This window comes from Pseudorasbora parva, chromosome 7, assembly GCF_024679245.1.
Source record: "Pseudorasbora parva isolate DD20220531a chromosome 7, ASM2467924v1, whole genome shotgun sequence".
NCBI lineage: Eukaryota > Metazoa > Chordata > Actinopteri > Cypriniformes > Gobionidae > Pseudorasbora > Pseudorasbora parva.
Window position 1 is genome coordinate 32,194,470 of NC_090178.1, and position 56,878 is coordinate 32,251,347.

General features: G+C 37.1%; 5 protein-coding genes across 6 annotated transcripts; all 5 read left to right on the forward strand.

Moving 5' to 3' along the window:
* Positions 1-401: 401 nt before the first annotated feature.
* Positions 402-22,261, forward strand: hibadhb (3-hydroxyisobutyrate dehydrogenase b). The gene is made up of 8 exons (XM_067449749.1): positions 402-512; positions 1,303-1,463; positions 1,604-1,713; positions 6,508-6,629; positions 20,200-20,333; positions 20,423-20,499; positions 20,637-20,793; positions 21,533-22,261. Exons 1-8 carry the CDS (start codon positions 443-445, stop codon positions 21,689-21,691), a joined length of 990 nt encoding a protein of 329 aa, XP_067305850.1. The 5' UTR covers positions 402-442; the 3' UTR covers positions 21,692-22,261.
* A 1,606-nt stretch (positions 22,262-23,867) lies between these two features.
* On the forward strand, positions 23,868-30,058 carry hoxa13b (homeobox A13b). The gene is made up of 3 exons (XM_067449751.1): positions 23,868-23,938; positions 28,551-29,225; positions 29,797-30,058. The coding sequence occupies exons 2-3, from the start codon at positions 28,598-28,600 to the stop codon at positions 30,036-30,038; spliced, it is 870 nt and encodes a 289-aa protein (XP_067305852.1). The 5' UTR covers positions 23,868-23,938; positions 28,551-28,597; the 3' UTR covers positions 30,039-30,058.
* Positions 30,059-36,986: 6,928 nt separating this feature from the next.
* On the forward strand, positions 36,987-38,782 carry hoxa11b (homeobox A11b). Its single transcript, XM_067449752.1, is given in 2 exon segments — positions 36,987-37,746; positions 38,427-38,782. Coding segments are annotated over 2 exon segments (993 nt in total). The 3' UTR covers positions 38,660-38,782.
* Positions 38,783-42,403: 3,621 nt separating this feature from the next.
* Positions 42,404-45,110, forward strand: hoxa10b (homeobox A10b). 2 transcript variants are annotated; one of them, XM_067449753.1, is made up of 2 exons: positions 42,404-43,195; positions 44,378-45,110. In XM_067449753.1, the coding sequence occupies exons 1-2, from the start codon at positions 42,412-42,414 to the stop codon at positions 44,653-44,655; spliced, it is 1,062 nt and encodes a 353-aa protein (XP_067305854.1). In that variant the 5' UTR covers positions 42,404-42,411; the 3' UTR covers positions 44,656-45,110. The 2 variants fall into 2 exon arrangements, with proteins under 2 accessions (XP_067305854.1, XP_067305855.1); XM_067449754.1 differs by having other exon boundaries at positions 44,381-45,110.
* A 2,429-nt stretch (positions 45,111-47,539) lies between these two features.
* On the forward strand, positions 47,540-49,554 carry hoxa9b (homeobox A9b). The gene is made up of 2 exons (XM_067449755.1): positions 47,540-48,125; positions 48,980-49,554. The coding sequence occupies exons 1-2, from the start codon at positions 47,603-47,605 to the stop codon at positions 49,216-49,218; spliced, it is 762 nt and encodes a 253-aa protein (XP_067305856.1). The 5' UTR covers positions 47,540-47,602; the 3' UTR covers positions 49,219-49,554.
* Positions 49,555-56,878: the final 7,324 nt, after the last annotated feature.

The following is a 56,878-nucleotide window of genomic DNA, read 5'->3' on the forward strand; positions in this document are numbered from 1 at the left end:
TTGTAAGCATAGGTACTCAAACTAATTTATATTGATTAAGTAACTATTCTCGCGTTATATATATATATATATATATATATATATATATATATATATATATATATATATATATATATATATATATATATATATATATATATTCCATACCAGTTAAATGTCCCAAGAGTGAGCATATACAAGCAAAAAAAGATTTTTATTAAATACAAATAATACAAGTTTTCTGGGATTAATTCATATGACAGATAAAATAACAGACTAAGTAAAGGCCATTTAAAGTAATTTATTTGTGTTCTAAAAATAAATCTATTATGAGATTCTGAGGATGTCCCGCCTTCCCTTGAATGCCATTGGATCAAGAGAAATAAAACGTATGGAGGCACATGTGTCAATCATTGATTATCCAATCGCGTCACTGTAAGTCGAAGGTCAAGAGCGAAGCAGCATGGCCGCTCTGTTAAGGAGCTCGCGGTGTCTAGTAGGAAAATGTCATAACCATGTCAACGCCGTGCAGGGTAATGTGTATGCACAGTTATCTGAAAATTGTTGTTTTTTTCTGCTACTGTGAATTTCCAAGTGTATACTCCGTGCAGCAAGCATCTTATATAACGTTAATGCAGTGCACTTGGGACGCTCGGTAATAGCTGTTAGGCTAAAGTCACCGGCGTGTGTAACGTTAAGTCACTGAAACACAAGACAATTAATCCTTAATGTCACCAGAATCAGGTTGAACCATTGAATAACAATTTAACTAAATTATGGACAGTTGCTGCATTTACTAACAAGTCTTTTCAGATATATGTGGGAGTGAGATGTAATATATCATAAATGTAAAGGGACAAAGCATTATTGAGATTTAAGTAGTAAACAAGCATTTTAGGTTGAGCTCCTATGATCTGTTTTTACTAATTTTTGTTTTATTGTTTGATATATTAAACAGGTACTGTTTAATATAAAATCTTTAATTTTGACAGCTGCCTCTAGGTCAGGGGTGTCAAACTCCTGGAGGGCCACAGCCCTGCAGAGTTTAGCTCTGTTAACTCTGTTCCAACACACATACCTCTAGTTTCCAAATAAGTTTAAAGGGCTTGTATAGCTGGATCAAGTGTGTTTAATTAGGGTTGAAGCTAAACTCTGCAGGTCTGTGGCCTTCCGGGAACTGAGTTAGACACCCCTTCTCTAGGTCAACATGAATATACTGCACATCTGATTTTGTTATTATTTTAATCTGCTACAGTCAAATGTTAAATGCCAAATATACTCATTTGAAATTCTAAATTTGACACAATTCATGTCTCCTTTTAGTCTCCATCAGGTCCATGGCCTCTAAAACCCAGGTGGGCTTCATTGGCCTGGGGAACATGGGAAACCCAATGGCAAAGAACCTCATAAAACATGGATATCCAGTGATAGCCTCAGATGTATTTCCAGAGTCCTGCAAAGAGCTACAGGAGCTTGGAGCTCAGGTCAGGATAACGGACATAAAACTTAACTTGCCCACATCTGACTTGCATTAAACACCATGATGTACATGCTTTGTATGATTGATTACATCTTAGTGTTTCCCTTGAATAAGGCTCTCCGACTGTTCATGCTCTGTTCTCAGATCCTGGATAACCCTGCGGATGTGGCGGACAAGGCAGATCGTATCATCACAATGCTTCCCTCCAGCCCAAATGTTATAGAAGTGTATACAGGCACAAATGGTATTCTGAAGTAAGAACATCTTTCCTGTACAGGCTAAATAATCAACATTTGAACATCAGTGTAATTAACTTAATTCCTGAGTAAAAAAAGTACTGTATGTACTGAAATGTATTCAGCCATACTTAAAGGAATATTTCACCCAAATATAAAAATTATCCTATAATTTACTTGCTCTCAAGCAATCATAAGTGTATATGATTTTCTTCTTTCAGCCAAACACAATCTGATTTTTTATATATATATATATATATATATATATATATATATATATATATATATAATATACTTTGTTTTAAAAAGTGGGTGGGACATAAGTTGCGTATCATATGCACGCGAAAAACTGCGTACTATATGCACGCCAAAGCTCATTTTGCCGTATAAAGGGCGCTCATACGTCAAAATGAGCTTTGGCGTGCATATGATATGCACTATATGGCGTATTAAGGGGGGTTGCATTGCTGATACAATGTTATATCAGATGTAAAATTATGTACAGTAACAATTGCAGAAAAATTAGTATTAAGATGTCCAGAAATCAATTAAATACTTCATTTATTGATATAGATCTCGTTTAATTATTGCATCTACACATAATATAGCGTTGTGCCAAGAATTTGCACGTCAATAAAGGCATATAGATTTGCACACTTTGCTTATAATCCCTGGTCTAGTCTGTTAAACTTGTTAGAAGTTCTCGTTTCTAATCTGCCCTCGTAGCCTATTTTTTTCTCTCATCAAAACCGAATATCATCAGTACATCAAGAGCAGGGACAGTTTTTGCGCATTTTGTTTCGCAAACTGACCGGAACAAATAGAAAGTCTCTGCAACGGCGTTAAGCGTTAGATTAAAGCGCTCTTCCGTGTGAAGACTGCATGAGCCACGAGAGAAATCTGCAGCACTGATAACAGATCGCCTCTTATTTAACAAACGAACAACATGATGCTCTTCTAGTTAACCAGAGATGTTTTCTTTGTATTAGTTAGGTTCATCCGTGAAGCAAGATATTAAAAAAAAAAAGTGGTGGGGACATGTCCCACCCGTAAATTACGCCTATATATATATATATATATATATATATATATATATATATATATATATATATATATATATATATATATATATATTAGGGGTGTAACGGTTCACAAAATTCACGGTTCGGTTCGGTACGGTTCGGTATGTTTTAGATACAGCAAAAAGAAAAAATTGGCAGATAAATTACCTTTTTTAATTATTTTTTTATTAAAACTAACAAAGTATGAATTTTTTTTTTAAACATTGAACAATGATGGAGTTATACTTTACCCATCTTCTATGTAGTTACAGAAATAGACATTAGCTCTTTACAAATAGCTCTCTCCACACTTTTTTCACACACTACTGCTTTTGTCATCCCTTAATACGGCCAAATCCTCACTTGTCTGACTCTCAAGGGGGCGTGTCTGAAGAACGTGGCTGTTCAGCTCCCATTCATCGGTAATGTAATGTGCCGTTACAGTCAGGTAGCTTTGTGTAGCCCTTGACATCCAGCAGTCTGTTGTCAGAGCAACCGCTGTTGCTTTGGCCAATTGGTCCTCTGTTTGTGCTTTTGTTTTTTGGGACAAAGCAAGAATTACTGGCTGAAATGGGCTCGTGAAGGAACATTGTAACGGGGCTCAATTACTTTAAGCATGTTCTTAAAACTCCGTCTGCAGTGCGTTTTGCGCTGCGTATGCGTATTCGTATTCAAATATGCTGCGTTTGCAGTCCACAACCGTTAACATGGGTTCGAAAAAAATATGCACCGCATAGACTACGCACTGAGGACGGAGTTTGTGTGAAAATGGGCGTAAGGTCTCATATCCGCGGCTATGGGCCACTCGCCGCGGTGATGTCTTTTGCCATTTGAATAAGTTGAAAATGTCTGTCTTAATGCTGCGGGGATAGTTTGTGGCTGTTTCTCCTTTTTATCGTCTTGTTGTCGGCGTAAATGAGTTGACATGACATGAATTATTCCCGCTGCTGTACCATGTATAGCAAATGCGACATACCGTTGTTTTTTTATCCATCACTCTTGTCAACACCATCATAGCTTACAAAGAATCCAAAGTTCACCCAAACACCAGACCTGTTGGTTATTGGAGGATCTTCTATTTTTGGTTTGTTAAACGCAATAGCCATTTTGCCATGAGCATTCAGCGCGTAGCCTACTGAGTAAGCGAGCACCTGACTGAGCAGCCTAAAACATAATTGGTGTTTTTTTTTTTTTTTTTCCCACTTCGGCGGTGTCAGGGGCATTGCCTGTTATGTCGTTTTGGTTATTGTTGAACGCATATTATTATATTTCACACACTTTTTTATTTTTCCAAGTCTAATTAATTAGTCCGAGAACCGTTCGGTACATAATGCGTACCGCGTACCGAACCGAAAGCCTCGTACCGAACGGTTCAATACGAATACGCGTATCGTTACACCCCTAATATATATATATATATATATATATATATATATATATATATATATATATATATATATATATATATATATATATATATATATATATATATATATATATATATAATATTATATTATATAATATTAGCAACAGTGACTTGTGTGAGTGACGCCACAGCCGAAATACACCAAACAAACGTGTTAATGTCAAGCCCTGATTATTATTCCTTAAATGCCACCCTAGTCGTGTTCGTTCGTCTTTGGCTCAAGCTTCACATTATTATTTCCCAGACGTAGGTTTGGTATTGAGGTCAAAGTCCACTTGCCTTGCGTTCGCAAATCTTCGCAGATTTGAAGTGTTTCCCCTATTATAGAGACTTTCTTCTGGCATGTTCTGCTGCAGACCTGACCAGAGCATCTTCGAATAATTTTCCCTCAGGACTTTTATAAAAGCCAAAATATGGCCACACCACAGATTTTAGAAGGCTGGAAAATCTCCCGGTGCTGTCACTGCCTTCTGTCATTTCTTCTCATTCAGAAAACAGCGTTGCGTCTCATGCTGCGCGCGTCTGCACCAGACTGGATAGGATTTACCGCGAGTTTTCAAAATCGTGATAATCACTGACGGTTTTAATGATAATTCAATTTTAAACGATATTACTAACCGTCAGTACATTTTACCGTGGTTTATTGTAAAACCGGTAATTGTTTCATCCCTAGTGCGGCTAGATTTCTAGGTTAGCTCTGAGAGTCACATCACCAGGATTTCATTTGGTAACTATTGTCATATTATAGGCGTGTAGTAGGGCTGGGCAATATGGCCTAAAAGTATTATCTAATACTTTTTGTACAATTTGTTTTACAATTTTTTTTTCAGATTTTACCCCCTACTTATAAAGTAAATTTTGCTTTTATTTAATCAAAAGTAAGACAAATGTTACCCCCATTTCTAGGATAAGTAATAAATAAATGGGTACCATGTCTTTGGCTCTGTGCAAAGGGACTGCTTTGGTGATTGTTCTCCACCGTGCCCCTTTCCTGTCATATGTGGTGCCTTGTGCAAAGGATTGGGCTACAGTCATCTGTTTTTTTAGCTAAGATTTGTTGGTCTGTGCGGTTTTGATCGTCTCTGAGAGACTGGCATTTTTCATACTCGGCTGGCTGTCTCTGTTTCAGGTGTTGTAATAGGTTTGTGGTGCTGCTGCCATTGGCTGCCTTTAGGCAAATGTTGCAGAGGGGGGTCTCTTGCTCCACGTCTGTCGCAGCAAACCCATACAAGTTCCAAACAACAGATGATTTTATTCCTGTCTTGGGAACAAACTTCCCACTTTCACCGGAAGCAGTGTTGTCGGTTTCTGTTGCCGTTTCGTGTGCTATGTTGTTGTTGTTGTTGTCACTTGCCATACTGCTAAGTGAAACTAACGCTACAGAATCTCCAGGAAGCCAAAAATGCGCAATTGCACAAACTCGATTTACTTATTTTTTTAAATCGCTCGCACAATTTTTTTTTGAATGAATTAATTCAATCGTTTTTTCTCCCAGGCCTAACGTGTAGATACTCAAAGGTCTTCATAACAAAAATACATTTCTTTCATTAAATTTTAAAAGATTAGTTATTTTATGCATTCATTTGATTACCTAGCCTAGAAATCTAGACGCACCATAGTGGCAGCAAATCTAATCTGCTGCAAGTGTCGTCTAGCAACTCTCAATACACTTCTGAGCTGTAAAAACCAAACTCTGGTCGGGCCAATCACATCGTGTATAGAGTCGGCGGGCGGGGCCATAATGACAGCGGAGTTGCGCTTGCGTGCTTCTAGTAAACACAGAAACTGGCGACCGGCGGTCTTTCGAATCAGCTTTTACCGCGACTCTGAAAGACTTGGAGTTAAGCTTTTCTCTGAGAAAAAAAAAGAACGGCACTGAAGTCATTCTTAAGAAGGGACGATGTGTTTTGAGTTTTGCCGACCGGATACGGCGAAGGTTGAATCTGTCAACGAGCTCAGTTTCACCTTCATTGCTCTGGTTGGTTGTAAAGCTATCCTATTGTGAGCAGAGGGAGTTTGAAAGACAACCGTTAATCCCGCCCCTCGGATTGAGCCCTGTCAATGGTGAGTTTCCAGACCAAACATCTTGATGTGGGTCTGGCTTGTCAGGCTATTGATTACCATTATTTTAAATGGATTTGTATTAAATCATAAATCCAGAAAATTATTTGAATTAAATAGACCAACACATTTTTTTAGAGAAATTTCATAGGGCCCTATAAAATCCAGATTAAATGGCATTTAACTGATTTGATTGTGGTGAGATGTTTTAAAAAATAAAAAAAATTTATTGAAAGATATGTTACAAAAATCTTTACTCAACAGGAAAGTGAAGAAGGGATCCCTACTCATTGATTCCAGCACTATTGATCCAGCAGTCTCCAAGGAAATCGCAGTTGCTGCAGAGAAACTGGGAGCCGTTTTCATGGATGCCCCTGTGTCTGGAGGTGAGATGACCAAAACTCCCATTTCCTTTTTCCGACTCGATACAATGGGCAGACGTAGATGCAGTAACTCCCATAGTATGCTGTAACCGTGACCGCGCACAACATATTCAAGTGTAGACAATATTGTTAATGCATGTTTTAAAGGTGTCATAAATCACAACCATATTCACAGTTATGAAACTAGTCACTGCCTGGGAAGAGGTACCAATCTTTGGCCCCAGTTCAAGCATTGTGGTTTATGCAATTAGAGGTTTGTGTTAATGGTGGAATTCAAGTTTCACATTAACATCCAAGCCTGATCATAACCATTCTCTGGCTTTTTTGTCCTTGCTGTGTTGAATGGTACAATAGTGTAGTTTGCTAAATATGTTTAAAGGTCCCATGGCATGGATTGTTTTATTATTTTATAATGTTTCCTGATGTGTACTTATATTGTTAGTATGGTTTTTACATCAAAAAAGTCATAATTAAAAAAAAAAAAATGCATTTTTTCTATACTGATATTAGCCCTCTGGTTTGAATTAGAGGTCTTCACGAGGCACCCGAGACCCGTGGACCCGGGATCCGACCCGGGACCCGTACGGGTTCGGGTCTATTTTTTAAATGGTCAGCCGGGTCCGGGTCGGGTCCTAATCTATTACTTCGGTTCCCGGGTCTGTTAATGTTGTAGCCTATGTAATACGTCAATCGGAGAACACCTGGCCGTGAGAGTCAGCGCGGCTTGTGTGTTTTGTGTAACTTACAAATTGCTAAATTAGGATAAGAAACGTGTGAGCCGGGAAATGAGGTTTAGAAATACACAACAACAACAAAAACACAAGCGCTCTCTCTCTCGCGCGCGCTCTCTCAGCCTTTTAGAAAGCGGGCAGATTTAATGCATGCGCGCGGTAATAATGTACTCAAGAATATATTTCAAATCAGCAACAAGACCTCAGGTGAACTGTCACATAAATGTTTTCTGTGATGCTCAAATTGTGTAAAAAAAGGCTCATATTTCAGGTTGCTCCAGCTGACGCGCGAGTGCAGTCTCAAGCGCATGTCATGTTTCTATGGCAACCCGAGCTTCCGCAGACCGCAGTGACTGTAATGACTTTAAAAATAATATGAATGAACCGTCTTGTTTAATCTTAAAGTTCTGCTAGTCAGACTCAGAGAGATTATGGCAAATAAATAATGGTAACGCAAGCGGCCATGGCACTAAACGAGCAATAGTTATTAGTTCAAAAGGGCAAACAGTCAAAGTTATTATGCGAATTAACTCATAAATCCGTCACTGTGAAATAAAATTGACTTTTACAGCTGAAATGAGTGAATTAAGCATGCTTGGAACAATTAATGAGGAATATTGTAATACATCACAATCAAGGTACAAGGGAGACAACGGCTATATCGTTAGGTAGGCTGACTGAGACAAAGTTATTTTTCGCAGCTTGTTCATTAACTTGTTAACAGCAGTAACGTTATATTGTGTAATATGAGACAATCGGGTCCAGTCGCGTCTGTGTCTTCCCGGCGGGTTCGGTTCCAGCTATCAAATAATAGACGGGTCCATGTCGGTTCCGGGTAATATATTTTTGGCATTTTTCGGATCTGCACGGGTCCGGGGTCCAGTTTTTAAAATAATAGACGGGTCCGGGTCGGGTCTGTGTTGAACATTGCGGGTCTCTTCGGGTTCGGGTGCGAATTTTTGGACCTGTGAAGACCTCTAGTTTGAATGCTCTGCTTCAAGGGGCGTGTCTGCTGTGAGACTGCAGTGAAAACACCCACTGTTGTGATTGGCTGACATCTGCATTTGAAATGAGATTATGTGCGGAGGGGTGTGGTTTAGTCAGGCGTGAGCAGCTGCAGTGCTGCCTACCTGCCAGGCAGAGACAGGGAGTGATGGGAAGTTCGGTTCTTTTCCACAAACCGGTTCTTTCGGACAGTTCGTTTCAATGATCCGGTTAAAAAAAACGGATCACCGGTTCTTTTACGTCTTTACGTAATGACATCATTTTTATTATCCCAGCGGAAGAAAATAAACTCAAACCCATCCATATAAATTATTTGTAATTAACTTAGTATAGTAATAATTATTATCGACATCAGCATCATTTTTTTATTTATGTTTTGCAACAGCACTCAATACAGCCACTGTTGTGCAAACACTGATGTTTTACACGGATTAAATAAACTTACATTGACATAACATACTTACACAAATCCTCAGTTCACCCGTGCTCATGTATTATCAGCATCAGCTGTTCCAGTCCGAGATGAACAGTTTAGTTACGACGCTATAACACATGCTCAGTATCTCAGCTCACCGCTTCTCAGAATCGAACATGTCCGAAAGATCGAACGTGTCCGATAGAAACGGTTCTCGATTCTGTACTGGTGATCCGAAAGATTGACCCGCAACCTGGTCGATCTGACTCGAGAACCGCTGTATCAGTGTGTGTGTGCTGAGCTGCGAACTGTTGCAAGCTGAATATGTAGTCTGATATCAAACCTACTGTTTTGATTACATTTTAAAATGTGGATCAACTTAGAAATTAAATAAGAAAAAAGCTGTTGATAAAACAAATAAATGTTTAATTTGACCATTTTACAATCCATTGTTTCCAAACTTTAAAATAATAGTGTTAAGATAGCTTTGTAATGATGTTTCCAAACGTGATTAGTTTTATACACTAAACCTGCATTTCGATCCTCTGAACAAATAACACGCATGCGCGGCTCATCGGTTCTCAGTATCGAATGTGTCCGACAGAAACGGTTTTCAATTCTGTACTGCTGATCCGTAGCCAGACCCACATCAAGATGTTTGGTCTGGAAACTCACCATTGACAGGGCTCAATCCGAGGGGCGGATAAACGGTTGTCTTTCAAACTCCCTCTGCACGCGATAGGATAGCGCTACACCAACCAGAGCAACGAAGGTGAAACAGAGCTTGTTGATAGATTAAACAATCACCGTATCCGGTCGGCAAAACTTTGAACACATCTTCCCTTTTTATAAAATGACTTCAGTGCCGTTCTTTTCTCAGAGAAAAGCTCAACTCCAAGTCTTCCAGAGTCGCGGTCAAAGCTGATTCGAAAGACCGCCGTTCGCCAGTTTCTGTGTTTACTAGAAGCAAGCAAACGCAACTCGGCCGTCGTCATTATGGCCCCGCCCACTGACTCTATACACGATGTGATTGGCCCGGCAAGAGTTAGGCGATTACAGCTCAGAAGGTTATTGAGAGTTGCTAGACGACACTCGTGGGCAGATTAGATTTGCTGCCGCTAGGGTGCGTCTAGATTTCTAGGCTAGCTGATCCGAGAACCGCTACGTTTGGTTACACGCGCATGCACAGTATCAGCTGCTCGTAAGTTCATCAGATCTCTCAGCAAAACATGACTCACTTCAGCTAACGATCTACTTCAAGATATTAGCTTATTTCTAGTTGGAGAGACTGTCACTCATGTCAGAAAGTTAGTAACTAAAGTAACTTTTGGGATCAGCCCTGATTTGAGACGCGAACCGTTTAGAACGATTCAGTTCGATGGTGAACTGGTTCGACCGGTTAACTATAAAGATCCGGTTAAAAAGAACGGTTTGTTCGCGAAACGGGACATCACTACTGAGGAAGTGTTATTGTACCGAGTTGTTGAAATAACAGATTTGTTTCATGCTACTAACAGAAACGACGCAAAGTTGATTGTTTTAGTCATTGGCTTGATTCACTAATGCATCAAGACATCCAGACAGACAGTATTAAACGATTTAGAATAGGGATGCTCAGCATGGGTATCGGCTCCGATCCGCCATTTTTTGCCGAATCAGGTATCGGACAGACAGGACCGATCCAAAGTCGATACTGTGCGCTTAATAATCTGTTATTGTTAAGCCCCAGTGCCCCACAAAAGGCACAGAAACATTATAAAGCATCATCACTGATTCGTGCACTATATTATAAGTGTTCTGAAGCCATTCCATAGTTTAATGTGAGGTACAGATCACAACCGCTGCGGCTGTCAGTCGCGTTCGGTTACAACAGTCAACACGATGAAACTCTCCAAGATTATTAATTGTTTCTGTTATTATGCTTGATCTGTAGATAACGCTCTATGGTTTGGTTTCTCATCTGCTGGCGTTTATTGCTGTAAATCGTGTTACTTTCTACCTGGTGTCTGTTAGATCACAACACTGGACTAGTTATTGTATTGTTCTTCAAACACAGTAACTGAAATGTTAAACTGTTAAAATAAACGGCTTATAAGAATACTGCATAGATACACGTCGATATTTATAATATCTTGTTTTGAACTTCTTTTTTTTCCCTTTTTTTATTGAACAGAAATCATGTACAAACAGCATGGCAGTAACACAAATGTTGTAATAGAAAATACAGATCAGGTTCTTAAAAGAAGAAAATATTTAATTAATTAAAATAAAATAAATGGGGCTAGGGTTTTTTTTGTAGATCATATTCTTCTATAATGTAATAAAGATAGATTGCGCTTTCTTTTTTCATAGTTTTTAGGGCTTTTGTATACAAGTTGAACTCATTATGAAATGAGTAAAACCTTGGTTTCACCTTTAAGAACTTGCGTTTGTGTATATAAACTTTTCCCAGCATGATGATGATGTTGACTAGGAAGTTGTCTTTGTTATTGTCAATTACAATTCCAAAAATTCTTTTGAACTTCTCAATGCGCGCTGTGAGCGTCTATGGCTGTGAGCATGTGATTCCGTGTTGCTTCAAGCGTATCATCCTGCTCACGGGATGCGCTTTGTGCCGCTCTGTATTATAATACTTTTGCGCTATGAAAGCCTTAATAGCCTTTCTTGTTCTGCCCTATCTATAATATTGCTGTCTCATTAAAAAAAATGCACTATATATTTAAAATAAATGTAATTTCTTAGTATATAGGCCCTATTTCTATAAATATATTTACTTGTTTTTCATGAATGTATTTTGTGTAACATTTTACCAGATTTACAGCTACACTTATTCACTTGTGGTTTCCTTTATTTTTTCCCCCACTAAATGTTTAAATTTTTAAGCAAAACTGCATTGGTATCGGATTGGTTTAGTATCGGTCTCGACAGATACTCTTTTTAATATCGGATTGGCTCTGAAAAAATGGTATCGGTGCAACTTGCATGATTTACTACACATCACTGATCCTAGATCAGGCATTAATGAACACTGTTACTCACTGTTTGTGGCGGTGCTGTTGAATCCGTATGGTAAAGCCTGTGCTGCTGACATCGCAACTGATAAACTGAATCCATTCTCTACTAATTCTCTGGGCGGGCAAAGCAGAGGAAGGGGCGGAAACCTTTCCTGGTATGACGTCATAAAAGGAGAATTCTAGATCAGCTTGTCTGGGCTCTCATTTTCTCAAAGGCAGAGAAAGACAACCTGAACTCCGTTTACACCGATCAAAATTTCTAGCCTCTTGGGGACAATATTCAGGCTAGGGGAACTCATATTAATGTTAAAGGGGTCATATAATGGTACATGCACTTTTACAAGTTGATTATACAGCAATGTGTGTTGGTAGTGACTGTATACAACCATCCTATAATGATAAAAATCCATCAAGTGTTTTTTTTAAATCTCCTTATGTTTTCACCTGTCTGAAATCAAGCCGTTCGATGTGTGACGTCACACGATCAGACACCGCTCCCACGACTGTTGATTGACAGCAGCATTTCAGCTCAGACCCGCCCTGAGCGAGCTCAAGCTGTCGTCCGCCATTGTGGATACGCTGGAGCAGAATGGCGTCTAAGCGATTGTGGTGTTCTGCTCTTGGGTGTAATAATGAACACAGCAGTCATTTTGATGTTGATATATCTGATATATCGAATTGATACGGTTGAACTTGCACAGATGTGTCCTGAGAGACTTGCGTTGTCAAACTTTCTCCTGTTGTCTAAGTAACGCTTCACACTCAAAGCCCCCACAGAACCAAGCCTGCAGTGCCCCTCTCAGAAACTGAAGCTTTCGCGCCTCAATCGCCCCCCAGTGACCGGTCCCGGTATAGTTGCCCAGCTGTGTTTTCTAATGGATGCGAGGCAAACAAAACAATAAAATTAGACTTCAAATATTTTCCCCCCAAAGTTAGTTTATGTCACTGAAGGCAGTTATCATTACGATGATTTCATTTTAAGTGTTCGTTTTTAAAATAAGTTTAGTTTTAGTTAGTTATTTGATGCTATAAAGACGGGGCTGTGATGTCATGATTGACAGCTGAGATTGTGCCTCACTGAGGCACTAACTGACTTTTTTCAGGATTTTTGGGAGCAGATTGAAGCTTTAGCTTTAATTTCTACATTTCCATAACTGTTTATTTCACACCAACATAATTAATTGTTCTTCATCTGTGAGAGTGTGGGCAGGCTTTTGATATTGCGACTGTACTTCCTGCTCTGTGCTGCGCAACTCCGGTCCCGAAATCACTACTGTGCAGACTCTGTCCCAAGATGTCAGCACTGTGCAGGCCGTCCGAAAGCTTCAACTCTGGCAAGTGGAAACGGATGATGCCGAGTCGTCTATGTTTTTTTACGGTCTATGCACAGAACAGAGGGGACGTGCATAAAAGGCACGTGCACAGAAACGGCTTGCTGAAAACAGAGCTGTTTTTCACCAGGTTAAATGAGTGATTTCTTATGCTGCGTTCACACCGCACGCGAATGACGCGAATAAATCGCTCTATTCGCGCGAAGTTGGACGTGTGAACATTTTGAATCCATTCGCGCGTGGAATTCGCTTAATTTGCGTGTGACATTCACTACACAACAGACGCGAATTCGCGTCATGGGAGGGGGTTCTGCCAGGCAGCGGCAGTCGGCAGAAGGACTCTCCGAGTTAAGGCTGCTCTCACCGGGGTTGATGAGCGCTGAGCTCCCATGATCGCCTGGGTCTCACACCTCCGAAAACACCAGATCAAATTTTCCAATCGGAGCTTTCTTAATAAATAAATCACATATTTGAGCTATAAACAGCTACATTCTCACCTGAAAAACTATTAAAACTACATTTTGTGACACAATACAGTAGTATTTTTAAATTACTCTGGCCTCGGGGTTTCCCCTATGGGTTTCCCATCCGGCACTTCAACACGTGACAGCAGTAAGCAGGCTCCTCATTGGTTAACGCGGCGCGAATATCCGCCAAAGTTCAAATTTTTCAACTTGAGCGATTCAAAACGCTCAATTCGCGTGATCCTTGCCGCCTCATTCGCGCCGCCTCATTTGTGCGAATCGCGCTATTCGCGCCGCCGAATGCCTATTCGCGTCTCTGCATTGACTTAACATGTAAATCACTCGCGCGAATCGCGTCATTCGCGTCATTCGCGTCATTCGCGTCATTCGCGTCATTCGCGTGCGGTGTGAACGCAGCATTAGAATACTAAATAGAATTTTTATTTAAAGTATATTACAAAGTTTTAATTTAGACACTAAATAATCATATGAACTTGTACAAAAATGTCATTATATGACCCCTTTAAAAAACCTCATAAAATTTAAATTTCATGCCATGGGACCTTTAAATCCAAATAGTCAAAGATACTTTTACTTTTAAACATCTGAATTTATGCTAACAGGGACATTGAAATGTAAATCTAGGTTCTACATTTTAGACCGCCAGTTCCACCTGAGTTTTATTCTTTCTGTCCTGTGTTTCAGTGTGTGGTGGGTGATTTGCAGGTTTGCTGATAGGAAAGAGTTTTATCACCTGCCTCATCTTGCCCATTTTCTTAATCCAGCCATTGGTGTGGACTCCTTGAATTATAGACTAAATCAAAAGCCAGCATCTGGGAATTGATCCCATGACCTTAACTTATGGTAGAGAGGGAGACAAGTGCTGAAAATCAGTGACACTAATGCTGTAATCTCTCTTGTAACTCTTCTTTTAAAAACCTATATATAGGATAAGATTGCTGTAGATATAGCTCAAGTCTGAATTTTGAACAAACGTTTAAGATAAAATGTCTGTTGTCTATGCTTGTATTTCTGACCTGACATGGGAAGGATGGACTCCAGTTGTGTCCCAAATGACACGTTATACACTATGCACTGTATACTCTATCTAGGGTATGAGTTTATCATAACTTTGATAAAGTTATTTTATCCTCAAGCATTGCTGTCTGATAGCTCTTCCCCTTGTTTTTGCTTGGATGAAGTGTGTTGCGTTTCATAAAGAGGTCTTGACTAAAATTTAGGTTTGCAGACATTGGAGGAAGTGAAATGAAATGGATGCAGAATGATTTAAGCCATATAGTTTTATATCTGACTCCGAAGGCTGAACACAGAGATGATGTCTCCAACTCCCCATATTTTTCCAAAGGGTCCTAGTGGAAAGGTTGGCTCAAGTAAATTCCCTGTTTCTCTAATCATGCAGTAGGCTATTGAAGAATTGGGTTGTTAATAAAAATAAACGACTATGACCTTAAAAGTATGTGACCATGACCTGAGATGGGCTCATTTCTTAAAGGTACTACAGCAAAATGGAACTGTGCAAGGCTCAGAGTGAGCCAAATGATTTTGAAAAGCAAGATGATTTTATTTTATTTTTACATAATATAATATAATAACATTGTGACCACTAACTTAAATAATACTGGTTATCTCTTCATAATGGCACCTGTTAGTGGGTGGATATATTAGTCAGCAAGTGAACATTTTTATCCTCAAAGTTGATGTGTTAGAAGCAGTAAAAATGGGTAATACATTTCCCACATTACCTTGTTATAATAGTGCTTTATAGTTAATGTATACTTTTGTATATTTTATAACAAATTGAGTTATATTATTATAACTATTAAAGGGGTACTTCAGCGCTGGGAAGATTTATCTGTATTTAAACTGGGTCATTAAAGGTCCCATTCTTCGTGTGTTTTCGAAGCTTTGATTATGTTTACAGTGTGCAATATAACATGAGTTCATGTGGGCGGAGGGTTAGTCAACAAACGGTTCTAGTGACGTCATTACATCCCTGCACTTCCTGCGTTGGCTGTAGGCTTTGAAAGGGAACTTCTGTTACATAAAATATCTCGCTATGCAATGAACTTTGAGCTTTATAATTTTACAGGTATTATTTATAGTCTAACAGCAACATTACACAGTAACTAAAGTTTGAAAGATGGAATCGCAAAGAACGGGACCTTTAATGTAGTAGAAATGTGAAATTATTTTTTGATTTGGTGCCTTCTAGACTGAGAAAAGACAAATGTATTTTTGTCTCATGGGGATGAAAGACAACAATTCCCAGAATGCTTCGCTGCCTTACGAGGCCACTCCCAAAGCCACCTACTAGATTACTGGATCACTTTTACTTTCCCACTGCGACCGTTCATTTTCATATAATCAGTTAATTTAGAGAACAGACACCACAATTAAAAACTAAACTTGTCTAAGGCAGTGTCACAAACACTGCAGGAGTCAAATGACATGCATTCAAAGGGAGCTGAGGTAAACACGACTGCACTAGAAACTCGGCATAGATTCACAGCACGTGTTCAGTCTGGCGTGTTTTCAGTTCAGGCCTTTCGAAGCTTAAATTTCATAGGAATTAATTTGAGAAGTTGAAAGCTTACTTTGCTCCGCCGGCCGCCATTTACATGAATGCCTGCAGCTGCGAGCTGAGCTGTTCGTGTGATCTCCCATCCCCCATACTCGGGATGGAAATGTGGAAATTGTTCCCTCTGCTGGCTGTAGTCTTCAGCCTCTGGCTAAAAATTCCTCCGATGACACAAATTGACGATATTTATGTCATCTGAGGATTTTTTTCAGAAATGCAATGCATAAATCTCTTGTCTCAGGGGGATATGAGGAAGGGGAGCACAATCATTTGATTATACTCCAGGGTTTCTACTGATACGAAGCCATATGCTAATCGCTGAAGTAACCCTTTAATTGTATAACACACATCTAAATACCTCTTAAGAAAACTAACCCTGGAATATAACCTGCTCTGGAGCAGGTTATGTACAGAAAGTGAGTTGCTATGACTACTTGCATAACTTGAAAGTTGCCTCCAGTTTTGGAACCGAAAGTTGAGCTTATCCGCTTACTTACACTAAAACATACCCAGGTATGTCACATAACCTGCTTTCTGGAATACCTTCCTGAATGGCAACGTTGCTATCTGTTTAAAATAAACTAATTTAAGCTTTGCTAATTTAAACATTCAAGCACAAGAAGACACAAAGGAGACTTCTGGTGCGGGTGCGCTGTAAGATTGTGTGCACTCATCCGAAGCACACATTAAAAGCCGTGAACTTAAAATAGCAATCAGAATTGACTGTAAAGCATACTGTTCACATGCTTTTCTCTGTGTTCAATTCTGCGTGCCTCTTATAAACTTGACTGAGGTGTGAAAACTGCATGTCACGTAACAAGAAATGTTTAACTCAGTCAACAGCTAGTTTGTGCTTTATGGCGATCCTCCTTTTTAATCAGGAAGTTGTTCCCTCTGGTCTTTGGGCACATAAAAACAATGTGCTTCTAGTTTGCTTTCCTTAAATTGTTGCCTCTCCCAATTCATATGCGTCAGTGGGGTTTGGCTAACATACCGCTGGACCCGCTCTTGGTTTGTGAAAGTCATAAGAAATCCACAGACCTGCTCATTCTCTTTACTTAGACCCTCCAGACATTATTCTCAGCTCCGTGTTAGCGCCTGTGAAGGAGGCTTAATGAAACGTGAGCCACAACAAACTGTCCCTGACGTCATGCGCGTCTGTGTTCACAGCAGATGGCGAAGTGCTTGTGTATTTATAGAACTTTCCTCTCTAAGAGTAATTATGGCACTTCGATGGTGCTACTTTTAAGACCATCCTATCAAACGTAAGCTTTGATCATTCTCAGATTGGCGTTTTAGCTGACTAGTTGAATCTCCACTATCATTTAAATTTGTTGCAATGCTCTTCTGTGAAATTTGAATTTCAATGTCAGTTTGATAAGAGAGTTAATGACAAAAATGACAATTCTAGAATCATTTGCTTACCCTAAAGTCTTTCTAAACTCGTACCAGGCTTGTGCATAATTCAAAACTGAATTGATAATGGTTCCCAAATTCCAATTCCCTTCTTGAATTTGAACTGAATTTGAATTGATGTCAGAAACAGGATGTAGAATTACAATTCGAATTGGAATTAAAGGCAGTAGAATTTAAATTCAAGAAAAATTCAAAGAAATTCATATACATGTCCATCTTGCCATAGCAGCTTCCTCTGCATCTGTTGAGAGAATCTTTAGTTTTGCAGGAAAGATCTTCACACCAGAACGGTGCAGACTCGATGATAAAACAGTTGAGGAGCGTTGGAGAATTAGATACATCAGTGTTGCTCAGTGAGTTTTGCACTGGAATTAATGATAACTGCATTTAATACAACTTTGTGTTATTTGATTACTTTGAAATTAAAATAACATAGGGAAAAAAAAAACTAATTAAACAACATTGAGGGGTAATTTATTTCAATTGATCATTATCTGTATTTCAGAACAAAATGTATATAGGGTTGAGGAGTGACACTGTAAAAAATTAATCTCGGGACGGGTCTTGTAATTTTCACAGGTGATAATTAAAAATAGTGTGTATATTTTTATATATTATTATTATTATATTATTTATAAGAAAATTGTGGTTCAGTGTTGTATAGAAACAAAACCAAGAGATACACTTTCCTAATTTTTTTAAGGAAATGTAAGCATTTTTTAAGCTTGAACTAAGGAACCGATTAAGCTGATAAAATTAAAGAAAATAAGTGTACTTGTTTATTTTAAGAGAATTAGCTCAATTGTGCAGTTTTATTTAGAGACACCATTGTTGTTTTGAGTGAAGGTAAAAATATGTTAATGTATAATGTTCATTTATATTTGACATTTGAAAGTATTTCTGTTATGTTGAAGTTTTGACCGATACCATTGTGCAGAAGAGTAGAGTTTATAGTTAGGTTGTGATGTGAATAACTGCAAGTATTATTATTATTATTATTATGAATGCTGCTTTGTTCAATAAGAAATAACTTTGCTAATGTGAGTGCAATAACAAGTTTGTTTCTACTTGTGCCAGCATCAAACAGATTCATTGAATAACATAACTGAAAGTCAAATATAAACAGGTCTTTTTTTTTCAAAGTCACTTTAAATTAAATTCCACTAATATTTAATTCATCATCATAATTACTTAATTATGTGTAATATTGTTACCATATTGTTTTTAAAAGTACATACTGTCATATTTTTACAGTGTATATGTGTAATTAAATTATTAAATTACAAAATTAATTTAATTGTTGTATTACTGCACTGTAAAAAATTATTTAGAAAAAAAGTTACCTGGTTGCCTTAAAATTGAGTTAATTGAAATTAAAATTGAGTTAATTCATTTAACTTAAATAATTTTGAGATTCAACAACCTTTATTAAAATATTATTAAAAGATTTTGTAAGGATATTGGTGAATTGTGTTTTATTTCTGATGACGCAGTGAAACATGCCAAATAGTGCTATTTTCATGATTTATCCAATTTTTTATGTGGTTCCGATACAAAAATATTTTGAGTTTCTATTTATTAAACAAATTTCCTTCATTGTATCAACTCAATTTTTTTATTTCAATAAACTCAAAATTTTAAGGCAACCAGGTTACTTACTTTTTTAAGTTAAACCAACAACAAAAAAAAAATTTTTTACAGTGTGAGGTAAAGTGTAATTTAATTAGTTACTAATCATATTAAAAGGAAATTGATTTGCATTGATTAAAAAAAAACATTTATAATGGGTTACTGAAAAACATTAAGCGATTACATTTCCAAAGTAACCTTCCTTCACTGAATTTGTGAGCTTCAACTCATTCTTTCTGTTGTATGACTGTGGAAATCTTTGAATTGCCATTAATTTAATTTACTTCCTGTCATTCCAATTCAACTTCCTGTGGGACGGAGTCAATTCAATGCAAATTCCAATTCATGAATTGAATGGAGGCCAATTCTGATTTTTTTTTTTTTTTTTTTTCAGAACACAAGCTGTTTTGAAGAATGTTTCAGCTGTTTTTGATCTTATAATAAAATCTTATATTAGATTCCATTGACTTTCAAGCTCCAACATTTTTTTTAATCCATACAGTCTTCTAAAATTATTTAGAATTAATTTGTCTAAACAAATCCAAATGTAACCCTTTATTAGCTCAAAAAAAAAATTGAGTTCTCATTGCTTCGGTTTGCATGTAGGGACCCTTATTATGCTACCATGTTAGCGTGAGGCTATTTTGAGCCTTGTTAGTGGTATTTACTAGCCATTTAATTTTACTTACTCTGTGCTCCATAATCAAGCGTTATAAGCTAATATGTTTTTAAATTCAAGAAAAATTCAAAGAAATTCATATACATGTCTTTACATTCGATTTTCATGAAAATGCATCCCAGAGAATGATCTACTCGGTAACCATCTTAATTACACCTAGGTTCATTTTTCACCGGAGTTGTCCTTTAAATGCCCTAATTGAACTAAAGCTTAATCTAAGCCCTGTGTGTGAAACCAGGCCTAGTTGTAATATGTATGTTACATTTGTAATATGTCTACATTTTTCTCAGGTGTTGGTGCTGCCAGCTCAGGTAAGCTCACCTTTATGGTGGGTGGGCCAGAGGTGGAGTTCAATCCAGCCAAGGAGCTTCTGACTTGTATGGGCGCTAATGTGGTGTACTGCGGCCAAGTTGGCACTGGACAGGTACGAACAGGATGTGATTAAGAATATAGTGCCATTCTCGGAAAGGTGCTGATTTATCCCCGATCGTAATCTCTCTTCCTTTTTTGTAGGCAGCAAAAATCTGCAACAATATGCTGCTGGCCATTGGGATGATTGGAACAGCAGAGACCATGAACTTGGGAGTCAGGTGCGGTTTAATTGAATTATCTGATTTAGTAAATGACTTCAATAAAATGGCTATATTGATGCTTTTACTTTTGTTACGGATTGTATTCCTCTATTTCTACCCTGTTTTTTATTGGAGAATATTTTGTGCACTCACAGATTAGGGCTTGACCCGAAGCTTCTCGCAAAGATCTTGAACATGAGCTCTGGCCGCTGTTGGTCAAGTGACACGTACAACCCTGTCCCGGGAGTGATGGAGGGAGTGCCCTCCGCTAACAACTACCAGGGTGGCTTTGGAACTACACTAATGGCCAAGGTTTGCTTTGTCATATAAAGATATATTTATTACCCTTTTGTGATATTTGAAGAGGTTGTTCTATTTGAATGCTGTGTATTGTTTTCACTGTCAAAACTAGGGAGATTTGCACCTTTTAAATTATGCCTAATAGCATCACGTCTGTATTCGTACACATTCATGCTATTGTATCATGTTTCCCAATGTTGTTGAGCATTGTGTAGTCTCGCATAGCCAGACCTTCAGACTGACAGCAGAAGGTCTGGACTCCATAGCAGCTTTCATTGGCCACGGACCACCCAGAGGCTGTCTGACTGACATGTAAAGCAACCAATCACAGTTAGTTTTTTTTTTCCAGCGTCATGTTTAGGGGCAAGAAAATGTAAAATTGATGTCCCTACAATAACAGACCGGCATGTCAAACTCTTAGACGTATGGTAAAGTGTCTAAGCTGCAAACCCAACTGCTTTTCTTCTTCCATGAAGGGGGTTTGGCATCACAACGCATTTGTTTCCAGATGGACCGTTAAGGAACGCAACATCTAAATGTTTTCAATTTTGTATGCCTATTTATCAGACGTCTAAGCATTGTTTTTTTTTTTTTAAATGGCATGGTCTACTTTTTTTTAAATTGTGTTGACCTCCTTTTGCTCACAAGCATGAAATGCGTCTTATGGTGAATTCAATTGAGCCAACTTACTTACTAGTTAATTGTGTGGTTGTTACATCCTTCATTGACTTTTTCTGACATTTATTCTCAGGATCTGGGACTTGCTCAGAATACAGCAACCAACACAAAGACCCCAGTGCCGTTGGGCTCTCTGGCCCATCAGATCTACCGCATGATGTGTGCACGCGGCTACGCTAGCAAAGACTTCTCATCTGTCTTCCAATTCCTTCGAGAAGAGGAGGGCCAGTAGATGGCATCACTCTCTGCCCCTGCCACAGCCTTACCCAGCACTACCTGCCTTGCACATGATCTGATTTGCAAAACTTTGACCCAACTAGGTGATCTCATTGACATGCATGTGCTGGGAGCCATAAATGAATGAATGAATGACTGACTGACTGAATGAATACATGTGTAGGTTGAATGGTAGAGGCAAAGATTTTTTTTGAGGCTGTAAGTTCCTGTTGGAATCATGTTACCCATGTACAATTAGTTTTCCAACAATCAATTGATGAGATGCTGTGAATTGAAGACTTTTTCTTGCCTTTGGCTGTTCTGTAGGTTAAAGAAATATTAAAAATGTATCATTTCATTATCAAACACTCACAAGACAACGATCAGCCATTACACTCCTTAATACTTTCTGACAGTTAACAGGTTTGCATATGTCTAATTTTAGTTTGTATGTTCTTAATGTGTCTTTTTGTGTGTCATATTTGGGGGTTGGCTACTCTGGGTAAGTGTTAGGGGTGTTGGATTTGCGTTTTGTTCATGTAAATTTAAACACCTGGAAATTAAAGCAGGAAATATGTTGATTTAATGTCAAGACTGGTGTGTTGATTCTTGAATACACATTCACATAGCACCAATTTTTAATTTGTACATATAATCTAAGAGTTGTATTATCCTGGAAACTGAAGTGGCATTGTCAGGGTACTAAGCCAGGTTTATAATTGTACAGGTAATCTTAATGAATTTAGCTAACCAGTTGAAAGTGATGCAACTCTGCACATTTTATCTGGTCTCCTCCCTTTCCTCAAGGTCATGCACAGTGGAATGTATTTTGATGCTTATTTATGAAGCCTCACCTTGAATTCAGTGGCACGTAACATGCACATTGCACAATAAAAATGAGTCATCAACAGTAGGGATCTTTTGTACATCAAGGAAATTGTACTATTTTAGTCTTGTGTTGGAATTCATTCAGGTCTTTGGCGACACGGATATACTGTATATCTAACAAGGATGGCTCTCAACCTGACACAATAGTATAAAACTTGATATTAGAGTAACAATTGCAGAAGAATAAAATAAATATTCTATTACCTTTTGGAGCTTGGAAGGCTAAACTTTGAGATGATGTTTTATAACATGTCCCAGTACATTCAGCAATCTCAAACATATTTTCAATATTATTATATTTAATTATATTTTGATCGCTGACAGCTTCTTCACCAGATCAACCATTAAGTGACAGTAATATTTGATTGCGTTCGGTAGGCTAAGCTACTTAGGCTACTCTGCAGTAAATCACTGAGCCATTTAAAGTTTACACTTTAGTCATCAATGATTCCATTTTTGTTGTGCAGAAAATATACTTGCACTTCTACACACCGCGGGTCGTTACCATATAGGCCTATATATTTTTACAAAAACATGAATGGGAAAACGGGCATAGGCTACTTTTATTTATTTTTTTAAATGTTTTTTTCTTATATTGTTTAGTAATTAATTGATTAAGTAATACTAAGAAGTTTTGACTTTTAAATAAATGAATGAGAAGGACGTGAGTAGCCTGACTGGATCAAGACCCGAGGTATGCAGGGTTATAGCCTACTTATTTTATTTTATTTATTTTTATTTTTTTATCATGTTGTTCCAAACCTGCTCTTTTCTTCTTGTGGAACACAAAAGAAGATTTTAAATAAAGTTTTGTAGCTGCTTTTGTCCGTAGTCCTACAATAAGAGCCCACTGAGTTTCACTGAGTGGACAGAAAAACATTCTCTTTTGTGTTTCAAAGAAGAAATGCATACCAGTATGCGAATTTCGAGGTTGGGAATAGAGCAAAAAAATATTTGAAAAATCATAACGTGTCATTTAACTTGTTTCTGTGCCCCTCTGGACAGTTTCATGAAGCTAATGATACAGTCAGGACCTTTTCACTCTTGCTCACTGTTTTTTCCCCTCACCCTCAGAACTTTTATTTGCCGCCTCATTCTCTCATTGTCTTTTGCCTCTTCTTGTCACACTCACTTTTGCACTCATGGTTTCCAAAACGAGGGAAAATGCAGTCGTCGGTATGTTTCTGATCTACCCACCAAAGAGCCACAGAGAGGACATAATGCTAGAGGTCACATGATCACAGGACAAACCCATAAAAAGTCCATTAAGCATGGAGGCCTAAGTGCTGTGTTGTTATCTGTTGGCAGGTCTTACAAACAGAGGAACATGGGGTAGTTAGACTTCAGACAGCCCAAAACCCGGTATCCCATTCAGGTTTGAACCATTTAACGCATGACTTTCTCTGGTCATTGAAACACCTGAAAATTATCTCTCAGTCTTTTCTCAGCGGTAACGATTTTCTAGACTTCAACATTTATCTTCTAACTGTAGTTCGTTGTCTTGTTTTATCTTCTGACATTTGCTAGTCGCCGGGCGGATGCAGCCACTTCAGAATCGGATTATTTTTGGCAAATGTGGATAATCGTCCTCAACTGACCACGTGGTGAATAACTCAGATTCAGATGACAAATTCTGCGTCGGCTGTAACATCTCAGTTCATGTTTCGTTATTTTTGTGATTTGTTTTTAAATTGGTATCCTATAGGCCTAGCTATCTAAAGGTGTATTGATCGCATAAAACTATAACAGGTGGAAACTCTTTTAGGCTATAGATGCGATGTAGGGTATGATCTCTGAATAATTGAATCGTTAATTGAGCGCATTCTTTATGTAGCTAGTCTAAATTTTAACTTCGCGAAAGCATTTGTTTTCAGGAGTTGGGTTCAATGAAACACTTAGCCTATTACTAGGCTATAGGTAACATTTGTAATGACTTTCTGAAATGACTATATTGCGATAATAATACAATCCGTGTAGAATGACCTGAAAAGTCCCCATTAACAAAGTGTTAGATTTAATCTTCTTTTTCATGAGGCAGAAATGAGTACACTATATTAATGTATTTAATTTAGACTAATTGTATGGACCTTGAGCTTCAGGTGGTAGAAACAGGATATGTGTATAGGCTACTTGGATTTTGGTGTAGGTAATGTAGTTATGTTATGTTTAATTGCTTGAAAAAATACATGCCAAGTGAGACCTCACTATCTTTTTTTCCACAACAGAAACACAAAATTGCCATGTAGTTGAGAAGCCTACAAGATGGCTCGTTGCCATCAGTTTTAGCCTACATGATTCAAAACAAGCTTATTGTATTATTTAATTTCACGCATTGTGTTGTTCCTTCAAAACAATTGTATAATTGCATGTTAAGCTTCATACTCTGCATGCTTCATATATAAAGGCTTTTAAAAAACTGTAGACAGTAAACTCGTGTTTTTTATTGACCAATTTAACTTAACACGTTTTATAATAGGCTGATTATTAATTATTTATTTATGCCTAGCCCTATATCATTTAATAGAAAACTAATCTGGACCCTAAAAGAGTAAAAATTTAAATATTTAGTCAACATTTTTCGCTGCCACACACACACACACACACACACACACACACACACACACACACACACACACACACACACACACACACACACACACACACACGCCTAAGTTAAACTGTTTGGTTTGAGAGAATGAGAATTATGACGAATGTTTGGACTTTGAGATATGCCAATAAAACAATTTCTTCTATATTTCATTAAAACATTAACTAAGGTAGGCTAATGCGATTTTTGCTTATGGGAAAACATACAAAATAGATTGGTCTACTAAAATATACATTTTATTTTTTTATTTTTTTATTTTATTCGTTAATTCATTGCGTATTATTACGTAATAAAGGTGGTTGGCGATATTTTAAGGGATGATTCCACAAACTGGACATCAAGTTTCTGCTTTAAAGCATCTAAGTTGTGACGTTTAAGAAAATATTGCATTTATGTTAATATACAATTTAATTCCAATGCAACAGTAGGCTATAGCGTCAGAAAAACAAAAAAATCCTAATATTAAATCCGTTAAAGTAAATTAATAGCCTAGTAATTAAGATGCTTAATAATTAATTAGGCTATTCAATTTAAACGGTGTTTTCAAGTATCCAACAAGACCAATGTAGTGTTTTATTTATTTATAAAATAGCAACATTTTGAAAAAATTCAGTAGGCTACCTCAAATACATTTTAACCGATTATTTACGCGTCATAAGTTCATAAAACTATGTCAAACCGCGTTGAAAGAAAATTTCATTGGAAAGGGATTTTTAAAAATATATTTTAGTAGCCTATATATTAGGCTATTATTAATAGGCTGCATGTTTGCAATATCAAAGTGTCTAAAATACGTAGGCTAATGCAGGTAACATTACCAGGTGAGATTTGAAGTCTACGGTTTTCTATAGTGTAGGAAGGACTCTAGTATTCGTGCCTTTCAAATATTTACTTTTAATATATCTACAGCAGCCGTTGCCTATATTGGTTTTCGTGAATGTATTTGCAGAAGATGAATAAAAGTACCTCATTTAGAATCTGAAATTAACATTTAAGCACTCTCTTAAATACAGTTCACTCAGTTCCAGTTCTTTGCTCATGAGAGTAAATTAGATCCAAGCCAATTAGATCCAAAATTATATTTTGGTTGAAATTGTTACATAAAGACTTATTTCCGTCTATTTAAATTACACACAGAATGATTGAAATGATCCCAAATCTTATAGGCAACCATTGTCTTCAGCATCTCACAAACTATAGTGCATCTATTTGAATAAACATAATCTTAAGGCTTTAATATGTCATGTGATTGTGTAGACTAAAAAAATGTTTAGGCCTACATTAGTCTACTTTAGGCCTTATTGACAGGGCTAAATGACCAACAAACGCGATGGCTGTGGTTTACGTCAAATCCTGAGGAAACAATTGATTATTTTTAAGTTGAGGAATATTGTATAGCCCTTTACCGGTTGTCTAGCTATATCTTCGAGGTAAATGTAGCTGTGCATTGAATCATCTGTGGGTCTAGTCAGTGTACAAGCAATTCTCACATCCGCCTGTTTATGTTGACTCCGTCTTTACGCAGTTCAGCTATTGAGAGAGGGTCGGACAACGCTGAACGCTAATAGCTTAAGAAACCTTAAACAGATCAAACAGGGACTTGGCGCCTAACATGCCTGTGTTTCCACGCCACCAGCGAGCTTATTTCCTGTGTACTTTGCTGCAGCGAGCATATAGCCGACAAACGGCTGCTCCTCGGTACCCCAACTAAAATTACCAGGATTTTTTTAGTTTCTCCTTCCTATGTGCATCTAATAAACAGCTCTATAATAGTAATTTTGAATGTATCTATTATTTATCGTAATTGTACTCAATATTCTTGAAGCTGATATTAGGCATGAAAGTATCTGTTTCTCAGATAAGGGTAAAAATATAGGCTAGGTTATTCGCCTAAAGAATCGTTCCAACATTAAGGTAACTTATTAATTTAAATGCAACAAGAAACTTACCAATTTCAGTTTAAATGTGTCACGTTTAAAAATAAAAAACGTTTTGACTGATTTCGCCTAGTCATTCATGTGTACCCGACTTGAAAAGAGACTCAAATAAATGAAATAAGACTAGCAATACATCATATGGGATTTTTATATCATTTTAGGCTGACATAACATATAATAATAGTCTCCTACTATGATAATAACAACAATAATTTGCCTATTTCTAGCCTAATAAATACGAAGCCTGAATATTGGCTCTCTTTAGGCTACTGCTCCTCGCTATTTAATTCCAGCAGAGCCAGACCTCTGTGCCAACACATCAAATAACCAGAACTGTAATGAAACATTAATCAGGAGACACTGATGCTGAATCTGCGGCATCACAAGGAGTATAATACCTTTGTGCTCCTGTTTACAATGTACCCGGAGATGTGTGGTCGTTTCCTGCCAGACGGTCTAGCCTTCAGTGACAACAAGGGCCCTGGCTAGACTGCAACTTTCAACTTGACCTTGGCCTCCAGCCGTGTGTAACTCATATGTAAACGAGTCTTGCCAAATTGTGGGCTGGATTTCTAGCCGTATAGAGTAATAAAATGGTGGTCATTTTCATAAAGTGTGATTTGCTATTTGACAATTTCATGGGCTCGAAATGGTCGATGGTATTATGGTTCACTGTAGCTCTGCAAAAATGAAAGAAAGAAAATTGCCACTTTGAGACTTTTTTGTTCTTTGTTTAATTTGCATTATATCTGTTCCACGTTCACGAGACTATGCGCAGGAGGGAAAATAACTGTGTACATATTGCCAACACTGACATTGGTAAAAGCGAAGATACTGCTCAAGACACAAAAATTGTATCTATAACGTATTTGACAGTAAGACGTGGGAAGAATGTAAATATGCAACATTCAACAATAAAATCCGTTTTGTTGGTAAATTACAAAACATATTTGTTGTTTAGACAAAAAAATGGCGATGAAGAAATTATTGTTTTTATAAAATAATAATAAACCAAAACAGGTTCAGCATGTTAATACAAAATACGCACCAACTAAAAAACGTTATATTATTCATGAGTGCTAACTGTATTTTAATAGTCGATATGAAAATGTGATATCTACGATTTTGCAATACTTGTACTGTTAAAATTATATACGGTGCGTTAAATTCAGTCCCATTGCGCAATGGAAAGCCACTTGGTTTCCTCTTTAGGATAAAACTTATCACCAGAATCTTTATAGGTATTTTTGACCAAATCCCTCCACTTTGTTTCACTTCAGTGCCGTATGTTTGTCTTGCTAGATCGGCGTTATCTCCAGTTTAGACGTTTATCAGCCTCTTTGCATGTCACGTGCCTCAGCTTGTCCAATAATAGTTGGATCTCGACGCACACGGGACGCATGGGTATCTGTTACTCCACTGATCCACTGCTTCTCTTTCAGTCTTGGGGAATTCTAAAAGAGCTGGTAGGCTCCATGTAGGGCGTGCTATGACAGCGTCTTTACTCCTCCATTCCCGCTGGATTGACCCGGTGATGTTTCTCTATGACAACGGCCTGGATGATATGAGCAAAAACATGGAGGGATTTGTGGGAGGCAATTTTGCTGCTAATCAGTGCAGGAATCTTATTGCCCACCCGTCTTCTTTGGCCCCGAGCACAGCCTACTCGTCGAGTGAGGTGCCAGGGTCGGGCATGGGAGAACCTGTCAAACAATGCAGTCCGTGTTCAGCCGTGCAGAATTCTCCCAGTGCTTCTTTGCCTTATGGATATTTTGGCGGCAGCTACTACCCGTGTAGGATGCCCAAGTCCTGCCCGCAGCCCACCTCGTATGGGGAAAAATACATGGACACGTCTGTTTCTGGAGAGGAGTTCTCTTCTCGTGCTAAGGAATTTGCCTTCTACCAGGGCTACTCGTCTGGCCCTTACCAGCCTGTGCCGAGTTATCTCGACGTGCCAGTCGTACCTGCGCTCAGCGCGCCCGCGGAACCAAGACACGAGTCTCTTCTGCCTGTTGAAACCTACCAGCCCTGGGCAATCACGAACGGGTGGAGTAGCCCGGTGTACTGCCCGAAAGATCAAACACAGTCAAACACCTTATGGAAATCCTCTATTCAAGGTAAAAACGCAGTGTTTCTGCTTTATTATGAGAGGAAAAATAGGGTTTCAGAGCGCGTAAAATTAAGCTTTACTAGGCCTACGAATAGCAAGACTTTTATCATTGATTTAAAAACGAAGAAAGTACATTTAAGGTGCACATGGTCTACAATTTTTATAGGATATTCTCACCACTTCATGATTGCAAATGTTTGATCACACGTTAGATTAAGGTCCAGTTCTCACTACGACTTTTCCCTTTAATAAACTGCTTATATATAGTTAGTTGCTATGTTTAGGTATTGGGTAAGATTAAGGGATGTAGAATATGATATAGAATGTGCTTTATAAGTACTAATAAACAGCCAATATCCTAGTAATGTGCATAATAATAACCCAATAACCAAGTAGTTAATAGTGAGAATTGGACATACCTTTTTATTTTATAATCATTTGTTTTTTATTATTTGTGTTTTACTTGAGGCATTTTTATCATATGGTGTATTATTTGACATTTCTGACGTAAGCACCTATTTGTTACTGCTTTTGCAAGCAACCTTATTTTATTTTTTTGATCTGATTCTGACCCCTAGATCCTGTGTCAGGTACCGATGGAGCGTCAGTGCGTCGAGGGAGGAAGAAGCGGGTTCCCTACACCAAGGTTCAATTGAAGGAACTAGAACGAGAATATGCCACAAATAAGTTCATCACTAAGGACAAACGAAGAAGGATATCTGCTCACACAAACCTGACCGAGCGACAAGTGACCATCTGGTTTCAAAACAGGCGGGTGAAAGAGAAGAAAGTGGTCAACAAATACAAGGCCATCAGTTAAAGTGTGAAAAAAAGTAAAACTGAAATACCAAAGGGGTATAAATGGAAGGACCTTCGACATTATTTATTCTGAAATCCATTCCATCATCCGTTCCACGTCACGAGACTATGCCCAGGAGGGAAAATAGCTGTGTGCATATTGCCAACACTGACATTGGTAAAAGCGAAGATACTGCTCAAGAACAATGTGCCCGTGTTCACTACTTGATTTTCACACACACAAATTTAATCTATAACGTCTTTGACAGTAAGACGTGGGAAGAATGTAAATGCAACATTCAACAAGAAAATCAGTGAAGTAAACAGACAAAACCATGGCAATTCGTGTATTTTTTTATTTTTATATTTTATTTTGTACACATCCCGTTTCCATAAAAACAACTGTACCTTTCAGACTGTGGATTTGCATGCTACGCTAACTGTACACTAAATTACCCCAAGACTGTTTCGAGCTTTTCTTTTCTTTTTAACCCCATACGCACATTTGTAAATACAAAGTCGCTTTTTGGCACCTGCGAAATATACAAATTCGCATGTGTGTTACTGCAGAGAGTATGCAAATAAAACTCCACATATTAAGTGATGCATTTCAATACTTGTATCTTTATATTTATTCCGAATGTCAATGTTTAGCATAAACATAATACCCTATTATAGAATATATATATATATATATATATATATATATATATATATATATATATATATATATATATATATATATATATATATATATATATATTTCCAAAAAGTAGGCTAATGAGTAAAATAGAAGGATCAGCTGCTAATACGAATGAGTGAATAGTGTCTGTCAAAATGTTGTCTTTCCAATTTTTTAAAGAACAATTGTTCTACAATAGCCATTTTCCATGAGCGTTACAGTGCTGCCATCTAGTGGCACAAATATGCATTTGCCTTGACTTTCGGCAATTGGGTTATTGTTCCTCACAGAAGTATTAGAGATCTGAAATCTACGAATACGAGGTTTATATGTTTTCTTTAAGTGTTAGTAAAGCCCCATAAAGTTATAATAATCATTTTCCTTATTTTCAGTCCTCTGATTCTACACTCTTTGAAGAAAAAGGTTCTATAGAATCTTAAACGATTCTGTCAGGCGATTCAAACCTTTTAGTGGCTCCAATTAAGGCATCTTTTTATGGATTTTTATTTTATTTTAATTAATTAATTTAGTTTTAATGAAATGTTATGAATTGAACAGCTCGTAAAAATATTTTTTATCACTGGAAAAAAGAAGAAGCAAATAACCCGTTAAGCACGAAAGTATTATACAGTCATTTAAGACATTTCTCCTTATAAAGAACCTTTTGGGTGTAAAGCTTTCTTTAAAATCGAACCCTGGGGTTCTATAGAAAACCAATTTACCTTTTCTTTGTACTTGAAGATCAGTGACTCAGATTCCAAAAACAGTAGGCTAATAGATGTTTTAAAATGAGTTTGTGTCGGTGTTTTGTATGTTTTTCCTTATACCATAAAAGTTAATCATCGAATAATATAGTCAACAATAATAATCTAAAGGAGAAAGAAAAGAGTGAAAGGCAGGGAACAGAGTATGAGATATTGGAGGTAGGCTATTATGTATATTATTATATTATGTATAATTATGTATATTCTTCTCCGCATAATTCACACAATGCTCAGTTTAGCCATATGCAGCTAAAAAAAGACTCGGGTTTGGAGTCACTCTGAGGTAGGCGTTTTCCATTTCCACAACAAAATTTCAAAATAAGGATTTAACTGTTTACTGAATTTCAGCTAACAAATATTTACGTACAAAGCTATAGACCATATTTTAAAATATGAAACCAATGAACAAGCAAACAAACATTAAAACAAATATATCAATACGTAAATAATACCAACAAAAGGTTTTTGTTGAAATCAGCTTCCACAAATTAGAGAAAACCAAACTACACCTGAAAAATAAAATGGAAAATTAGTAAACAGACGTACAATGCATTTCCAATAAAGTTTGTGAACTGTGACATAATATTTATCTACCGTTTTAAATGTAATTCATTTTTGACATGCTTCATATTATAATAATATTTCATAAATGTTTTAACTACTTACTCAACCCAATGTATATCCGAATACAATCTCTCGGTGTATGCTACATGCCAATCGCTCAAGTTCATTGCAAACCAAAGCCACTAAGACATCAGTTTGTAGTTTTAATACAATACCAATTAAATGCAAATAATAAATAATCCAGTTAATTTTGTATACTTGGCTTTTTGTTTTTGCATTTTTAAAATGTATTAAGTCACATCGTGTAACAACAATTCGCCGCCAACGTTTTAATTCTGGAAAACAGTATGCCAGCAGTTAACTTTTATTATTTAAAGAGTCAGAAAGATTTTTACTTTTCAACTTTTTTGTGCTTGTTACAGAGCTGACACAATTGCTATTCAAAAAAGCTGATACATTTTCAACGTTAGTATATTTCATTAACAGTTGATCATTGATTCTATTCTATTCTATTCTATTCTATTCTATTCTATTCTATTCTATTCTATTCTATTCTCTTAAAAATAAAGGTACTTTATTGGCATGGATGGTTCCATGTAGAATATCCATGGAACCTTTCCATTCCGCAAAATATTCTTTAGCCTATAGTAGAAAGAGGTTCTTCAGATTTTTTAAATGTTCTTTTTACTAAGTTTTTTTGTTGTTGTTTTTTTAGTCTGATCACTGAAAGGTCCTTTGGGGTACCAACAATGTTTCTTCTATGTCGGCATTAAGAAAAAAATACCTTTTGGAACCTTTATTTTTAAGAGTGTATTCTATTCAATAAATGCATAAAATAACAAAACCTCTACATTTACCGAGTATTTGCGGAATTTGTCGTAATGGTACAGGCAATTCATAGCCTATATCACCGTAAGGCTTCTGAATAGTCACAAACAAATGATCAGAATCTATTTGTGGGATCTGAAGGCAGGCTGGGAGCTGGGGTCTTGAAAAACGTCCGAGCAGACGGAAAATGTGGAGAGAAGCACACATGGACGGGATTCACAGTCTGCGTTTCAGTGTATCAAAAGGCATTTCAAACTGGACTGTGCTGCCACCCAAAGGCACTAAAAGAAATGGTATTTTAGTAAACCAGCACCGTTCTCAACATCAGGGATGGTCTATGTAAATTGAATTCAGATGCTTGTGAGCGTTTTTGAGTTTATAACATCGCTAAATATTATGAACTTCAGCTAATCGGTAAAAAGAAAATTGGTGATGTTTAGCCGACTGTCGGATATAAAGTCTATGATCGCTTTACAAATATCTATAGGATAAGGCTGATGCCAGAACGTTAGATGGATATGAAACCTAAGATGCTATTAGTGTCTCATTACTTTACTGAAATAAATATCCAACAACGACAACAATTTCATTTATTCCACTGCTCATACAAAAAGCAACATTTTCAACATTAGGTGTTCATCTATAAGGATATAGGGTTTTTTATTGTTGTAAGCAACTGCAGAAAATGTTCACAAATAAATTACAGCCTATGAATTATTTTGAAATGCATAAGGTCTGATTTATATAAGCAACTCTTTGGTGTACACAAAATTATACATTGTAAATCAGCTTTGAAAGTTTCATAATTTGTACACTTTTGTTAACAGCCGCAATTAAATTAGGCAATGCCTTAAGTGTTTTACCTTTGTTTAGTTTTTTAGTTAATAAATGATAATGGCTAAACAAAGCGTTTAGCAGCCTAAAGGAGAAAAAAAAAACTCCTAGATATTCCTATTAATATTAACATTTATTTATTAAAAGCACATTTTCCCTAATATTTAAATACGTTTCAATAACATAAACTAGACGAAAGCGTGCTATTAAAATGTTTTTTTGTATTTTTGAGGCATTCGATCGGATTTTCCTTCCATTGAGTGGCGCATGAACCGTTCATATCAACATATTAGGTACAGTTTTATTTCACTTGTTTGGTCTATGCAGATCTGCAATTCTGAAAAATGTGGTCCCCTGTAAAACTGTTTGTACAAGTCATAGTGGCATCAACATCGATACTCACCAAACTTTACCGAGCAAGTGCAAGGCAAAGGTTGGGTTTAGGTTCAACCCCGCTGTCCTTCTCCTGGAAATGTGTCGGGAACCAGAAAACTAAAGCAGAGGAATATAATTTTCTAGATTTTTTATATTTCACACAAAACGCCTAATGGGTGGTTACAGAGTAAAAACGTATAAAGACACAGGACTATAAAATAGTCTAAATCTACATTTTCAACGAGACTTTACCTTACGTCATTCCTATGGCAATATTAAAAGTGGGCCCTCAACTGCACTGCGACAAAACATGCAGTGAAAAGATAATCAGTGCTAATTAAATGCACCAAAATTGTAAGGACATGCAGCCAGACAGTAATATCACATTTTCACATTAAAATAACATTAGAAAGGGAACGAAAAGTGGATTCTATTTTGTTATATGATGGCACGTTTATTTTAATATAGCATTAAATTAATTAAATTAAAGTGTTTTTTCTATTTATAGGCTACAATCTTCGCATTTTCAAAGTTTAGACGTCATTGAACACGAGAACGTCATTTATTTGTTCAAATTGAAAGACCCTTGTAATTTAAAAAAACTAAATCTAGGCTATGTGTGTTAAAATGAGTTGAATTGAAATGAACAGGTATGAAATGCATTTTGCGCGAGCTTTACCGCTTTTACACGACAACTGAACGATTTACAATTTCAGAGGAGAAATGGGTTGTTAAAAAATCCCAAACCACCGCTTTTCAAAGTGGATTGACATGAGCGTCTAACACAGAACAAATTTCATTTGTTCTTAGTAAAGTGATGACAAATTGACTTGGACTGTACCAATTACTGTGCTTCTCAAGAAAGAAGTGCTAACTTGATCCAGTGCGAGAAGTTATCGTTCGTTTGCATATAATTTGCCTTCCCTAATACGGGTGTCCAAAAAAAAAAAAAAAAAAAAAAAAAAAAAAACAATGCTGAAGAAAATGCCAAAGTTCCGTGCAATACAATTAGTAGCTACTCGTGGAAACCCTTAAACCTCACCCGGGGCGCTGTTTGTACACTATATGTGCAAGTGACCATCACCCTTGAGGTCTTGCTCACACACTTTTAAATAGCCTATGTCAAAACGAAATGTAACGTTTAACCTAGTTCTTTGTGGAGTCATATTGATCCACGCGTGGGCCTGCTCAGTAAGGCTACACTGAACGACACCTTCTATTTGAACCCACAACTCTAATAATAGCAAGATTATTGTTAGTGACCGAAACATGCATGATAACCTTCTATGAACACGTGCATTTGTGAATTAAACCCGGAAGAAAACATGACTCTCACCCGATACAACGCACGGGGCCGTTGTCTCCCTTTAATATACTGTTACCCGTGACTTCAGGTCTCATTGAAGTTCACGAATTCCAAGTAGGTGGCGTCTCATGATCACTCTCCGACGGCCATGGCTTGTCTGAGCTGACAATGGCTGGAGGAAGATACCAAGAGCACCATAAAACCACGTCTGTCTTGGACTGGTTTTAGTTTGTGTTGCCTCCCAGCACAAGATTACTCATTAAAAGCCATAATACCGAAGAAATCAGCGTTGGCAATAAGGGAAATGCAAACCGTTCTAATCTCACAAAGAGCGCATTTTCGTAGTTGAACATATAGCAGCAACCGGTTTACAGGCTTTGTCCAAACTTCTCATTTAATTTTCTCTCGGTTTTATTTGTTCATAAATGAGTGTATTTGGAAATGTTCGGCCACTGATCATGGTTTAATCCAAAGTAATTCTATGGGGGCCATAGTCCAAGCTAAAACTTAATGGGCCTCAACTGTGTTTTCAAGCCGCTTCACTGCATGACTCTAGTGCCCAACCCGGGCAAATTCTGCCTTTGTCTTTCCTTATACACAGCATACCTTAAAAGATTATTGGCAAGCGTAAAACGCATTAATTAATTCTGCAGCAGAACGCAAATTGACCCTTATTAATTGTCTTCTTGAATAAATGCTGTATATGAAAAAAGCTTATCTATAATATCTGTTTGAACCAAATGGCGCTCAGAACAAGAAGTTGAAACACGTGCACTATATTCACATTTTGTAATTAATCAAATCATTCTGTCAAAATTAACACTCATATTAATACAAAAACTATCTAAATGAATTGCATTTTATGTAATTATATATAGATAATATACTAGCTCATGCTCATCCAACTGCGCCTTTTGTGAATATCCATTTTTATATTGCTTAAACATTTAGGCTACAATTTGGGACCACAGTACAAACCTTTAATTGCTTTATTTTAGTCATAAACACACTTTGAAACAACGTTTTCAAATAAACTATCATGGTCTTTTCTTAACAGAGAAAAACACCAGAAAAGCTCAAAATTAGCAAAAGCGTAAAGTAGCAATTCTCGTGCCAATGGCGCTGAACTGATTATTATGAAAGGCAAATATATGAAACACAAAAAGGCATACACAGCCATACCATTTTGTTCGATTTAGTTGATTGCATGCAAGTCTCAATTAACAAGAACATCATTTGGGAATTCAAATTGTATCACTGCGAAATATATTATTTGTGCCTTCCTGGCACTTTTATTTTTAAGAGCCTATATATACGACGGAAAAATGGGTAAGAGAGTTACAGCGACATGAGATATCTGAGACTTAATAGAACAAATCCATAAACATGAGAAGCCACGGTGATGTTAGTAAGGCGCGTTGGCTATTGAGCGCGCGGATGGGTTTCTCCAGCAATCCAAAGTGTCAACATAACCAACTGTGGTCCACTGCATGCGCACGCTCATCAATGAAAGTATCGCTCGCTCCTCGACTTGAACATTTGCACATGTTGGCATACAATATTCTAAGAGGTACATGTCAATTTCTGCCCTTGGTCACATGACTGGCGCTCTCTGGAATGGATGGAGATGGATCTCCACGTCAGCTCACGTCTCAAAATTTCTGCTCGGCGGATCTGCTTCAAAGCCACTGAAGCTGAAGCAGCTCTGTACTACGATGCGAGGCAGTACTATGGTTGTGGCGTGCCCAACCAAGTGTCATGATGGATTTTGATGAGCGGGTACCCGTTGGGTCTAACATGTATTTGCCCGGCTGTACTTATTACGTGTCTGGAACGGAATTTTCTAGCCTTCCTCCTTTTCTGCCCCAGACCCCGTCTACTTGCCCCATGACATACTCATACTCCACGTCCAGTTTGCCACAAGTTCAGAGCGTTAGAGAGGTATCTTTCAGGGACTATGCCATTGACACGTCCAGTAAGTGGCACTCCAGGGGCAATCTGCCACACTGCTACGCGACCGAAGACATGGTTCACAGGGACTGCTTGTCCAATCCTGGAACTTTGGGGGACATGCTATCGAAAAATAACTCGGTTCTTTACCACTCCAACGCGAGCCACACGTCCAACGTGTATGGCAGCGTAGGGAGGAACGGAGTGCTTCCCCAGGCATTTGACCAGTTTTTCGAGACAGCGTACGGGAACGTGGAAAATCAGCCGAGCGAGCACCCGGTGGACAGAGCGAGCAAGGCGCCTCCTCCGCCCGCGGAATCAGCCAGCGACAGTTGTCGGGGAACAGAGGAGACAGAGCGGTGTGAGGAAACCAGCAGCCCGGAGCCATCTTCCGGTAACAACGAAGAGAAATTCAGCGGCGGCAGCAGTACGTATTGAAGCAGTTGCGCGAGAAAGTTTCTGATGTAACGTGCTGTTGTTAAAGGTTTTATATGCTGTTTTATAAGCATATAAGGTTTACAGAGGGCCCTGTATATTTACCCTAACAAAACTTTGTTATAAACGCGAGATCACGTGCTCGAAATTGAAATTGGCCGTGAATGATAGGCCATTTCCCTTCGAGTCTTCAAAAACATGCTTTCCAGGCTTACAGTCGGGCTATTTATTAATGCAACCATATTTAAGAGACGCTGAGCTTATTTATCGCCACGGTTTACGTCAGACTGTTTCTTTTTTTTTTTTAGGTAGGCTATTGTTCTGACTAGAATTCCTGTTAAATATTAAAGAGCAAATATTCTCAGATGTGTTTTTCCCCCTACTTTTCTGGTGAATGAAAATAAATAAAAGATGAAATGTTAAGCCTCCATTATCGAGTGTGTTGTTGTTCATTACAATTGGAAATGAAGGGCTAAATGCATAACGTGTTCGGTTTTTACATAATTTATCATTTAATTATTACAATCAAATTTAGATAACCGCTACACTTTTGTGCATAATTTTGTATAAACGGTAATTGCCTCTCCTGCATGCATTACTACAATATTTCTATGCAATTGTGTAAAGTTAAAGGTCAAATCCAATGACTGTTGTTTTCTCTCTACATTTCAGATGGACAGAAGACACGGAAAAAGAGGTGTCCTTACACAAAATATCAGATTAGAGAGCTGGAGAGAGAATTTTTCTTCAGTGTTTACATCAACAAAGAAAAAAGGCTCCAACTTTCCAGAATGCTCAACCTCACCGACCGTCAGGTCAAAATATGGTTTCAAAACAGAAGAATGAAAGAAAAAAAACTAAACAGAGACCGTTTACAGTATTACACCACGAACCCTTTGCTTTAGATCGAAATCATCTACGCGAAATGATTCATTTCAAGTTCGTGGATGGACATTCCGGCTCCCAGAGGAGATGCGACCTTTATTCCTCTGACAGACTTTTTCACCGATATAAACATACATGTATATTCTCTGTAATATTTACCGTTTGGAATTAAAACTATTATTATGATTTTTCATTTTATTCAGTTAAGTGACTATTCAGTTTACAGGGATTTTGTTTGTGTTACTATTATTATTATTATTATTATTATTATTATTATTATTATTATTATTATTATTATTATTATTATCATCTGACCAAGATCTGTAGTTTTCGCATATGTGCAGTAAGTATAGGCTATGCTTGCTAAAAAGAATAAAAAAAAAAAAACTGGAGAAAGCGATATAAATACTAGTGAAAAGAATGTGTTTTCAATCTGTTAAATAGGCTACTTGTCTTTTATATTATTAGAAACTTTTTTTCTCATTGAATGACGCATATTTCATGAACTTATTGGGTATTAAATGCACCATGCGCGCTATTTTCTCTTATAGCCTACTTGAATTGTGTGGACTTAAAGTGTATATTTTATATTATGCGTCTTTACTGCGCATTCTCCAGTAAAATCGGGTCACTTAATAGGCTAATTGTGTTAAAAAAATGTCCAAAAACAGCATATTTCTTATTTATTTTTAAACAGACATTGGACATTAAGACAAAAGCAATAACTGATTAGTAACCAGCATGGACACTCCTCTCAAACCTTAATTGTATTTTCCTTATGACTTCTGTGTTTTTTCCGCCTTTTCTTTAAAACGTGTGTAAAAAAATATATATCAATGTTGCAGGAGCTCATTCGTGTTCATGATAATCTCTCATGTTTATGACGTCTCTTCAGTGTTATATAAATCAGTCTCTTGAAATATCTGGTGTTTTCTCTCTTTTTCCTGGAGCAGGATCAAATGTTTGATGGATCTTGCGTTATATTGCCTCCACGCGTTTTCTTTGATTCAAGGATCAAGTGTTTGCCGTTATTAATGCCTAGTATCCATTACGGAACTGCCCAAAACATGGCTGTGTATGCTTCCATGAATCAAATGGCCTTTCAACAAATTGTTCTATGTCGACCTTATATATAAGTCTTCATATTATACTGCTGTTTTGAAAGTGGCATGTGGCTAACATCTAGCATCTTAAACTCAAAGAAAAGTTATTTTGTCTCGAGAATGAAAAGTCTTGTTACTTCAAGTAATTTTACAGTTTCCCTGTATCAATAGCTAGCTATATCGACGATCCGGTGCGAGAGGATCACAAATCCGATATGGCTTATGCCACTCAGAAGTCTAATAAACAAGGGCGAGTCTGGCCGACCATATAAGATAATAACGACTGTTTTACGTGATGACCCTGACGGTTTGCGCATCCTTTGAGGCTCGATGGAATTTCGCCCTAATTACGGCACATCCCCCCGTTGCTGCAGCAACTCGGTCATAAAACCAGTCTTAGTCTGGAGCATTTGTAGAATTGGAGTGAGGTGCCATAAACCGTCTGAGAACCAAGGTTATTAACTGTGACTAAGAGCTAGAAAACAACGGCTGGAACCACTGAAAGCTTGTGTTCACGGACTTTTCCGCCATCATTTGTCTCAGTGTCCCATCATGGCACCACGACCGGATTGCTCAGTTTCGCGGCTCCGACGATACATTCCATGTCCACTGGGTGGCGCACTTTAGATCAATGTCATTGCCGGGTTATCTAAAATCCCTGCTGAAACATGTTTACTTTGTGTACGGGCAAAGGACAACGTCTTCGTGACTATACAAGGCACTGTTTCAGGTAAATATAGCCAAGCTACCATTTAGATCATGTTTTTCTCAACATTGCATTTAGCTATTTATTAGCCTACAATTTTTTTTAGACAACAAATAGTATATTGAGCACGTAGCACATGTAAAGTTTAGTGATTAAGAAAAACATCATTTAAAAAAGCAGCACCACTGGTAACAGTTGTATTAGTCCAAGAGTGTTTGTTTATCCCTGACATTTATCAGAGATTTATATATTGTGAGAAACTGCAGGCTTGCTTTGATTATTGATGGCCTAACTTTAATGGACTATTTTTGTATTATTATTATTATTTCCAAAATGTTTCCTAAGCTATAGTATTAAAAAGACGTCTTCTGCAAATTATTGTTTATTATTGAAAAATTTCTAGTCTTTATTGGCTAATTAGCCTAATATACATTTTATTTTAAAACAATGTCCGTAGATTCCCTGCATGCAGAAAGTATAACCTGAATAAATATAGTCGAATAAATGTAATCTAAATAAATTTAGCCTATTCCAATTATTGAAATTAATTTCTCAACGTAGCCGAAAATATTAGGCTAACTTTCAAATAATAGTGTTTTTTTGTTTTTGTTTTTGTTTTTAGACGATAAGCTTGTCTCTTATGAAGACGCTGTTAAGATTCCCCGAATCCAAACATTATTATTGTATTATTGGAGCAGGGACAAATTAACTATAGCTAGCCTAAATACAATTAGTTCGTTTTGATAAGTTTGCTTCTTCTTTATATTGGTGGACCATTGTTTTTTCAATGGTTATTTCGACCCGAGTCCTCTAATTAGTAATATTTAGGTGCCATTTAAAAGCGCATGTTAATGGTCATTTTGATAGTTTTGTAATCAGAAATATGTTCATTTCAGCTATAGGACGATTATTGCTATTGACGTATAAATAGGCCTATTTGTGGATCTCTGGCAATATTAAATTACTTAAAACCAGAGATAGAGATTCAGAGATAAAGCAATGCATGATAATTTACAGAATCACATTTTTCAGCCGCATAGAGCGCAAAAAAAGAAAAGTAACCCAAATCTGAGTGAGACATTTGGAGTTATATTTCCTGTAATTAAATGCAAATTCAATTGCATAGCCTAGAACGGCGAACATCATGCACACAGGCTGCTTTTCAGATGAAAATATCCTCAAAAAATAGGCAAAGGTGGATTTAATAAAATTCAACAATTGCGTTAAAATTGCTATCGGTAAATAATTAAAGGCCGTGCGGGTTTGTGGTTAGATTTGTCGCTTATGAAGTTTATAACAGATTTTATATTATTTTACCATTGACCCCATAACTCAGTATAGCTACTGTAATTATAAGGCTTAAATAGACATTTAAGTAGCTTTAAAATTATCAAATGCTAAAAGTTGATCATATTCTGTGGAAATCAACATTGAGTGTTTGTGAAAAGCAGACCGAGTTCAAAAAAAGCCTCCTCTCGTTTTGAACTTGAGTGTAAATAAATTGTTTTGACCCTCCACATGCATGAAAACCAGAAAAGCAGTCTGTAACTCACTGTTTATGTGCTTAAAGGGCTGTTGGGGCAATTACAGTGTATCATAAAGGTTTACAATTTTAGCACTTGATCTCCTTTTCGATACCTTGTTGCTTTTTGGTTTTATATAGGCTACGTGGCTCACAAGGCTCAGCGGCAATGTCAGTGTTAACGAAGTCAGTGGTCGTAAACATAATGCTGTTCAAGTTAAATTCTGCTTTTTATTCGTTTATACATTCAAAAAGGACTGATCAGGTTTATGTAGATTTGACTTTAAAAAAAATCTACTAGCTTGAAAAAGATATGGGACACAAGGGTTACGTGCGCACAGAGGGAGGAGTCATCGGTGCTCGTTGCGATTTAATTGGCTGTTAGCTCACACTGAGTTGTATAGTTATCAGTAATTATATTCAGCATGTTTTGCACAAGAAATGTCATCCAGAAAGGGCAATCTTCTTCCACCGTCAAATTATACCACAAAGATGTCATGCTCCGATAGTCCATCTGGAAATTCGTTTCTGGTAGATTCCTTGATCCACGGAAGGGCCGAGGGAAGTGGACACTACTACCAAAACAGCGGAGTCTACTTGCAGCCGACCTCCGAGTATTCTTATGGACTGTCTAACTGTGGCTATTTTTCTGGACTCAAACGGAACGAGAGCAATTCGCAAAATGTAGTACCTACATGTGGGCCATATCAAGGCATGGAAACATGGCTGGAGACGTCGAGGTCCTGTCGCATTGAACAGCCTAACAACCAAATTACCCCACGGTCGTTCTCGCCCACCATAAAAGAGGAGAACTCTTACTGCTTATACGAGTCTGAGAAGTGTCCAAAAGACACCATTACAGAGGATATATCGTACTCGCGGCTGACACCAAACTCATGTCCATCTAGCAACAATAACGGCTGTGTTCCGGTGCCCGGTTACTTCCGTCTATCTCAGACGTGCACCACATCTAAAGGTTTTCCAGACAGCCAGTCTATATCGACTCATCTAGCTGCTGCTGCTGCTGCTGCTGCTCAACGCTCGACCCGATTTGACAGCTCTCTTTCAGCCATAGCAGCAGAAGCGAGCAGGGAAGAGAGCGACGAACCCCCAGCATGCGCACCATGTGCCCCGGGAAGAAACAAGGAGCTAAGGGGGTCCACTGGCACCGCTTCATCTCCCGAGCCACCGGACAGCCCGGAGAAGGCGGTCACCGTTACTAAAGGTTAGTTTTATTGCCTAGTCTTAAAGTCCAAAGGATTCGGACGTCCTTTGGGCGCGTAGAAACACAAACGCCTTTACGCGCAATAAATATTTGGATTCGTTTTTTGTACATTGCATACAGCATTACAGATTTTATTTCAAACACCCCTTAAGGCAGGTTTATCAAGCATAATCATGTGCGAAATTCTTCTAATGTATAAATGATTGTGTTGAGCACGCCCAAACCAATTCAGCTTAAGTCCTTGTGTCTGTCTGTAATCCTTTACACATAACACAGCATTCGTTCGAGCCAAACGCAATGTGCATTGATTTTATTTCTAGTTCCCAAAGCTCACGTTTTTAACAATAGCCCACCACAATTATTACATTATTTAAGCGCACAGTAATAACCCTAATTTGATCGATATGTTCAAACAAACATTCACAGCAAAATATTCATATGTGTCAAATGATCACATAAAATGTTCAAAAAGCAAACAGGGCCTATCGGTCACAAATCACGACCATGGACTATCCCCATTCATTTAGCAAGCCCTTTTTTAGAAATATGTAATCACTTAATATGACCTTTTATTTCAGATGCACATGTGGCAAGTTTGTTTAGCTACACTGCCCGTGAACAAAAATAAATATGTAAATATGTAGGCTACTTTTAATTTTTCACATAAAACGACCGATAACGCGTCTCCAGTGCCTTAATAAGGCAACTGTTCTGACAAAAACGATATTGATTTAAACAAAATCTTAGTTAACTTTCATATAATAGTCAAAAAACTAAATTAATAAATCGTACGCCAATACTAATATTGGTACACACAATAGTCTCACAATTTGCATTAAAACGTGAATGTTAGAAAAACGTATTTACCAATTCATCTTATTCGATGTGTAATTATTTGATGTATTTTGTTACTTTATTCGGTCAAACTTGATTTTAAGGTGTCTTTGTTACCCTGCAATTATACATTTAATTCCTGCGTAAAACTACGTGTACTTACTATAGGGTTGGTTGCATGTAATTATGCATAATTTATAGTTATTACTCTAGTAAATACATGTAAGTATGGTACTGTACAATAAAGTGTTACCCTTTAGACTTTAATTGGCAGGCTATAATTAGGCGTATTGTAGTCTGTGTTGTGAAATGGGGGCTATTACTAAACTATGTCCCTCACATTTTCAGCAGGAGATTCCAAAAGTGAGAATACAGCTAACTGGCTGACTGCGAAGAGTGGCCGTAAGAAGCGTTGCCCCTACACCAAACATCAGACACTAGAGCTGGAGAAAGAGTTCCTCTTCAACATGTACTTGACACGAGAGCGGCGCCTCGAGATCAGCCGCAGCGTTCACCTCACGGACAGACAAGTCAAAATCTGGTTTCAGAACCGACGGATGAAGCTGAAGAAAATGAGTCGAGAAAACAGAATCCGAGAGTTGTCGACCAACTTCAGTTTTACATGAAGCCTCCTCGCTTTATAGATCTCTGGCGCCCTCCTCCTCCTCCATCAGCTGCAGTGGTAGCCTACAACAAAACCGTCTCCGTAGGTGTGTGTGTGCGCGCGTGCATATAGGACTTGTGCAAGATACTATTGATAACTTATTGTGTGTCGTATACTGTTGACGTTTTTATCTGTTTATGTATAATTTTATTTGACATCCCAGTCGTCATAACATGTCACATGGTTATTTATAAACTGTCAAGACTTCACTGTAAAAGCAAGAGAGGAAAATATCGAATTCTGAATGTGTTCATTGTACATAGCATTCAGACGATATTGTACATTTATTGTATATAACTGCGACATTTGCATGTTGTAATAATAATAACTATTATGAAACCATTTTAAATAATAACAATACGTTTCTTCTTCTTAAGTACGACCTTGTCATGTAACCTATTTGCTGTTCTAGGCATAAGTCCAGTTCTTAGAAACTTGTATAGTTATAAACATGACGGGACTTCCGATATTATTATTGTAACAGCCTTCAATGGTATGCCTACAATCTTTCTGAAAACACAGGCCGGATTCAGATGTAAATTAATTATTCATACGTGGCAGAAAATAAATAAAGGCATGTACGTGAAAGTCATCTTAGCCTACTTTTAAACAATTCTTGTATAGTTTTCCGAGCTTTCTTTATAACTGAGATTTGTAATGGAGTAGGCTGTCATTTTACTGATTATAAAATTTTATGATTTATCTCCCGTGTATGTCCCGTGAAGAGTCACACAAAAATGAGTATTCCAATCATTCCTATTCCTGTCAACATTCAGATTATTTGATCTAATTTAAATTAAATATTCCATGAAAAGTCTCCATTTTGGGGGGTAGCATTGGTAAGATCACAGCAGTGTGGAAAAACTCCACACATTTGATTGTACTTGTTTGCTTGTGCAACACACAATGTCGATAAAATAAATAGCTACAAATACGGCGTTGCCTTCTTATCTTCTCAAGCAAGAAACAAAGACAACTGCTAAGTGATTTAGGTAGTTTTATGTTGTTGGGCTCTATTTTACATCCCCACAACACGAAACTGTCTTAATTGCCTCGCAGTGAGATTCAGCACAACAACAAGACAAATATGTCGCGGCGAAGTTTGAGAAGAATTTAGAACCATTCTAGCAAACACAAAAAGACCAGCATGCAATTCTCAACAACTATATATCAACGACATTATTTGAATGTATGAACTGCACTGTTGAACTGAACATTTTTAGAACTGTATAAAAAGTAAATGGTGGAGTGCAGGTGTAGATAGCAAGGCCTCGGTTACGATCAATGCACTTTGGCCAAAGCCGCGTGCGCATCAGAGACTGAGAGCACGCCCACATTGCCGGATGCGTCTGCTGGGCCGGAGGAAAAAAACACAAAGGCTTTATTGGCCATATTCAGGCCAGACAGCCAAGTTACAACCCGAAGAAAAACAGAGTAATAGCCCCCGTTATAAACAGAGTCTGTTGAAGTGCCCAGAGATCCACTCTCCCGAGGACAAGATCACAGCAATGCTCATTGACCAGAGGGAGAGAATTTGCTTCTGGTCGCCAATGGTTGTCCTTTTATTGTCAATGCTTTCATGGCTAAGGCGAAAATATTTTTTAATGTTATAGGCATAACAATTTCCCATTATAACAAAGCTGTATATTCTCATACTTTACGTCGGAATTACGACGTTTCTGATTTTCAAACAAATGTGCCATTTGTTTATATTCTGAGTGCTTAGACGTCCAATGCTAGATGCTACATTTTCGTTTTAACCACTGGAAAAATACGAATATATTAACAATTTGACAATAAAAGTTATTGATATTTGGGATATTGTAAAAAACATGTTTTTCTATATTTATTAGCTTAATAACGCAAACAGGAAAAGTAAATAGCTATCACAATAATATGACTGTGCCATAATAATAAGAGATAATAAAAATGATGATTTTATCTTTTTTGCAGTTTTGACCTAAAACATTTATTATTTTTAATTTCACAGCTGTTGTAAGAATTAGTTTTGATGCGTAAAGCGTAATTTTAAACATAGAACAAACGCTCTATTTTGTAGAAGTTGCATAGAGTCGGGTTAATTTTTTGTATTATTTTTTCTCTCAGTTAGATATAGTTCACGTTCAGATTTGGTTTACCTTGTCTACACATCGCAGTGTGCCTTGCTGAGGAGCAGACTGAAGGTTTGAGCGCGTTACTGAATGACTGGTCACTTAGCAGGTCATATCTCAACCATCCAAGTGGCACTTATTGCCATATAAAGTATACATATGGCTCACGTAAAGATCATTTTTATGTCTGAACTATTTTATGTCTTCTTGTGCTCGAACTAGTCCTTGCGCAATACGTGTATCCATCATAGATTTGTCTGGAATATTTGTGAAAAATAAACATGTTCTGTCTTAAACAAGGTGATTGATGTTGTGACGTCAGTAATTAAGATATACAATTGCATTATAAAGTATTTACGCGTATAGGGATTTATTTTATTATTGTAAACAGTAGGCCCACTCCATTAAAATTTGGATACGAAATTCTACAATGACGCATATCAAATAGCCATTTTTGTTACGCTTGGTTATTAGATGCTGAAGTTTAACAACATGAATAAAATCAAATCCACCTTCATAAAAGCATATGGCTATACCATTAAAAATATGACTTGTAAAATGGAGGCCATTTAACAGTGCGCACTGGTTAGGCTTTCCCCTTTATCTCCCACGTTCTCTCCCACAGTCACGTGTCTAGCACATCCAATCCAATCTCTGCAGTGATTCAACTTATCAGAGGTCTGTAGTTCACCGCGAAGTCAAGTAGTTAGTTACTTGATTTCAACGGATTCTGCTTTTGTGGCAGTTTCATTGTGGGGTGTATCCGTCCGGCTGCGCTCTCTTTGCTTGTTTTTTGTTATGTCGACTTTGGGGACACTGAGTTACTACGCTGACTCACACATTCCACACGAGAATGACGATCATTTGGCACCGAGGTTCTCGTCTGGACCCGTGGTCCAGCAGCAGGCTCGAGAACTGACGCTGCTTGAATATGGCGAGCAGGAGCCGTACACTTTCCAGGCCAAATCATCAATTTTCGGTGCGTCGTGGAGTCCCGTGCAGCCCCCAGGCGCATCTATCGCCTACCACCCGTACATTCATCACCCATGTTCAACAGGAGAACCCGATGGAGCATCCGTGCGTTCCTGGGCGTTAGAACCGCTTCCTGCACTGCCTTTCACGGGATTATCCACAGATACGCACCACGATATAAAACTAGAACCACTGGTTGGGAGTGGTGAGTGCACCACGCATACACTGCTTGTGGCCGAGACTGACAACAATACGACCCAAGCAGAGAGGAAGGTACCTGACGATGCGGTTCCCAAAGGATCTCAGGATGAGAAAACTCCAGCAGAGACGAAGCTAGATGTAGACCCAAGTAAGTGCAACTAGAATGTACTTTGATTAGGACAGGCTTTAACAGATTAATCCACTATGCGTCGATATATATATATATATATATATATATATATATATATATATATATATATATATATATATATATATATATATATATATATATATATATATATATATATATATATATATGTGTGTGTGTGTGTGTGTGTGTGTGTGTGTGTGTGTGTGTGTGTGTGTGTGTGTGTGTGTGTGTGTTGATAGCTATTTATTCATGTATTATACAGCATTTCAAGTAGTTTATAAGGCTAAAGGTCTTCTAATTAAGCCTTTCTTTCTTCTTTTGTTCTGTGGGTGGCTATAATCTGCATTTGCATTTGACAGCATATATGTCTGTTTCAATTGAAAATCTCCAGTAATTGAATATACCACATATTTACATTAGGATGTAACAGATTATATAAACCACATTATGTCATAATTTGAAGGCTTCTTTGAAGTGCTGCCCTAAATTTAAAATGTTTTTTTTAGACCTATCATGTTAATAATGGCATAGTAAAATGCACAATTCTTGTCATTAGACATTTTTTTAAGCACTATTTTCTAATAGACAGTAAGGCCTTTGTTTATCCTTCATTCAAGGATGCCAAAACTGTCAGTAGGAGGAAAATGATTATTTTTTCGATCATATAATTCTCGCAGACCAGAAACATGTAAACCGTGATTTTGCTTTCCAATTTCTCAGCATAGTCAAATTTGTAGTCAATTAGCCTTTATATTAGACTCTTCTTTCTTCTCGCGCGCTGGCCATAAAATGGCCGCAGTATTTTTCAAGTGGCAACATGACTAGCTCTCTCTCTCCGACCCTTCTTGCAGATAACCCTGCGTCCAACTGGCTGCATGCGAAGTCCACTAGGAAAAAGCGCTGTCCATACACTAAGCATCAAACTCTCGAGCTGGAGAAAGAATTTCTGTTTAATATGTACCTCTCACGCGACCGTAGATATGAAGTGGCAAGACTCCTAAATCTCACCGAGAGACAAGTCAAAATTTGGTTCCAAAACCGTAGGATGAAGATGAAGAAATGCAATAAAGATCGTCCCAAAGACATTTAAAAAATGGAAAGCTGTAAATGCGCACTGCAGATGAGTTATTTGAAGGTGTTTGTGAATTAGCCTGTATTTTCCCTCATGCACAACCACAGTAGATTATAATTAATAGCCTACATTTTGTAATGTTAGATGTACATTGCACAAACCTTTGATCTGAGCTTGTATATATGATTGTGTCTTTGTATACAGCTTGTTGGTGATAGTTCTCTTATTTGGTATGCCTGTTGTAAGTTTAGCATTTCGGATTGTGTACATTTTAAATATGTTAAATTGTGTTTTTTTAGTAGCCAGTAAATGATTTCAGGGAAATAGTTTCTGCGATATGAAATGCTGATGATATGCATGACTGTTTAATTTTGTTTGTTTTTTTACTATTATTATTCAAAAATATCTTGTAGCGTAATGTATCAATGTTTAATGTGACTACCTAGATGTATTTGAACTACCTATGTATTAAGATTCAGTTATTTATGTTGTGTTGTTCGTCATTGAAATATTTCAGTGAATTTTGTAACATTCACGTGCTTGTATGTTATGTGGAAATTGCATACGCCAATACCTCAAATCAACTTTTTCAAATTAAATGTGTACATAAAAAAAATATCTGATATTTCGTTAAGACTCTCTATACCAAAGGTCTGGGGAAATATATCATACCAAAATAATACTTTTCCTTGTTTTTTTTATGGGTTACAATCATTGCAAATGAAGTGCAAATCTCCATCGATAGTGCAATAAGTTGTCACTAATAATTGCATTAATTAAGTGTTTGTGTGCTATACAGCACATTAAGTTCCAGAATCATGAAATAATCAACATTAATAAATCGTCCCTGAACGAGGTTAACAATGACTGCAATCCCATGCTATTTTTACTCGAGGAATATTTTACCGCCCTCCAAACAGTTTTACACTTCTCATGCGCGCGCTCATTCTACCGTTATCTTGCAACCTACTGTTTAGTGTCCTGTTAACGGCCCGGATGCCGTTTATCCGAATAAATAAAGCTTAGTTTGATGCTCGTAGACAGGCCTGCTCATTCTATTTGTGCCTTGCCCCTGCAAGCGATATTAGTGGCCGCGCGGCAATAAACCACAATCACAGTCTTAACTGTTTATGGGGTGCAAAGCGATTGAGGGCGGAACTAGAACGACTTTTTGGAGGCGTGACGCCTGCATCAATACAATTACAGTAACGCGATATATATATATATATATATATATATATATATATATATATATATATATATATATATATATATATATATATATATATATATATATATATATATATATAGCCTATGTATGTATGTATGTATGTATGTATGTATATATATATATATATATATATATATATATGCATGCCATAAATGGGCATTGTATTACTATTACGCTAATACTATTATTATCTGTATTAAGTAATCACACAAAATAAAGGAAAACAGAAAGCAAAAAAACTAGGCTGTATACCTTGGTTGCAGAACAATCTTCAAAGGCACTAACCCAGACAGCATCGTAAAATGGAGCTCAGCACACTGTCTGTTTTTTCTCTGCTAATTACTTTATTACTCCGCAGCAACAATTAAAACGTTGCAGAACTGATCACCCATTTGTTGCCTCGTCATGCATGAAGTGACAGCGGAAACAAACCTATTGACGCATTAGAGCATTTTGGTCATTTAAACTTACGCATAGGCTATCAAATACATGTACTTTTTTTAAAACTGTATTTATTTTTTTTTTTATTGAACTCTTGTGGGGTTTTTAAAGATGCATCACAATTTGTTTCTGCTAAATGGCATTACTTTAGGAATTCTAAATATTTCCTTTTTGGTTAAGATTAAACCCCCCCATTTTGGATGTCTCACTCATTTAACGCACCTGATTCATCAGTGAATCAGCTCGTTAATAAAGTGCTTCATGAACTATAGTTGGCGTGTCTGATGAGGGAGACGCCATAATTAGGAAGTGCTGTGGGGCCTTCTTGGCCAGAATAGGGAAACATTTTATATTGTATTTTAACAAACACACTGGCCAAATGAGCCACTACCAATAAATGAGCCGCTGCCATTAAATTAGCCCAATACCATTAGTGTCCAGCAGGTGGAGACAGCGGTTTGGTTCAAACTATCAAGTGACAAAGATTCTGGTTTACACCAACCTAACTCAATAAGGGCCAGCCACGAAGAAGCCCTGTAAGAGTGAGATAAATATTTCAACAACTCTCGATTAGAAAATGGGCGAAACAAGGTATATTTTGGTTTAAAAAGGTCAGATAGAATTTTCATTTAATTTCGTTTTTTAGTATCAACATAAATGCAAGAAGTTTAACTGATAATTATAATATTAAAAATGCTTCATTAAAGGGTATGTTCCTTTTAGATTTATATGCCCCCCCCCCACTACATCAACCAAACAATGCATCACTGATGTTTGAAAATTAGTGATGAGATTCCATAATCTTTGTCTGACCCCAACATATAAAAGTATACAAACAGATGACCTCCCACCATGTAGATTTCCTCTGTTTCACCAATAAATTACTTTATCTTTTCTTTTATTGTCATCTGTGGGTCCACAAAGAACCTTTAACATCCATGGAACCTTTCCACTGGACAGAAGGTTCTTCACACTTAAATATAAAGCCTTAAAAAGTAAGCTTTCACAATGATGCCATAGAAACACTATTGTGGGTTACCCAACAAATCAGTGAACAGTTCTTTTAAAAAAAATCTACAGAACCTTTTCCACTATGTCCAGTGCAAGGTTCCAATGTATGTTACAGGATATTCTGAACCAGGTGCCAATAAAGAAACTTCATTAGAGTGTATAATGGGGGAGGAAAGATTCTTTGATTATTCGTACCAAATGGTTCTTTTAAGAACTGTTAATTAAAAGATTCAGGGTCAATATGGGACGACCATGTTGTGTCTGTAATCATCTAATTTTATTAAGTAGAACTTAAAAGCAAACTTAGAAGGGGTATTATGTCCCAAAGTGCTAAACAGAGATCAGAGGAGTACTGGATGTGGATGGCTTTGTAGCCAAATGGAAACTGAGAAAGAGCTAGAATGTGTTGGGGTGTACTGAAGCAAGGATAAACTTTTTGTAGCTTTGACCTTTGTACCTATTATTAGTTGTGTACATAATCATACACAACACACTAAGGTGGGCTTGCTGAGGTGAGCATGGGCTTTGAGTGACGGTTGAGTGTCAGGTTGGGGTTATAGCAGTTAAAGGGTTCAGCCAAAATGAAATAATGTCATCATTTACTCACCCTCGTCATTCCTATCCTGTATGACTTCTTTCAGGATAACATTTTAGTTCAAACAACACTGGATATTCATTAAAATCCCCTAAATTTAAGAGAAGGGGAGTAAGTGCAAAAGGTAGACACAATCTGCTAAAAAACCTCAAAAACATGACATGCTTATTTATTAAATATTAAGAATAGGCCTAAATTAATACTTCGATGGAAATCAGTTGGCTATGCACGGCCTATGCATGGGAATTGTAGGCTATTGCAACTGATAAAGTGCAGATTTCAGTCCACTCTTGCAAATTTCAGTGTTTCATTTAAAAAGTAATTGATAGTTTAATTTTAACATCTACTGTGCTTTCATGTTGTTTATATTGTGTCGTAGATCAAGTGGAAGAGCCATTTAAGAAGAAGCACCTTACTGTCTTACGAGTGGTCTGGGCCCTTGTTAATCCACGAGCGTTTCCTGGTATCCTACATATATAGGCTAACGACGCATTTGGGGAAAGAGGCCGCAGTGATAAAGTAGCACTTACGAACTTGGGTCCCAATTAACAGTGTTTCAGGAAACCAGATAGTTGTTTATAGTCATTTTCCTCTTTTAGTAAAAATGGTCAACTCCAATTGCTTTGCTCTCTATAGCTTATATGTCACATGCATCGGAAGCAATATGTAAGTTAAATAATATATTACGTTAAACTGGATTTACCAACGATGCTACAGCACGCATTTTGGATCATCTTAACTAACGTCATACGGTATTTTACGGTAAAGTAACGCCGGTTTCCCGAACCAGAGCATAAATCGCTAGTAGGCCTAGTTACTCATTAAAACTTAAGTGCATAGTTACGAAAACTGTCAGGTCAGCAACTAAGCCTGGAACTTTTGCCAAAAGTGTCAAAGAAATAAGAAAGTACGTTACTGCAAACTTCGAAACATAACTTTATCTTCTAAATTATTATTATTAGCCTATTATTTAATTCTGAATCCATTTAAAAAAATATTCAAATTCATTCTCATCGTGATAAAGATCAATGATAGCATAACTGTTCTCATTATTTTAGCTAAGGGACTGCAGTGACTAGTTATCAACATATGAAGGAACGTCACATTTTTAAAATCAGATTCTAATCCTTAACGTCATTTGAATGTCTGACAAGGACGACTTCTTCCAGATTAGCAAACGCCCTAGAAACATGTCTTTCAGATGAAAATGTGCGAATCAAACAGACGTCTGTCTCTGCAATGTATTTGTGCTATCTGGGTAAAGTGATGCTCCTTTGGTTGGTGTTAGTTTAGAAAACAGGGGATAGCATTGTAAAATATGGTGTACATTATAAGTAGGCTTTTACTAACTCGTCTAAGTTAATATTCGTAACGTTACAGTGAAACAGCAATACGCGTTGATAGAAACAGTGTGGTTAGCAGAAAGAGGGCGATGTTGAGCCTCCACCTATCGGCCTACGAGCTATTGTTTACAGGAAATCTGGTAGCCTAATAATCTAACAATAAACGTTACTTTTAACTACTTAAAAATGATACTGAATCGTATAATATCATATACTTATGAATACAAGCTCTAAATGTGGCATTACTAGCCAATCTATTTAATGTCCGTGTTAAAGTATTGAAGGCTGCTTTTCCAAAACATTCACAATAAAAGCTCATTGATGCTACTCCATTATAGGCTGATCCAATTACCTTTTATAAAAGAAGGCATTTTCGTTTCCTGGTGCAAGAGACTCATGACGTGCCCTCAAGATTAGCCACTGATATGGTCAACGTAAAGCTGTTGGTCCATTGGATCACATTACTCTGATTATTTACAGCCAGCTGAACCACAATTTTCCAGGCAGTTAAATGAGGTGTCATACACCTCTCTGCACATGCATTTGGTCTCTTCATTTTTGTTCGCAAAAGGTATTGATGAAAAGAAGCCCGATATAGTAGATACCTAAACATTTGCAAAAACATGGACGTTGGTTACAAGGTTATCCTGCTTTCATTTCTTGTTTTAGCATCAAGAAGTTCCAACTATATAATTGTTACATTTTTGTTAAAGCCGGTAAGTCAAAGAATAAAAATCTTCATGATGCACTCTCACAACGTCATATCCTAAATAAAACTGTATGATTCTCTTGTCGAGCAGGGGTATAGTGCATATGCCCGGAAATGACATACACCTCCAGCACAACAATAGGAGCTTGGAGCTCGTTTACGACCCAGTGCAATGTGTGTGGGTAGAGGGTCATCCATCAAACGCCACTGTTGCTAGAGCTACTGCCTTCGCAGACATCATAAACACCAAACACCCCATGCCTCACTCGCACTAATTTACAAAGCTCACCGAGAAGGATACAGACGAACCAAACCCTGGATTTTTACACAAGCGAATAGATTTGGAAATGTGGTTGACCGAAGAACTCCATTCAGCTGACCATACCTCATTCACACTGTCTGTATTCTGAAATGTCTCATAGGCTAATAACTGTATTATTATTCAGACCAATGTGCTATTAAACAGGCATCTGAAGCTACATAAATCACCTTAACTATGTCAAGAACGATTTTACTTCGTTTTAAATAGACAATACAAACCTAAGAAAAGAAAACACAAATATTTTATTGCATGAGAAAATCTGAGAAATACGGTGAGTAATACTTTTTACCAATGAAAAATTAAAATGCATTGTATATTGTTTTTAAATAAAAGGTTTTACAACCTAAACACATTATTCAGGATAAAATTTACGCTTTTCAATATGTAACCATTATAATATTTAGCTACATAATTGCGTAAAGATATGTACTATATATATATATATATATATATATATATATATATATATATATATATATATATATATATATATATATATATATATATATATATATATATATATATCCTATCTATTAATGCATTAGTATTGAATAGCACATTGCTCTCCAACAAGCCAAGTTTTCACTCTCAACTTGTGTTTTATGACCGTCAGCATTCATTATTTAGTCTAACAGACGGTCAGCGGGGCTGTCCATCGTGCCAGACGCATCCAAAAAAGACTGGTGCTGGAACATCTACATCAGCACGTGGACGAATATCATGCAAACTGCCAAATAATAAAATAATGATGTAATATCTATTTTAAATATGACAACACTTACCCTATTATTCATGTTCTGATTTGCCCTTTAGAAACACCGGATTAAAAAGTAATAAACAGAATTGTTTCTTAATATTTTATTTGACAGTCATCAACGTGAATTAAATTGTCGAAATGCTATTTTTCAATTGCACACACTGAATCATTTTTATAGGCTACATTAATTTAAAGTAAAGTAACTCACGTATCTACAATATCTCGACCTTGAGAATTTTATTAAATCCAATGGACAAAAATTGTGTTGGAATTAATTTCGAATTTGATAAATATATTATTTAAAAAAAACATTTCAGATGCAAAGCACGTAAATTCAAATACATTTAGTATTCGTGTAGCTATATGCATTAATACATTTGCAAATACACATACACATGAAATGTATAGTTCGATTGCCGATTTGCAAAAACAATAATATGCTTCATTTAAAGCGCTGCAATATAATTTGATATACTCACATATCCATTCTCTCAGGCCTATCTAATTGGAATAAACACAATGCAATGTAAATATGATTTAATGTTTCGGCAGATTAGCATATAATTAACATTACATTTAACAGTATCCGTAAAGATACATCCTTGAAAGGTTTCGATGCTCAGCTCGTGGGAAAAGATGAAGATTTTTCGTTGGTGGTGGAAATGTGTAGGAAGGAGTGGGTATTTTTTTTGAAGAATGCCGGCACCCACGTTCTTCTACACACAATAGCTCCTGTGTAGCTGCAAAAACACACGTTTTTCTCTTACAATCAATATGTAATCCTATTCATTCCCAACCCTTCGATAAAGGCTGGCTCTCCAGAAACGAAAATATAAAAACAAACGAGTTTAGGTCCGAAATAACGCTGGTCCATTCGAAGCACATCCGGTTTGAAATTATGATCAAGGCCAATCCTTTAATCGGAAAATATCACATTTGTCATTTGAATTTATAAAATGGAGAAAATCTCAACCGTGAGTACTACGTTGTTCTCTTCTTCCTGGCCACATATGATCTAAGGGAGTGTTAGATGGTTTAAATGTGTTCTTAGGGCACTAAGCTGTCAGACCTTTTGGCGTGTAAGATTGATAGCGTGCAGGCTTCCAGGGCTCTTTGTTTGGAATATAAGCAATAAAGTGCTCGAGGCCTACACCTACTTAGCTAAAGACTTCTGAGGGCAACATAGAAGACACATTCATGAACGTAAAAAACTAATGGATTTACAATTTTATTTTACGTTAATAACTTTGCATGTGTTTGACTGTAAGC

Excerpts from the sequence above, each read along its gene's own strand:
- hibadhb (XM_067449749.1), top strand. The coding sequence starts at position 443 with ATGGCCGCTCTGTTAAGGAGCTCGCGGTGTCTAGTAGGAAAATGTCAT. Across the intron at positions 513-1,302 it reads CCATGTCAACGCCGTGCAGG|TCTCCATCAGGTCCATGGCC; the intron begins GTAATGTGTATG and ends GTCTCCTTTTAG. Across the intron at positions 6,630-20,199 it reads GGATGCCCCTGTGTCTGGAG|GTGTTGGTGCTGCCAGCTCA; the intron begins GTGAGATGACCA and ends CATTTTTCTCAG.
- hoxa13b (XM_067449751.1), top strand. The coding sequence starts at position 28,598 with ATGACAGCGTCTTTACTCCTCCATTCCCGCTGGATTGACCCGGTGATG. Across the intron at positions 29,226-29,796 it reads ATGGAAATCCTCTATTCAAG|ATCCTGTGTCAGGTACCGAT; the intron begins GTAAAAACGCAG and ends TCTGACCCCTAG.
- hoxa10b (XM_067449753.1), top strand. The coding sequence starts at position 42,412 with ATGTCATCCAGAAAGGGCAATCTTCTTCCACCGTCAAATTATACCACA. Across the intron at positions 43,196-44,377 it reads GGCGGTCACCGTTACTAAAG|CAGGAGATTCCAAAAGTGAG; the intron begins GTTAGTTTTATT and ends TCACATTTTCAG.
- hoxa9b (XM_067449755.1), top strand. The coding sequence starts at position 47,603 with ATGTCGACTTTGGGGACACTGAGTTACTACGCTGACTCACACATTCCA. Across the intron at positions 48,126-48,979 it reads GAAGCTAGATGTAGACCCAA|ATAACCCTGCGTCCAACTGG; the intron begins GTAAGTGCAACT and ends CCCTTCTTGCAG.